This window comes from Triticum urartu, chromosome 2A (genome assembly GCF_056163025.1).
Source record: "Triticum urartu cultivar PI428250 chromosome 2A, HENAU_Tu73, whole genome shotgun sequence".
NCBI lineage: Eukaryota > Viridiplantae > Streptophyta > Magnoliopsida > Poales > Poaceae > Triticum > Triticum urartu.
In genome coordinates, this window is record NC_141874.1 from 744,605,240 (window position 1) to 744,677,328 (window position 72,089).

The 72,089-nt window shown below is 46.9% G+C and overlaps 1 protein-coding gene and 1 pseudogene across 1 annotated transcript; one reads left to right on the forward strand and one right to left on the reverse strand.

Annotated features, from left to right (window-relative positions):
* Nucleotides 1-23,435: 23,435 nt before the first annotated feature.
* LOC147987583 (uncharacterized) lies at nucleotides 23,436-25,075 on the reverse strand (annotated as a pseudogene).
* Nucleotides 25,076-25,935: 860 nt separating this feature from the next.
* On the forward strand, nucleotides 25,936-40,541 carry LOC125534484 (uncharacterized). Its single transcript, XM_048697695.2, has 4 exons — nucleotides 25,936-26,192; nucleotides 28,686-28,745; nucleotides 38,011-40,106; nucleotides 40,199-40,541. The coding sequence occupies exons 2-4, from the start codon at nucleotides 28,694-28,696 to the stop codon at nucleotides 40,259-40,261; spliced, it is 2,211 nt and encodes a 736-aa protein (XP_048553652.2). The 5' UTR covers nucleotides 25,936-26,192; nucleotides 28,686-28,693; the 3' UTR covers nucleotides 40,262-40,541.
* The last annotated feature ends 31,548 nt before the right edge of the window (nucleotides 40,542-72,089 follow it).

Sequence of the window (72,089 nt, forward strand, 5' to 3'; positions counted from 1 at the left end):
ATGAGCAAGCAAGTTGGATGCACACCCACTAGTTTTCTTTTGTTGAGCATTCTTAGCTCTAGTGCATCCGTTGCATGGCAATCCCTACTCCTTGCATTAACATCAATTTATGGGCATCTCCATAGCTCATTGATTAGCCTCATTGATGTGAGACTTTCTCCTTTTTTGTCTTCTCCACACAATCCCCATCATCATATTCTATACCACCCATAGTGCTATGTCCATGGCTCGCGCTCATGTATTGCGTGAAGGTTGAAAAAGTTTGAGATTATTTGAGTATGAAACAATTGCTTGGCTCGTCATCGGGGGTATAGAAGTTGGGAACATCTTTGTGTTATGAAAATGAAGCATAGCCTAACTATATGATTTTGTAGGGATGAACTTCCTTTGGCCATGTTATTTTGAGATGACATAATTGTTTGATTAGTATGCTTGAAGTATTATCATTTTTTATGTCAATATGAACTTTTGTCTTGAACCTTTCGGATCTGAATATTCATACCATGATTAAGAAGATTTACATTGAAATTATGCCAAAGTATCACTCTGCATCAAAAATTCTCTTTTTATCATTTACCTACTCGAGGACGAGCAGGAATTAAGCTTGGGGATGCTTGATACGTCTCCAACGTATCTATAATTTTTGATTGCTCCATGCTACTTTATCTACTATTTTAGGTAATATTGGGCTTTATTATCCACTTTTATATTACTTTTGGGACTAACCTATTAACCGAAGGCCCAGCCCAGATTTGCTGTTTTATGCCTATTTCAGTGTTTCAAGGAAAAGGAATATCAGACGGAGTCAAAACGGAACGAAATCAACTGGAGAAGTTATTTTTGGAAGGAAACCCACCTGATGGACTTGGACCCCACGTCAGAAGATATGGGAGGTGCTCACGAGGGTGGGGGGCGCGCCCTCCCCCCCTGGGCATGCCCCCTGCCTCGTGGGGCCCCCGTAGCTCCACCGACGTTCTCCCTCCACCCATATATACCTACGTACCCTAAAACTTCCAGAACAGAAGATATATCGGGAGTTCCGCCGCCGCAAGCCTCTAGAACCACCAAAAACCAATCGGGACCCCTTTCCGGTACCCTGCCGGAGGGGGTATCCATCGCTGGTGGCCATCTTCATCATCCCGGCGCTCTCCATGACGAGGAGGGAGTAGTTTTCCCTCGGGGCTGAGGGTATGTACTAGTAGCTATGTGTTTGATCTCTCTCTCTCTCGTGTTCTCTCTCGTGTTCCTCTATGGCACGATCTTGATGTATCCCGAGCTTTGCTATTGTAGTTGGATCTTATGTTTCTTCTCCCCCTCTACTCTCTTGTGATGAATTGAGTTTCCCCTTTGAAGTTATCTCATCGGATTGAGTCTTTTATGAACACTTGATGTATGTCTTTCCGTGCTTATCTGTGGTGACAATGGGATATCACGTGCCACTTGATGTATGTTTTGGTGACCAACTTGCGGGTTCCGCCCATGAACCTATGCATAGGGGTTGGCACACGTTCTTGATTCTCCGGTAGAAACTTTGGGGCACTATTTGAAGTACTTTTATGTTGGTTGGATAAATCTGAGATTGTGTGATGCATATCGTATAATCATGCCCACGGATACTTGAGGTGACAATGGAGTATCTAGGTGACATTAGGGTTTTGGTTGATTTGTATCTTAAGGTGTTATTCTAGTAAAAACTCCAGGGTTGTTTGTGACACTTATAGGAATAGCCCAACGGATTGATTTGAAAGAATAACTTTGAGGTGGTTTCGTACCCTACCATAATCTCTACGTTTGTTCTCCGCTATTAGTGGCTTCGGAGTGACTCCTAGTTGCATGTTGAGGGCTCGTTATATGATCTATCTATGTTATTATTGTTGAGAGAACTTGCACTAGTGAAAGTATGAACCATAGGCCTTGTTTCCTATCATTGCAATACCGTTTACGCTCACTTTTACCACTTGCTACCTTGCTGTTTTTATATTTTCAGTTTACAAAAACCTATATCTACTATCTATTTTGCACTTGTATCACCATCTCTTCGCCGAACTAGTGCACCTATACAATTTACCATTGTATTGGGTGTGTTGGGGACACAAGAGACTCTTTGTTATTTGGTTGCAGGGTTGCTTGAGAGAGACCATCTTTATCCTACGCCTCCTACGGATTGATAAACCTTAGGTCATCCACTTGAGGGAAATTTGCTACTGTCCTACAAACCTGTGCACTCGCAGGCCCAACAACGTCTACAAGAAGAAGGTTGCGTAGTAGACATCACAGTGCCACAAATAAGTTGCACTATCATTATCAACTCTGCATCTTTTGGCTTCAACATTATGAATATGTGTGTCACTACTATCGAGATTTAATAAGAATAGACCACTCTTCAACGGTGCATGACCATAAAAGATATTACTCATATAAATAGAACAACCATTATTCTCTGATTTAAATGAATAACCATCTCGCATCAAACAAGATCCAGATATAATGTTCATGCTCAACGCTGGCACCAAATAACAATTATTTAGGTGTAATACTAATCCCGAAGGTAGATGTAGAGGTAGCATGCCGACCGCGATCACATCGACTTTGGAACCATTTCCCACGCGCATCGTCACCTCGTCCTTAGCCAATCTTCGCTTAATCCGTAGTCCCTGTTTCGTTGCAAATAATAGCAACAGAACCAGTATCAAATACCCAGGTGCTACTGCGAGCATTAGTAAGGTACACATCAATAACATGTATATCACATATACCTTTGTTCACCTTGCCATCCTTCTTATCCGCCGAATACTTGGGGCAGTTCCGCTTCCAGTGACTAGTCTGCTTGTAGTAGAAGCACTCAGTTTCAGGCTTAGGTCCAGATTTGGGTTTATTCTCCTGAGCAGCAACTTGCTTGCTGTTCTTCTTGAAGTTCCCCTTCTTCTTCCCTTTGCCCTTTTTCTTGAAACTAGTGGTCTTGTTGACCATCAACACTTGATGCTCCTTCTTGATTTCTACCTCTGTAGCTTTCAGCATTGCGAAGAGCTCGGGAATTGTCTTATCCATCCCTTGCATATTATAGTTCATCACGAAGCTCTTGTAGCTAGGTGGAAGTGATTGGAGAATTCTGTCAATGACGCAATCATCTGGAAGATTAACTCCCAATTGAATCAAGTGATTATTATACCCAGACATTTTGAGTATATGCTCACTGACAGAACTGTTCTCCTCCATCTTGCAGCTATAGAACTTATTGGAGACTTCATATCTCTCAATCCGGGCATTTTCTTGAAATATTAACTTCAACTCTTGGAACATCTTATATGCCCCATGACGTTCAAAACGTCGTTGAAGACCCGATTCTAAGCCGTAAAGCATGGCACATTGAACTATCGAGTAGTCATCAGCTTTGCTCTGCCAGACGTTCTTAACATCGTTAGTTGCAACAGCAGCAGGCCTGGCACCCAGGGTGCTTCCAGGATGTAACTCTTCTGTGCAGCAATGAGGATAATCCTCAAGTTATGGACCCAGTCCGTGTAATTGCTACCATCATCTTTCAACTTTGCTTTCTCAAGGAACGCATTAAAATTCAACGGAACAACAGCACGGGCCATCTATCTACAATCAAACATAAACAAGCAAGATACTATCAGGTACTAAGTTCATGATAAATTTAAGTTCAATTAATCATATTACTAAAGAACTCCCACTTAGATAGACATCCCTCTAATCCTCTAAGTGATCACGTGATCCAAATTAACTAAACCATGTCCGATCATCACGTGAGATGGAGTAGTTTCATTGGTGAACATCACTATGTTGATCATATCTACTATATGATTCACGCTCGACCTTTCGGTCTCCGTGTTCCGAGGCCATATCTGTTATATGCTAGGCTCGTCAAGTTAAACCTGAGTATTCTGCGTGTGCAACTGTTTTGCACCCGTTGTATTTGAACGTAGAGCCTATCACACCCGATCATCACGTGGTGTCTCAGCACGAAGAACTTTCGCAACGGTGCATACTCAGGGAGAACACTTGTACTATGATAGTTTAGTGAGGGATCATCTTATAATGCTATCGTCAATCAAAGCAAGATAAGATGCATAAAAGATAAACATCACATGCAACCAATATAAGTGATATGATATGGCCATCATCATCTTGTGCTTGTGATCTCCATCTTCGAAGCACCGTCATGATCACCATCGTCACCGGCGCGACACCTTGATCTCCATCGTAGCATCGTTGTCGTCTCTCCAATCTTATGCTTCTACGACTATCGCTACCGCTTAGTGATAAAGTAAAGCATTACAGGGCGATTGCATTGCATACAATAAAGCGACAACCATATGGCTCCAGCCAGTTGCCGATAACTCGGTTACAAAACTTGATCATCTCATAAAATAAAATTTAGCATCACGTCTTGACCATATCACATCACAACATGCCCTGCAAAAACAAGTTAGACGTTCTCTACTTTGTTTGTTGCAAGTTTTACGTGGCTGCTACGGGCTTAAGCAAGAACCAATCTTACCTACGCATCAAAAACCACAACGATAGTTTGTCAAGTTGGTGCTGTTTTAACCTTCGCAAGGACCGGGCGTAGCCACACTCCGTTCAACTAAAGTTAGAGAAACTGACACCCGCCAGCCACCTGTGTGCAAAGCACGTCGGTAGAACCAGTCTCGCGTAAGCATACGCGTAATGTCGGTCCGGGCCGCTTCATCCAACAATACCGCCGAACCAAAGTATGACATGCTGGTAAGCAGTATGACTTATATCGCCCACAACTCACTTGTGTTCTACTCGTGCAAATAACATCAACACATAAAACCTAGGCTCGGATGCCACTGTTGGGGAACGTAGTAATTTCAAAAAAAATCCTACGCACACGCAAGATCATGGTGATGCATAGCAACGAGAGGGGAGAGTGTTGTCTACGTACCCTCGTAGACCGACAGCGGAAGCGTTATGACAACGCGGTTGATGTAGTCGTACGTCTTCACGGCCTGACCGATCAAGCATCGAAACTACGTCACCTCCGAGTTCTAGCACACGTTCAGCTCGATGACGATCCCCGGACTCCGATCCAGCAAAGTGTCGGGGAAGAGTTCTGTCAGCACGACAGCGTGGTGACGATCTTGATGTTCTACCGTCGCAGAGCTTCGCCTAAGCATCGCTACAATATTATCGAGGATTATGGTGGAGGGGGGCACCGCACACGGCTAAGAGAACGATCACGAAGATCAACTTGTGTGTCTAGAGGTGCCCCCTGCCCCCGTATATAAAGGAGCAAGGGGAAGGGGCGGCCGGCCAGGAGGAGGCGCGCCAGGGAGGAGTCCTACTCCTACCGGGAGTAGGACTCCCTCCTTTTCCTTGTCCAACTAGGAGAGGGGGAAGGAAGGGAGAGAGGAGAGGAAGGAAGGGGGGGGGGCGCCGCCCCCCCTCCTTGTCCAATTCGGACTAGAGGGGGAGGGGGCGTGCGGCCTGCCCTGGCCGCCCCTCCTCTTCTCCACTTTGGGCCCATGAGGCCCATTAACCCCCGGGGGGTTCCGGTAACCCCCCGGTACTCCGGGTTTTATCCGAAACTTCTCTGAAACACTTCCGGTGTCCGAATATAGCCGTCCAATATATCAATCTTTATGTCTCGACCATTTCAAGACTCCTCGTCATGTCCGTGATCACATCCGAGACTCCAAACAATCTTCGGTACATCAAAATATATAAACTCATAATGAAACTGTCATCGTAACTTTAAGCGTGCGGACCCTACGGGTTCGAGAACAATGTAGACATGACCGAGACACGTCTCCAGTCAATAACCAATAGCGGAACCTGGATGCTCATATTGGCTCCTACATATTCTATGAAGATCTTTATCGGTCAGACCGCATAACAACATACGTTGTTCCCTTTGTCATCGGTATGTTACTTGCCCGAGATTCGATCGTCGGTATCTCAATACCTAGTTAAATCTCGTTACCGGCAAGTCTCTTTACTCATTTCGTAATACATCATCTCGCAACTAACTCATTAGTTGCAATTCTTGCAAGGCTTATGTGATGTGCATTACCGAGAGGGCCCAGAGATACCTCTCCGACAATCGGAGTGACAAATCCTAATCTCGAAATACGCCAACCCAACATGTACCTTTGGAGACACCTGTAGAGCTCCTTTATAATCACCCAGTTACGTTGTGACGTTTGGTAGCACACAAAGTGTTCCTCCGGCAAACGGGAGTTGCATAATCTCATAGTCATAGGAACATGTATAAGTCATGAAGAAAGCAATAGCAACATACTAAACGATCGGGTGCTAAGCTAATGGAATGGGTCATGTCAATCACATCATTCTCCTAATGATGTGATCTCGTTAATCAAATGAAAACACATGTCTATGGTTAGGAAACATAACCATCTTCGATTAACGAGCTAGTCAAGTAGAGGCATACTAGGGACGTTTAGTTTGTCTATGTATTCACACAAGTATTATGTTTCCGGTTAATACAATTCTAGCATGAATAATAAACATTTATCATGATATAAGGAAATAAAATAATAACTTTATTATTGCCTCTAGGGCATATTTTCTTCAGTTAAGTTATGCCCATCATGACAGTGCAGCGCGCTCGGCTGTGGCTCGAATCCGTCGAAGATCAAGTCTCCGCGGATGTCGGCCATGTAATTCAAACTTCCAAATCTGACCTGACGGCCAGGGGCGTAGCTTTCAATCTGCTCCAGATGGCCAAGCGAATTAGCCCGAAGTGCAAAGCCGCCGAATACGAAGATCTGTCCGGGGAGAAAAGTCTCACCCTGGACCGCATTGTTGTTGATGATTGGAGGAGCCATCGGGCCTAAAGATGATGACACAGAGGAACTCTCAATGAAAGCACCAATGTCGGTGTCAAAACCGGTGGATCTCGGGTAGGGGGTCCCAAACTGTGCGTCTAGGCGGATGGTAACAGGAGACAAGGGACACAACGTTTTTACCCAGGTTCGAGCCCTCTCGATGGAAGTAAAACCCTACTCCTGCTTGATTAATATTGATGATATGGGTAGTAGAAGAGTAGATCTACCACGAGATCAGAGAGGCTAAACCCTAGAAGCTAGCCTATGGTATGATTGTTGTTGTCCTATGGACTAAACCCTCCGGTTTATATAGACACCGGAGAGGGCTAGGGTTACACAGAGTCGGTTACAATAGAAGGAGATCTACATATCTGTATTGCCAAGCTTGCCTTCCACGCCAAGGAAAGTCCCATCCGAACACGGGACGAAGTCTTCAATCTTGTATCTTCATAGTCCAAGAGTCCGGGCAAAGGTTATAGTCCGGCTATCCGGACACCCCCTAATCTAGGACTCCCTCATCGGGCGATTTACGGGGTCTGCTAGAGTTTCTCTAAGTGGGGTGGATATGGGACCGAACCCTAGTCATTGTCCACACTCTTAACCGCTCCACTTCCTCGTCCACGCTGCTCGTCTCCTCTCCTCCTAGCATCACTCTGGGCAACTCCGGCAATGGATGACAATGAGTTCGATCTGGTCGACTAGGAGGCGCTAGGAATCCATCTCCACCCGGAGGGTGAGAAGCCTACCCACCGTCGGCCGCGAATGGACAGGGGTCGGATCTCAAACTCTGTAGCCTCCCCGATGGCCCAAAGAGGCAGCTGCATTTCAGTGCCCGCCTACCATGGCCCGGGCCTTCGTCAGTCAGGCGGCGCCTGACACCTCTAGCCCCTGCTCCTCAGAGGAGGCGCCGCGTGCTCGTGCTGGCACTGTCGAGCCCATCTACGACTACCCCAATTGGAGGCATTGGCCGCTCTCCGCGGAAGGCAGAGAGCGGATCAAGTTGACTCCGGCCAACCCGGCTGCGGGTCATGCAGATCCACAGTTGAGCTGCTTCCGACTATCAAGTCATGCTCTATGACATCATCTGTCGCTCTTTCCCCTCGGTGGAGACGGACGCCCGGCGCTGCCGCAGCAGCAAAAATGCGACGGCACTCCAGATCGGCATCGAGGGATCGGAGCGCTGCCAAGGAGAGGATGGACACCCCAACGAAAGTTGCCCGCCTTGCGAAGGAGCAGGTCCACGCCACATGGCGAGTTGGAAACTATCTACCTTGATTGATTGATTACCGGTGTTACAGATTACAGCATATATACAAAGAGAGACTACCCAATGATACGTCTCCAACGTATCTATAATTTTTGATTGCTCCATGCTATATTATCTACTGTTTTTGACAATATTGGGCTTTATTATCCACTTTTATATTATTTTTGGGACTAACCTATTAACCGGAGGCCCAGCCAGAATTGCTCTTTTTTGCCTATTTCAGAGTTTTGAAGAAATGGAATATCAAACAGAGTACAAACAGAATGAAAACTTCGGGAACGTGATTTTCTCACCGAATATGATCTAGGAGACTTGGACCCTATGTCAAGAAAGAAAGGAGGAGGGCACGAGGTAGGGGGGTGCGCCCACCCCCCCAGGGCGCACACTCGACCCTCGTGGGCCCCCTGTTGCTCCACCGACGTACTCCTTCCTCCTATATATACCTACATACCCCCATATGATCAGATACGGAGCCAAAAACCTAATTCCATGGCCGCAACCTTCTGTACCCACGAGATCCCATCTTGGGGCTTGTTCCGGAGCTCCGCCGGAGGGGGCATCCATCACGGAGGGCTTGTACATCATCACCATAGCCTCTTCGATGAAGTGTGAGTAGTTTACCTCAGACCTTCGGGTCCATAGTTAGTAGCTAGATGGCTTCTTCTCTCTTTTTGGATCTCAATACAATGTTCTCCCCCTCTCTCGTGGAGATCTATTCGATGTAATCTTCTTTTTGCGGTGTGTTTGTTGAGACCAATGAATTGTGGGTTTATGATCATGATTATCTATGAACAATATTTGAATCTTCTCTGAATTCTTTTATGTATGATTGGTTATATTTGCAAGTCTCTTCGAATTATCAGTTTGGTTTGGCCTACTAGATTGGTTTTTCTTGCAATGGGAGAAGTGCTTAGCTTTGGGTTCAATCTTGCGGTGTCCTTTCTTGGGGAACGTAGCAGACTTTTAAAATTTTCTATGCATCACCAAGATCAATCTATGGAGTCATCTAGCAACGAGGGAGAGAGGAGTGCATCTACATACCCTTGTAGATCGCGCGCGGAAGCGTTCAAGAGAACGGGGTTGATGGAGTCGTACTCGACGTGATCCAAATCACTGATGACCTAGCGCCGAACGGAAGACACCTCCGCGTTCAACACACGTACGGTTGGGAAGATGTCTCCTCCAACTTGATCCAGCAAGGGGGAAGGAGAGGTTGATGGAGATCCAGCAGCACGACGGCGTGGTGGTGGAAACTACGGCGATCTCGGCAGGGCTTCGCCAAGCACAGGGAGATGGACGAGTGTCACGGGAGGGAGAGGGAGAGGCCAGGGGCTAGGGTGCGGCTGCCCTCCCTCCCCCCACTATTTATAGGAACCCTAGGGGGGCGCCGGCCCTAGGAGATGCCATCTCCAAGGGGGCGGCGGCCAAGGGGTGGCTTGCCCCCCAAGGCAAGTGGGGCGCCCCCACCCCTAGGGTTTCCAACCCTAGGCACAGGGGGGGCCATGGGGGGCGCACCAGCCCACTAGGGGCTGGTTCCCCTCCCACTTCAGCCCATGGGGCCCTCCGGGATAGGTGGCCCCACCCGGTGGACCCCCAGGATCCTTCCGGTGGTCCCGGTACAATACCGGTTACCCCGAAACTTTCCCGATGGCCGAAACTTGACTTCATATATATAAATCTTCACCTCTGGACCATTCCGGAACTCCTCGTGACGTCCGGGATCTCATCCGGGACTCCGAACAACTTTAGGGTTACCGTATACTAATATCTCAACAACCCTAGCATCACCGAACCTTAAGTGTGTAGACCCTACGGGTTCGGGAATCACGCAGACATGACCGAGACGATTCTCTGGTCAATAACCAACAGCGGGATCTGGATACCCATGTTGGCTCCCACATGCTCCTCGATGATCTCATCGGATGAACCACGATGTCGAGGATTCAATCAATCCGTATACAATTCCCTTTGTCAATCGGTACGTTACTTGCCCGAGACTCGATCGTCGGTATCCCAATACCTCGTTCAATCTCGTTACCGGCAAGTCACTTTACTCGTACCGTAATGCATGATCCTTTGATCAACCACTTGGTCACATTGAGCTCATTATGATGATACATTACCGAGTGGGCCCAGAGATACCTCTCCGTCATACGGAGTGACAAATCCCAGTCTCGATTCGTGCCAACCCAACAGACACTTTCGGAGATACCTGTAGTGTACCTTTATAGTCACCCAGTTACGTTGTGACGTTTGGCACACCCAAGGCACTCCTACAGTATCCGGGAGTTGCACAATCTCATGGTCTAAGGAAATGATACTTGACATTCGGAAAAGCTACAGCAAACGAACTACACGATCTTTGAGCTATGCTTAGGATTGGGTCTTGTCCATCACATCATTCTCCTAATGATGTGATCCCGTTATCAATGACATCCAATGTCCATAGTCAGGAAACCATGACTATCTTTTGATCAACGAGCTAGTCAACTAGAGGCTCACTAGGGACGTGTTGTGGTCTATGTATTCACACATGTATTACGATTTCCGGATAACACAATTATAGCATGAACAATAGACAATTATCATGAACAAAGAAATATAATAATAACCATTTTATTATTGCCTCTAGGGCATATTTCCAACAGTCTCCTACTTGCACTAGAGTCAATAGTCTAGTTACATTGTGATGAATCGAACACCCATGCAGTTCTGGTGTTGATCATGTTTTGCTCTAGGGAGAGGTTTAGTCAACGGATCTGCCACATTCAGGTCCGTATGTACTTTACAAATCTCTATGTCTCCATTTTGAACACTTTCACGAATGGAGTTGAAGCGACGCTTGATATGCCTGGTCTTCCTGTGAAACCTGGGCTCCTTGGCAAGGGAAATAGCTACAGTGTTGTCACAGAAGAGAGTCATCAGGCCCGACGCATTGGGTATGACTCCTAGGTCGGTAATGAACTCCTTCACCCAGATTGCCTCTTGTGCTGCCACCGAGGCTGCCATGTACTCCGCTTCACATACAGATCCCGCCACAACGCTTTGCTTGCAACTGCACCAGCTTACTGCCCCACCATTCAAAATATACACGTATCCGGTTTGTGACTTAGAGTCATCCAGATCTGTGTCGAAGCTAGCATCGACGTAACCATTTACGACGAGCTCTTCGTCACCTCCATAAACGAGAAACATACCCTTAGTCCTTTTCAGGTACTTCAGGATATTCTTGACCGCTGTCCAGTGTTCCATGCCGGGATTACTTTGGTACCTTCCTACCGAACTTACGGCAAGGTTTACATCAGGTCAGGTACACAACATAGCATACATGATAGACCCTATGGCCGAGGCATAGGGGACAACACTCATCTTTTCTCTATCTTCTGCCGTGGTCGGGCATTGAGTCATGCTCAATCTCGTACCTTGCAATACAGGCAAGAACCCCTTCTTTGACTGATCCATTTTGAACTTCTTTAATATCTTGTCAAGGTACGTACTGTGTGAAAGACCAATGAGGCATCTCGATCTATCTCTATAGATCTTGATGCCTAATATAGTAGCTTCTCCAAGGTCCTTCATTGAAAAACACTTGTTCAAGTAGGCCTTTATGCTTTCCAATAATTCTATATCATTTCCCATCAATAGTATGTCATCCACATACAATATGAGAAATGCTACAGAGCTCCCACTCACTTTCTTGTAAATGCAGGCTTCTCCATAAGTCTGCGTAAACCCAAACACTTTGATCATCTCATCAAAACGAATCTTCCAACTCCGAGATGCTTGCACCAGCCCATAAATCGAGCGTTGGAGCTTGCACACCTTGTCAGCATTCTTAGGATCGACAAAACCTTCCGGCTGCATCATATACAATTCTTCCTTAAGGAAACCATTAAGGAATGTTGTTTTGGCGTCCATTTGCCATATCTCATAATCATAGAATGCGGCAATTGCTAACATGATTCGGACGGACTTCAGCTTCGCTACGGGTGAGAAAGTCTCATCGTAGTCAACCCCTTGAACTTGTCGATAACCCTTAGCGACAAGCCGAGCTTTATAGATGGTTACGTTACCATCCGCGTATGTCTTCTTCTTAAAGATCTATTTATTTTCTATGGCTCGCCGATCAACGGGCAAGTCAGTCAAAGTCCATACTTCGTTTTCATACAAGGATCCTATCTCAGATTTCATGGCTTCCAGCCATTTGTCAGAATCCGGGCCTGCCATCGCTTCTTCATAGTTCGAAGGTTCACCGTTGTCTAACAACATGATTTCCAAGACAGGGTTGTCGTACCACTCTGGTGCGGAACGTGTCCTCGTGGACCTACGAAGTTCAGTAGCAACTTGATCTGAAGTTTCATGATCATGATCATCAACTTCCTCTCTAGTCGGTGCAGGCACCTCAGGAACATTTTCTTGAGCTGCGTCGCTTACCGGTTCAAGAGGTAATACTTCATCAAGTTCTACTTTCCTCCCACTTATTTCTTTCGAGAGAAACTCTTTCTCTAGAAAGGACCCATTCTTGGCAACAAAGATCTTACCTTCGGATCTGAGGTAGAAGGTATACCCAATAGTTTCTTTAGGGTATCCTATGAAGACGCATTTTTCCGATTTGGGTTCGAGCTTTTCAGGTTGAAGTTTCTTGACATAAGCATCGCATCCCCAAACTTTTAGAAACGATAGCTTAGGTTTCTTCCCAAACCATAATTCATACGGTGTCATCTCAAAGGATTTCGACGGAGCCCTATTTAAAGTGAATGCGGCAGTCTCTAAAGCATAGCCCCAAAATGACAGCGGTAAATCGGTAAGAGACATCATAGATCGCACCATATCCAATAGAGTGCGATTACGACGTTCGGACACACCATTACGCTGAGGTGTTCCAGGCGGCGTGAGTTGTGAAACTATTCCACATTTCCTTAAGTGTGTGCCAAATTCGTGACTCAAGTATTCTCCCCACGATCTGATCGCAAGAACTTGATTTTCTTGTCACGTTGATTCTCAACCTCACTCTGAAATTCCTTGAACTTTTCAAAGGTCTCAGACTTGTGTTTCATTAAGTAGACATACCCATACCTACTCAAGTCATCAGTGAGGGTGAGAACATAACGATAGCCACCGCGAGCCTCAACACTCATTGGACCGCACACATCAGTATGTATAATTTCCAATAAGTTGGTTGCTCGCTCCATCGTTCCTGAGAACGAAGTCTTGGTCATTTTACCCATGAGGCATGGTTCGCACGTGTCAAATGATTCATAATCAAGAGACTCCAAAAGTCCATCTGCATGGAGCTTCTTCATGCGTTTGACACCTATGTGACCAAGGCGGCAGTGCCACAAGTATGTGGGAATATCATTATCAACCTTACATCTTTTGGTATTCACACTATGAATATGTGTAACATTACGCTCGAGATTCATTAAGAATAAACCATTCACCAACGGAGCATGACCATAAAACATATCTCTCATATAAATAGAACAACCATTATTCTCGGATTTAAATGAGTAGCCATCTCGAATTAAACGAGATCTTGATACAATGTTCATGCTCAAAGCTGGCACTAAATAACAATTATTGAGGTTTAAAACTAATCCCGTAGGTAAATGTAGAGGTAGCGTGCCGACGACGATCACATCGACCTTGGAACCATTCCCGACGCGCATCGTCACCTCGTCCTTCGCTAGTCTCCGCTTATTCCGCAGCTCCTGCTTTGAGTTACAAATGTGAGAAACCACACCAGTATCAAATACCCAGGAGCTACTACGAGTACTGTTAAGGTACACATCAATTACATGTATATCACATATACCTTTAGTGTTGCCGGTCTTCTTGTCCGCTAAGTATTTGGGGCAGTTCCGCTTCCAGTGACCACTTCCCTTGCAATAAAAACACTCAGTCTCAGGCTTGGGTCCATTCTTTGGCTTCTTCCCGACAGCTTGCTTACCGGGCGTGGCAACTCCCTTGCCGTCCTTCTTGAAGTTCTTCTTACCCTTTCCTTTCTTGAACTTAGTGGTTTTATTCACCATCAACACTTGATGTTCCTTTTTGATTTCCACCTCTGCTGATTTCAGCATTGAATATACCTCAGGAATGGTCTTTTCCATCCCATGCATATTGAAGTTCATCACAAAGCTCTTGTAGCTCGGTGGAAGCGACTGAAGGATTCTGTCAATGACCGCGTCATCCGGGAGATTAACTCCCAGCTGAGTCAAGCGGTTAGGCAACCCAGACATTTTGAGTATGTGCTCACTGATAGAACTATTTTCCTCCATCTTACAGCTGAAGAACTTGTCGGAGACTTCATATCTCTCGACCCGGGCATGAGCTTGGAAAACCATTTTCAGCTCTTCGAACATCTCATATGCTCTGTGTCTCTCAAAACGCTTTTGGAGCCCCGGTTCTAAGCTGTAAAGCATGCCGCACTGAACGAGGGAGTAATCATCAGCACGTGACTGCCAAGCGTTCATAACATGTTGGTTCTCTGGGATAGGTGCGTCACCTAGCGGTGCTTCTAGGACATAATCTTTCTTGGCAGCTATGAGGATGATCCTCAGGTTCCGGACCCAGTCCGTATAGTTGCTGCCATCATCTTTCAGCTTGGTTTTCTCTAGGAACGCGTTGAAGTTGAGGACAACGTGGGCCATTTGATCTACAAGACATATTGTAAAGATTTTAGACTAAGTTCATGATAATTAAGTTCATCTAATCAAATTACTCAATGAACTCCCACTCAGATAGACACCCCTCTAGTTATCTAAGTGAAACATGATCCGAGTTAACTAGGCCGTGTCTGATCATCACGTGAGACGGACTAGCCAACATCGGTGAACATCTTCATGTTGATTGTATCTTCTATACGACTCATGCTCGACCTTTCGGTCTTCCGTGTTCTGAGGCCATGTCTGTACATGCTACGCTCGTCAAGTCAACCTAAGTGTATTGCGTGTGTAAATCTGGCTTACACCCGTTGTATTCGAACGTTAGAATCTATCACACCCGATCATCACGTGGTGCTTCGAAACAACGATCCTTCGCAATGGTGCACAGTTAGGGGGAACACTTTCTTGAAATTATTACGAGGGATCATCTTATTTAAGCTACCGTCGTTCTAAGCAAATAAGATGTAAAACATGATAAACATCACATGCAATCAAATAGTGACATGATATGGCCAATATCATTTGCTCCTTTTGATCTCCATCTTCGGGGCTCCATGATCATCGTTGTCACCGGCATGACACCATGATCTCCATCATCGTGTCTTCTTGAAGTTGTCTCGTCATCTATTACTTCTACTACTATGGCTAACGCTTTAGCAATAAAGTAAAGTAATTACATGACGTTTATGTTGACACGCAGGTCATAAATAAATAAAGACAACTCCTATGGCTCCTGCCGGTTGTCATACACATCGACATGCAAGTCGTGATTCCTATTACAAGAACATGATCAATCTCATACATCACATATATCATTCATCACATCCTTTTGGCCATATCACATCACAGGGCACATGCTGCAAAAACAAGTTAGACATCCTCTAATTGTTGTTGCAAGTTTTTATGTGGCTGCTATAGGTTTCTAGCAAGAACGTTTCTTACCTATGCCAAAACCACAACGTGATATGCCAATTTCTATTTACTCTTCATAAGGACCCTTTTCATCGAATCCGATCCGACTAAAGTGGGAGAGACAGACACCCGCCAGCCACCTTATGCAACTAGTGCATGTTAATCGGTGGAACCAGTCTCACGTAAGCGTACGTGTAAGGTCGGCCCGGGCCGCTTCATCCCACGATGCCGCCGAATCAAGATAAGACTAGTAACGGCAAGAAAATTGACAATATCCACGCCCACAATTGCTTTGTGTTCTACTCGTGCATAGAAACTACGCATATACCTAGCTCATGATGCCACTGTTGGGGAACGTAGCAGAATTTTAAAATTTTCTATGCATCACCAAGATCAATCTATGGAGTCATCTAGCAACGAGGGAGAGAGGAGTGCATCTACATACCCTTGTAGATTGCGCGCGGAAGCGTTCAAGAGAACGGGGTTGATGGAGTCGTACTCGACGTGATCCAAATCACCGATGACCTAGCGCCGAACGGACGGCACCTCCGCGTTCAACACATGTCCGGTTGGGAAGACGTCTCCTCCAACTTGATCCAGCAAGGGGAAAGGAGAGGTTGATGGAGATCCAGCAGCACGACGGCGTGGTGGTGGAAACTACGGCGATCTCGGCAGGGCTTCGCCAAGCACAGGGAGATGGAGGAGTGTCACGGGAGGGAGAGGGAGAGGCCAGGGGCTAGGGTGCGGCTGCCCTCCCTCCCCCCACTATTTATAGGACCCCTAGGAGGGGGCGCCGGCCCTAGGAGATGCCATCTCCAAGGGGGAGGGGGCGGCGGCCAAGGGGTGGCTTGCCCCCCAAGGCAAGTGGGGCGCCCCCACCCCTAGGGTTTCCAACCCTAGGCGCAGGGGGAGGCCCATGGGGGGGCGCACCAGCCCACTAGGGGCTGGTTCCCCTCCCACTTCAGCCCATGGGGCCCTCCGGGATAGGTGGCCCCACCCGGTGGACCCCCGGGAGCCTTCCGGTGGTCCCGGTACAATACCGATTACCCCCGAAACTTTCCCGATGGCCGAAACTTGACTTCCTATATATAAATCTTCACCTCCGGACCATTCCGGAACTCCTCGTGACGTCCGGGATCTCATCCGGGACTCCGAACAACTTTAGGGTTACCGTATACTAATATCTCAACAACCCTAGCGTCACCGAACCTTAAGTGTGTAGACCCTACGGGTTCGGGAGACACGCAGACATGACCGAGACGATTCTCCGGTCAATAACCAACAGCGGGATCTGGATACCCATGTTGGTCCCACATGCTGAAGGAAATATGCCCTAGAGGCAATAATAAAGTTATTATTTATTTCCTTATATCATGATAAAAGTTTATTATTCATGCTAGAATTGTATTAACCGGAAACATAATACATGTGTGAATACATAGACAAACAGAGTGTCACTAGTATGCCTCTACTAGACTAGCTTGTTAATCAAAGATGGTTATGTTTCCTAACCATGGACAAAGAGTTGTCATTTGATTAACAGGATCACATCATTAGTTGAATGATCTGATTGACATGACCCATTCCATTAGCTTAGCACCCGATCGTTTAGTATGTTGCTATTGCTTTCTTCATGACTTATACATGTTCCTATGACTATGAGATTATGCAACTCCCGTTTGCCAGAGGAACACTTTGTGTGCTACCAAACGTCACAATGTAACTGGGTGATTATAAAGGAGCTCTACAGGTGTCTCCAAAGGTACATGTTGGGTTGGCGTATTTCGAGATTAGGATTTGTCACTCCGATTGTCGGAGAGGTATCTCTGGGCCCTCTCGGTAACGCACATCACTTAAGCCTTGCAAGCATTGCAACTAATGAGTTAGTTGCGGGATGATGTATTACAGAATGAGTAAAGAGACTTGCCGGTAACGAGATTGAACTAGGTATGGGATACCGACGATCGAATCTCGGGCAAGTAACATACCGATGACAAAGGGAACAACGTATGTTGTTATGCGGTCTGACCGATAAAAGATCTTCGTAGAATATGTAGGAGCCAATATGAGCATCCAGGTTCCGCTATTGGTTATTGACCGGAGACGTGTCTCGGTCATGTCTACATTGTTCTTGAACCCGTAGGGTCCGCACGCTTAAGGTTACGATGACAGTTATATTATAAGTTTATGCATTTTGATGTATCGAAGGTTGTTCGGAGTCCCGGATGTGATCACGGACATGACGAGGAGTCTCGAAATGGTAGAGACATAAAGATTGATATATTGGAAGCCTATGTTTGGATATCGGAAGTGTTCCGGGTGAAATCGGGATTTTACCGGAGTACCGGGAGGTTACCGGAACCCCCCGGGAGCTATATGGGCCTAAGTGGGCCTTAGTGGAAAAGAGAAGGGGCAGCCCAAGATGGGCCGCGCACCCCTCCCCTCCGTTGGTCCGAATAGGACAAGGAGAGGGGGCCGGCCCCCCTCTCTCTTTTCCCCCCTCCGCGAATCCTATTCCAACTAGGATTGGGGGGGGGGATCCTACTCCCAGAGGGAGTAGGACTCCTCCTGGCGCGCCTCTCCTAGGCCGGCCGCACCCCCCCTTGAGCCTTTATATACGGAGGTAGGGGCACCCCAGAGAAACACAAGTTGATCCACGTGATCATATTCTTAGCCGTGTGCGGTGCCCCCTTCCACCATAGTCCTCGATAATATTGTACCGGTGCTTAGGCGAAGCTCTGCTGCAGTAGTACATCAAGATCGTCACCACGCCGTCGTGCTGACGGAACTCTTCCCCGACACTTTGTTGGATCGGAGTCCGGGGATCGTCATCGAGCTGAACGTGTGCTAGAACTCGGAGGTGCCGTAGTTTCGGTGCTTGATCAGTTGGGCCGTGGAGACGTACGACTACATCAACCAAACGCTTCCGTTGTCGATCTACAAAGGTACGTAGATCACACTCTCCCCCTCTCGTTGCTATGCATCACTATGATCTTGCGTGAGCGTAGGAATTTTTTTGAAATTACTACGAAACCCATCACATGCTCCTCGATGATCTCATCGGATGAACCACGATGTCGAGGATTCAATCAATCCGTATACAATTCCCTTTGTCAATCGGTACGTTACTTGCCCGAGACTCGATCGTCGGTATCCCAATACCTCGTTCAATCTCGTTACCGGCAAGTCACTTTACTCGTACCATAATGCATGATCCCGTGATCAACCACTTGGTCACATTGAGCTCATTATGATGATGCATTACCGAGTGGGCCCAGAGATACCTCTCCGTCGTACGGAGTGACAAATCCCAGTCTCGATTCGTGCCAACCCAACAAACACTTTCGGAGATACCTGTAGTGTACCTTTATAGTCACCCAGTTACGTTGTGACGTTTGGCACACCCAAGGCATTCCTACGGTATCCGGGAGTGGCACAATCTCATTGTCTAAGGAAATGATACTTGACATTCGGAAAAGCTACATCAAACGAACTACACGATCTTTGAGCTATGCTTAGGATTGGGTCTTGTCCATCACATCATTCTCCTAATGATGTGATCCCGTTATCAATGACATCCAATGTCCATAGTCAGGAAACCATGACTATCTTTTGATCAACGAGCTAGTCAACTAGAGTCTCACTAGGGACGTGTTGTGGTCTATGTATTCACACATGTATTACGATTTTCGGATAACACAATTATAGCATGAACAATAGACAATTATCATGAACAAAGAAATATAATAATAACCATTTTATTATTGCCTCTATGGCATATTTCCAACATCCTTTCCCAGTGATAGTAGGGGCAGCAAGGCACGTATTGTATTGTTTCCATCGAGGATAACAAGATGGGTTTTTTATCATATTGCATGAATTTATCCCTCTACATCATGTCATCTTGCTTAAGGCGTTACTCTGTTTTCTTGAACTTAATACTCTAGATGCATGTTGTATAGCAGTCGATGAGTGGAGTAATAGTAGTAGATACAGGCAGGAGTCGGTCTACTTGTCTCGGACGTGATGCCTATATACATGATCATACCTAGATATTCTCATAACTATGCTCAATTCTGTCAATTGGTCAACAGTAATTCGTTCACCCACCGTAAAATACTTATGCTCTTGAGAGAAGCCACTAGTGAAATCTATGGCCCCCGGGTCTATCTTCATCATATCAATCTTACAACACTTAGTTATTTCCTTTGCTTTTTACTTTGCTTTTATTTTACTTTGCATCTTTATCACAACAATACCAAAAATGTTATCTATCATATCTATCAGATCTCACTCTCGTAAGTGACCGTGAAGGGATTGACAACCACTTATCGTGTTGGTTGCGAGGAGTTATTTGCTTTGTGCAGCTACGAGGGACTCGCGCGTAGCCTCCTACTGGATTGATACCTTATTTCTCAAAAGCTGAGGGAAATACTTACGCTACTTTGCTGCATCATCCTTTCCTCTTCAAGAAAATCCAACGCAGTGCTCAAGAGGTAGCAAGAAGAATTTCTGGCGCCGTTGCCGGGGAGGCTTACGCAAGGTCAAGTCAAGATTTGATTTCCCGTCAACGAGCCATTTCTGGCGCCGTTGCCAGGGAGTCTACGCAAAAGTCAACATACCAAGTTCCCATCACAATCCCTTATCTCCCGCATTACATTATTTGCCATTTGCCTCTCGTTTTCCTCTCCCCCACTTCACGCTTGCCGTTTTATTCGCCTTATTCTTTTCGCCCCTTTCGCTTTCTTGTCGTCATGGCTAGTCTTATATCTTCTCCATTGTCTCCCGAGAATGAAGTTCTAAATTTTAAGCAAAGGGAGGGAGAAGATCTAAAAGATGCTTGGTATAGAATTTGCAATGCTCAAAATAGATCTACCAGGAAGCAATCTACTTCAGTTCTTCTCCGCAATTTTTATGTAGGTGCTAATCCTTGGTATAGATATATCCTTGATACCATTACGGGAGGGAATTTCTTGGGTAGCCACACTTTTGACTCTTATAATGCTATGATAGATTTATTTGGCTCACCACCTCTTTTGGTTAATGGGACTATGTTAACTTTGGAGCATGTAATGCAAAGACTTGAAATTATTGAAAGTAAAGTTTCTACCGTTGAGTTAATTGAAAATCTAGATAAAAAGATCCACAATCAAATTACCCAATATGGATCTAAGGTAGGAGTAACTTTGAAAAATATTAAGGAGAAGGAACCCATAGTTAATGAGAGAATAAATCAAGATTCCACTAGAATCGATAAACTTGAGGGTATCATTAAGAACTTGGGAACCGCTTTTTCTTTCGTAAAGAATACTCCAAGTCCTCCTACTAAAATTACCAAGCTTATGTATGTTCCTAAAAATAAGGGTGAATCCTCTAGTAAGGAAACTACGGATCTTAAATCTATAAGTATTCATCCCAATCTTTTTGCTATCATTAAGGAACAATTTGCTACGAATGAATTTTTAGATTTTGTGCCTAAAAGTTTGATAATTACTAAAAAAAAATTCTAAGGAAGATAGATGTCTCATTGAAGAATTGCCTACCAAAGATGGCAATACCTAGATCTATCCTTGCTTTTATGCCTAGCTAGGGGTGTTAAACGATAGCGCTTGTTGGGAGGCAACCCAATTTTATTTTTAGTTTTTTGCTTTTTCTTCTGTTTAGGAATAAATCTTTGATCTAGCCTCTGGTTAGATGTGTTTTTAAGTTTTAATTAGTGTTTGTGCCAAGTTAAACCTATAGGATCTTCTTGGATGATAGTTATTTGATCTTGCTGTAATTTCCAGAAACTTTCTGTTCACGAAAAAAATTGTTAAAAATCACCAGAACGTGATAAAATAGTGATTCCAATTTCTTCTGATAAATAAACAAATTTTCTAGGTCGTCCTATTTTGGTAGATGTTTTGGAGTTCCATAAGTTTGCGTTAGTTACAGATTACTACAGACTGTTCTGTTTTTGACAGATTCTGTTTTTCGTGTGTTGTTTGCTTATTTTGATGAATCTATGGCTAGTAAAATAGTTTATAAACCATAGAGAAGTTGGAATACAGTAGGTTTAACACCAATATAAATAAATAATGAGTTCATTACAGTACCTTGAAGTGGTCTTTTGTTTTCTTTCGCTAACGGAGCTCACGAGATTTTTGTTGAGTTTTGTGTTGTGAAGTTTTCAAGTTTTGGGTGAAATCATTTGATGGATTATGGAACAAGGAGTGGCAAGAGCCTAAGCTTGGGGATGCCCATGGCACCCCCAAGATAATCTTAGGACACCAAAAAGTCAAATCTTGGGGATGCCCCGGAAGGCATCCCCTCTTACGTCTACTTCCATCGATAACTTTACTTGGAGCTATATTTTTATTCACCACATGATATGTGTTTTGCTTGGAGCGTCTTGTATGATTTGAGTCTTTATTTGTTAGTTTGACACAATCATCCTTGCTGTACACACCTTTTGAGAGAGCCATACATGATTTGGAATTTGTTAGAATACTCTTTGTGCTTCACTTATATCTTTTTGAGCTATATAGTTTTGCTCTAGTGCTTCACTTATATCTTTTAGAGCATGGTGGTGGATTTGTTTTGTAGAAACTATTGATCTCTCATACTTCACTTAGATTATTTTGAGAGTCTTAAATAGCATGGTAATTTGCTTAAAAGTCTAATATGCTTGGTATTCAAGATTTGTAAAACTTTCTTTTGAGTGCGTTGAATACTAAGAAAACTTTGATGCTTGATAATTGTTTTGAGATATGCAGATGGTGATATTAGAGTCATGCTAGTTGAGTAGTTGTGAATTTGAGAAATACTTGTGTTAAAGTTTGTGATTCCCGTAGCATGCACGTATGGTGAACCGTTACGTGATGAAGTCGGAGCATGATGCGAGCTTGTGGGTGGAGGTGGCATAGGAGTTAGGAAAACATAGACACCCAAAAACGCAAAGATGATCATAGGTTGGATGGGTGCCATGCAACAGAAAATAGGGAGTGTGGGATGCAATGGCACGAGAGGGACGCCGGTTAAGTAAGTATGTGGCCGTGTGCAAAGCTTCGACCCAAAAGGGAGGAGTGAGATTGGCTTGCATGAGGAGGGTGCGAACGATGTCGTTGGTGGTGCGAATGAGACGCTCGGCCTTACCGTTTTGGGGAGAGGTGTGAGGGCAGGAGAAGCGGTAGGTGATGCCGTTGGAGGAAAAGAACGATCGTAGGGATGCGTTGATGAATTCGCCGCCGTTGTCACATTGCATGCTTTTGATGATCACATGGAATTACGTGTAGACGAATGTGAATAAACGTTGGATAACGGTGGACGTGTCGGATTTGTGATGCAAGGGAAAAGTCCATGAGTTACGTGTAGACGAATGTGAATAAACGTTGGATAACGGTGGACGTGTCGGATTTGTGATGCAAGGGAAAAGTCCATGAGTAATGTCTGTAATCATCTAGCACAACGAGATAGTATTGAAAACCCGAAAAGCTTACAACCGGCGAGGTCCATAAATCACAATGGATTAAATCAAAAGGAGGAAAAGTTCTACTGGTAGATGAAGGAAAGGGGAGGCGGGGTTGCTGTCCTAATTGACAAGCACTACAAGGAGTGTGTGGCTCTTTATTACATTCAATAAGAAAATTATGGGTGATGGCAGAGAAGCTTTGAGCGCCGGGATGCCCAAGTCGACGGTGCCACACGTCCGCGGAAGCAGCAAGAAAGGTTGTCGCCCGCGCCAGAGTGTTGCCAAGGAAGGGGTAGAGATCACCGGTGCTAGCGGAGATCATGAGAACCTTCCGGGTGCATAGGTCCTTCACAAGAAAACCACAAGGAAAAAATTTAACAGAGCAAGAGTTGTCAGTAGTGAACTTGCGAACGGAGATAAGGCTAGTAACAACAGTGGGGGAGACAAGAATATCGGTGAGACAAAAATCGTGAGGGGGGAGAGTGGTGAAACCGGTGGCCGTGACGGGAAGATGTTGCCCATTGCCGAGAAGAATAGAAGAAGGTACATGCTTTAAAGAAGAACGAGACGTGGTCAAGGTACCTTGGTTGCCGGTGACGTGCGAGGAGGCACCACTGTCCATATACCACTCGGGGGTAGGATTGGCGGGGAAGCCGGAGTTGCTGTAGGCGGCGTTCAACATGGCGAGGTGCTCCCACGAGGGTTGCTGGGGTGGGTAGTGCGGCGGTGGAGGCGTCGGCTGGTACATGGTGTAGGCATGAGCATGAGCGCCCAGACGGGGCCCAAGGACGCCGGCGACATTGGGAGGGACCCAACCAGAGCGCGGCGGTGGGAGGGCCATGCCATACGGGGCGAAATACCCGGTGAACGGCGAGAACATGGGCGCCGGTTGGCCGCGCCCAGAGGAGTCACCGCGCCCACGGCCGCGACCACGTCCGCGTCCGCGACCACGGTCACCGCGACCGCGATCAGAGGACGGCTGCTGGGGAGGAGGGGCCTGGGCGCGGGCGGAGGGCAGCCTTTCGAAGGAGGAGCTGCCCGGGCCGCGATCAGCAGAGCCACGTGGGACGGTGCCAGATCTGCTGGTGGAGCCGCGGTCTCCGCCGGAAAGAGCGAAGGCGGAGGCGCTCTCTTCGGCGGCGCGTTGCGCCTGGGACTCCTCAGCCAGGACCACCCGTGAGAGGACGGTGTCGAACGGGAGGCCCTGGTGGTCACCAAGGACAACTCAGATGGTGTCAAGCCGCTTGTCGAGGCCGTGGAGAAACTGGGTGGTGAGGTCGATTTCCGTGACGGCGTGGTTGATGTCCGCGAGGCCGTCGGTGAGGAGCTTCATGCGGCGCGCATACTTGGCCACGGGGAGGTCACCCTGCTTGAGATTACGATACTGCCGGTTGAGGATCATGAACCGGGCAGCTCGATTGGCGAGAAAGAAATCGCGGATCTTCTTCCAGAGGGCGTAGGTGGTGGTGGCGCCGACGACGTGGTCGACCATGGGATCCGCAAGAGTAGCGTAGATCCAAAGGGCGACATGGGCATCAAGCTCGTGGTAGGAGGCATTGGCATTGGGAGGGAGCGGGTGCTCGATGAGGAAGAGAATGCCATAGCGAACCAGGACCATGAGGAAGAAGGACTTCCATTTGTGATAGTTGTGGTCCGCGGGATTGAGGAGGAACTTGATGTGGTTGGTTATGTGGTCTTGGAAGATGGGGTGGCGGGGAGCAGGGGGTGGCGGCGCCGGTGGAGCCGAGGTGAAGATGGGGGCGAATTGTGATGCAGAGGAGCCGGTGGTGCCGTGGAAGAGGGAGGGGCTGGTGCCGAAGACGAAGGGCGGCGAGGTCGCCATGGAGGAAGCCGAGGCGCTGGGGGCGGCAGGCGCCGTGGAGGAGAGAGAGGGCGGCGAGGTGCCGGAGGTGAGGACGGCGGAGGAGGGGGAGTCGTCCGCGGCCATAGACCTGGATATCTGATACCAAGTTGGAAACTATCTTCCTTGATTGATTGATTGATTACCGGTGTTACAAATTACAACATATATACAAAGAGAGACTGCCCAACGTTCCTACAATGGTGGCACGCAGGCCAGACGTGGCTAGACTCAGTCTTACATTAGTTAGAGAGTACATGCGGAAATACATATGCTAGTCCACTCCACTCCTCGTCCGACAGCGGGACAACCATAGACGACGCCAAAGACTACAAACGCCACTCCATAGACCCCAAGGGAAAGCGACCGGCGAGGAAGTAGTGAAGTCCGGCGCGCCCTCCTCTACATTTTATTCTATCGTAGGATGAGCTTTTGTGAATATGTTATGCTATGTCCGGTTAAACTTGCCATGTCCAATCGTTTGTGAACCTCATATGCTATGTCCGGTGGTAAATTCAACTTTATATGTCCAATCTATGATCTATTTCAAATTATCTACGTGCTTTTGATCACGTTGCATGGGGTTGCATTGCATGATTTTGGGTGTTTAGATATGAGGGGAACGGCTGTAGATGTGGCCAAATGGGGGGTGACCAGGCGCTATCCGTGGACCCGTCCGTGGATATATGTGAGATCAAAGTTAAGACATTCTGGTTGTAGATATATCACGATACTGATGCGCAAATGCTAGGAGCCTAGGAATATCTGTCGAGGTCGGCCTCCACAAAACAACAACGACGTGCAGATGATGCTGGCAGAAAGTTGGCGTTCTCTCGTGATGCTGGCAGATGACCCTGGGCCCTCGCACATCGCGGAAAAAGGGGACCCATATTATAAGATGGAACCCACCGATAAAAGGCAGGAGAGCAAGCACTCTACTCGTCTTGGATTCAGTCCCCTACCAAATACCCAAACCAAGTTCCTCCAGTCCAGAGTCACCACCTTCTTAAATAACAGAAACCTAGAAACATTCAGAAGATGTCGACCTCCAAGCAAGATCAAGACGGAGAGAGAGGAGAGAAGCCATGAGGTATTAGGCGAACTGACCAAGGTCCAAGGGAGTGAAGCTAACAAGAGGAGCCCCTGCAAGCTGCAAATGACCACCATCGAGTAAATCTGCAGCAGCCAGCTCCTGGCCAGCAAGGTGAATCCACACTTCCATCTCTCTCAACCACAGGAAACGCACATGTATATTTTTATGCCATTTCTTAGCACTATTATCAACTGTAACTAAGAACGAATCAGTTGACCAATAGGAGCAGTGGCAAGAACAGTCAACATGAAAGATGGCAGTAGATAACACTGTTGGGTAATGGAAATATAATAGGGAAAGCACATGAGTTCGCACCAACCTGCAGTGGATACCGGAGCAGCGAACGGCCGTGTACTCTAGTTCCTATGCGCGATCCAGCAGCGTAGCTGCGACCACGGCCGGCTCAAAGAAGGAGGCGAAGGAGAGCTAGCAGACCAGCAATCCAAAAGTAAGAGCCCAAAATCAGAGCATTAGGGCTTTAATCGACGGAGAAATTAGGGGAATAGCATGCATCAAGCTCGAGCCTTGCTCGGCAGACGGCACTAGCTCTACTTTGGGAGGGCGGCCTGAACAGAGGGGGTTGAGGAAGAAACGAAGACTGTCGATGCGTGTGTTCTCTGTTCTAATAGAACAGCACGTGATAGCTAGCTCGGTTCAGGTAAGTAGATAAAAGACTCGTCCATATAACCCCCGGGGTTAAGTCCAAAACCAATTACTTAACCCCTAACCTTCACAATACCATTTAAACGCCCCCTAAACCTGATTAGGGCATGTACAACGATGTACGATCAGCTGTCTAGAATGGGTTATAGCTAGGATTTTAGATGACGTGGAGGAGAGAGAAAGAGCTCGTCGGTAGAGTTAACAACGATCTGTAGTGCTTGAAAATTGCTCACTACGGACGGCGGCGGCCTTTCTAACAATAATGTTAAACATACAAAGAATTATACGCAATTACACGTTGACTAAGATTTTTTTTCATCTACTAACCAATCATAAACTTGTCCCCCCCTGATTTTCAGAGGGGTGGGCCGCTTTCCCACCTATTGACCAATCAAATTAACCCTTTTTGTAAAAACTTATAACTCGTTTGTACGTGTAGCATTACTCGCCTTTCTAGTGTTGTATGTCTGCAAAAACGGCAACTGTCCCTTTTGTAGACAGTAATAGCGGTGGGGTCGGCCGGAGATGGATGAGATGCTTTGTAGACTAATTAACATATTTTCCTAATTTTAGGGTGTTACATATATTAAGAAAGGACGGTCTATTATATGAGGTGTTTTTCCCAATGTCTACTGGTGATGTAGAGGATTGCTACAGACAACACGCGTCTCAACTAATGTACATACCCTTAGACTAGTCACATTGAAAGTAATTTCAGCAGCAACATCGAGTCCAATTCAGCAAATTTGCTTGTGTGGCAATGAATTAATGAGTTTCAGTAACTTAGCTAGTTACTGTAACATCACATGTCCCAATGCAATATGAATCTATAACCTAATAAATGAACATACATGACACCACACTTATGTTAGTACCCATTATGAAAATAGTAACATGGTATAGGGATATGTGTATGTTACCAGTATATGTTACTCTTCATTGTGGCTAGTATTAGAGTGGAGGCTGTTTGCCTGCGTGGCATGGGAGGCTGCTAGGTTGGCTAGGTTGATGGCGCGAAAGGAACTGGCGCTGTAACTTTCTCTAGCTGTTGATTTCGTCTGGCGCCGGAGGGGACCTCCTCGCCTGTTCCCCATCCTGGCCGCTTCCTCCTGATACAGCACGTGCCCCGTCCACTGCATCCACCTCCACTCCTCGGGGCTCTACCAGATTTATTCGAACCATCTCATGGAGACCAAGGACAATGAGGTTGTCACCAGCATCGAAGAGGAGATGGGGTTGAAGGCAGCAATAGACACTGCCACACCGTTGAGGCCACTACCATCTGGCTGAAGAGCAGCGGATGCTCAAGGCGGTTGCCGGTGCTTGCGTCGTCGCGGTCGAGCGGGGGAGGATGCTGAAGGCAGTAATGAACGCTTCCGTCGTCCAGGCCGTTGCTTGGATGTTGTTCCCGTCGTTATGGATATATCTTTGGATTCCTCCAATAACGGTCACGAGCCATGTTATGCCATTCAATTAATTACATCATATTTAAATTATAATCTTAGTTTATCTCGCATTTGGACCATATCTATATTTAGTTAGATGTTGTATCATTGCAAGCATTTGAACCTTGTCTATGCTATGTTTATATTTGAATTTCAGTCTGGCAGTTTAGAAATGATGCATTTTAAATGTTGTTAAATTGTATGATGTCAAAACATAGTCAGTGTGAAATTGGAGATGAAACGTAGTCCATATATCCATACGAGAAACAGGGGAGGAAAATTGTAAAGGGTGCAGTTTCTAGAGAATCTGAAAAACGGCAGGGCTCCTAAAAGTTTAAAATTGTTTTAATGGGCCCTTTAAAACTGTATTTAGTAGAGTTGCTCTTTGTGCTCTCCTTTCCTTAATTTCAGTCCAATAGTGCTTATTCTGTAACTTCATTGATGGATATATCCATGTCAGTTGAGATGTTCTGTTCTACTCTTTTTGCTATTGTAGCCGCTCAAATGAGGAGGTTCGGTCCTGTTGAGAACGTGCTCCGTGCTACTATAAATCTCGGTATGATCAAAGTCTTGTTCAACCGTGATGCTTCTCTATATTTTGGTTTCCATTGTCAAGCATTTTCTTTCGTGCTTCTGAAAATGTGGCTACACACCAGCCTCTTTTATCAATTGATGCTCGCAACCTACACTCTCAAGTCAAATGTATGGTGATAAAAGCCAGGACGGGCAAAAATTGTTCATCGTGTATTTAAAAGATCAACTATTGAAAATGGTCATCGTGTTTTGAAAAAAGTTCGTCGCTCATTCAAAACTATTGTTCATCCTTCTTTAAAAAGTTCATCATTTTTCAGAGAAGGTTCATCTTTCATTTAAAACTGTTCAGTGAGTATTTCAAAAAATGTTCAGCGAAAAATTCAAAAATGTTCATTGTGTGTTTAAAAAATGTTCTTCATGTATTTAAAAAATATATTAATTGTGTATCATGGAATTTCCTTCTCCTCTTAGTTTTCCTTTTTTAAATTTTCTTTCATTTTTTTTCTTTTTCACATTGTGTTTAAAAATGTTTGCAGTGTCTAAAATTGTTGGCCACATATTTCACGTATTCTGAAAATGGACATCCTGTTTTATTAAAATTCAGTGTATTTAGAAAATGTTTAACATACATAAGAAATGTACATTGTGTTTTTAGAAAATGCTCGGTAAATATGCGGTTGCGCACGACCAATGTACATGCAGTTGCGTGCGGTCTGCAGGCGTGCGAGTGCAGTTGGGCCCGACCGACGGGCATGTAACTATAATTGTGTGCTATCGGTGTGCATGCAACTGTAGTTGCGCATCCGGACGTGCAACTCAGGTTGCCGTGACCGGCTGACATGCAAATGTATTGACATGGGAAAAGACAAAACTAAAAGCTGCAAAACATATAAAAACATAAAATCAATCAAACAGATACAAAATAAGCAAATAAAAACTAAAAGGACACGAGATGAGCATGGATCTCCATGTAAGGTCTGGTTGCTTCATCGACTGAGATTTAACTAGTCAAGTTTGATTGAAATTTAGCAAAAAAGGCATTGACTGAAATTAACCAAGTCTAAGTCAGTTGAGATTTAGCAAAACTGATAATTAGAATGTCCCTCGTTGCTTCATCTATTCAAACACAGAACACCCGGTTACTTATTTCTTGGCGTTTAGGCTAGCCCATGTGCCACCATGTCCTCCTCTGTGTTTGCTGGTAGCAGTTGTCACTTGTTATACACACAGCATGAGCTGGCCCTGCTGACTGGCCCCCGACCCTCGGTCCAACATAGTCGAGACCACATATCCACACAACATGATCCGAGTTAACAATCAAACAGTTGCATATTTTTGTGATAAAAGAGTAGTGATGTGAGCTCGAGTAACATATATGTACGGTACATAATTTAATCTCAATTACTTAAAAGAACTAAGATTTACTCGTCCATGTCATCTAGATTCTATACAAAGAGTTGCATTGAATGTAAGAACGTGTGAAAGCAATGAGGTTGATTATAGAACTTCCATTTTTTATAGAATCTGACTCTACATCTAGCAGTATCTACAGTTAGTAAACTTCGGCTGCGTGTGCTATTCATCTGGTAAAAAATATTAGAGGTCTCTTGAGAATGCATGTGAGATTAATATTTCGTTGTCACACTGACTATTATATTCGGCACTTCCGCTTCCGTACAACCCCGTAAACACATCAACGAAGGAGATCTGTTGACACCCCTTTAATAAAGGGCTATAAAATTAAAGACAGCCCCGAAAAACTGCGCCATGGGCCGGCCCATTAGTGAGTGTATCCTGTAGCTGGGTATCGAAAATCAAAAAACAACGCAGGCTACTAGAGTAACATATATGTACGGTACATAATTTAATCTCGATTACTTAAAAGAACTAAGATTTACTCGTCCATGTCATCTAGATTCTATACAAAGAGTTGCATTGAATGTAAGATCGTGTGAAAGCAATGAGGTTGATTATAGAACTTCCATTTTTTATAGAATCTGACTCTACATCTAGCAGTATCTACAGTTAGTAAACTTCGGCTGCGTGTGCTATTCATCTGGTAAAAAATATTAGAGGTCTCTTGAGAATGCATGTGAGATTAATATTTCGTTGTCACACTGACTATTATATTCGGCACTTCCGCTTCCGTACAACCCCGTAAACACATCAACGAAGGAGATCTGTTGACACCCCTTTAATAAAGGGCTATAAAATTAAAGACAGCCCCGAAAAACTGCGCCATGGGCCGGCCCATTAGTGAGTGTATCCTGTAGCTGGGTATCGAAAATCAAAAAACAACGCAGGCTACTAGAGTAACATATATGTACGGTACATAATTTAATCTCGATTACTTAAAAGAACTAAGATTTACTCGTCCATGTCATCTAGATTCTATACAAAGAGTTGCATTGAATGTAAGAACGTGTGAAAGCAATGAGGTTGATTATAGAACTTCCATTTTTTATAGAATCTGACTCTACATCTAGCAGTATCTACAGTTAGTAAACTTCGGCTGCGTGTGCTATTCATCTGCTAAAAAATATTAGAGGTCTCTTGAGAATGCATGTGAGATTAATATTTCATTGTCACACTGACTATTATATTCGGCACTTCCGCTTCCGTACAACCCCGTAAACACATCAACGAAGGAGATCTGTTGACACCCCTTTAATAAAGGGCTATAAAATTAAAGACAGCCCCGAAAAACTGCGCCATGGGCCGGCCCATTAGTGAGTGTATCCTGTAGCGAGGTATCGAAAATCAAAAAACAACGCAGGCTACTAGAGATCGAACCCATAAACTTGACCGCTGGTGAACACGACGCTAGCCACTGGGACAAACTAAACTTGGTGGCACGCATGCGGCGCCATATAACATCAAATAGAATTGATGTACTGTAAATTGGTTGTTTTTTCTCGGAGGAATTTTTCGGAAACCGGTCAAAACGGATTTTCCGTTACCCCCGAGAAAATACGCTACCGGAAAATTTTGTTTATAAAATATTTGAATTTGATCTGTCCAAATGATCATATAATATACCTATGCAAACTATTACTGTTCAGATGATTTGGTGTATTTGCTGTTTGTGCCAGTAAAGGCCACCAGGGTAAGGATCTAGCTCCTACTATTGCACATTAATTTTTAGTAGATTTTTTCCATCCGGTGGGCTATTCGCGTTTAAATAAAAGCAAACGGAAATGGGCGACCGCAAGGACTCGATCCCAGCAAGTCCATGGAAGATGTGTCGCGTACTGACAAACACAAACATTTTTTTTCAAATTTTCGAGCATTGAAACTACAAACCTTTTTTCAAATTACAAACATTTTCTGAATACATGTTTTTATTTTGTAGGGCATAAGCTATTTTTTGTTCTCTATTATTTGGTTCTTCTTCTCTTTTTCGTTAATTCATTTTTCTTCTTCTTGAACTTTATTCTTCTTTTTGGAACCTGTTCAAACATTTGAAATTTTGTTTAGAATACCAGATCCTTTTTTCAAAATATAGTTTACAATTATAAAATATGCTATGGAATTTCACAACATGTCCAGTTTTGAATTTTTAGTTCACAAATTTTGGAAATGCTTGCATTTAATTTAAAAAATGATGAATTTAAGTGAAATTACATGGTTTACAATTTTCATCAATTGTTGGGACTTTTTTACAATTTTGGAAAAAGTGTTCAAGTTTGTAATTTTTTCATATACAATTTGAAATTTCAAAATTTTCAACAAATTTCAATAAATGGTTGCGACATAAGAAAATCTTCATATTGATTGATAATGACAAAACTGTAACAGAAGCAATCAATTAGGAAAAACAACATGCTTAGGGAGGCCTTGTGTGGCACACTCTTTTCAAATGGTGTTTTTGGGGATTATGGATAAATGCGCCCAACTTCTTGAAGCGGACTACCAAAGACATATGAGTCATTCATGTCAGGTATTAATAAGTTCCAACACGTTTACATGCATGTTGCGACACTTATGGCCATTTATCAGCCCTTATCACCAAGAAAACTCCCGAAAATGCAAAACTTGTCAAAAATCCAAACAACTTGGCATGATGCATTGTTGGTCATAGAAGCTGGTGGAAAGCATTTGGACCATTTGACGGTCGTCGAAAAAACATGCTTTCAAATGAACCCGAAAACCCTTCATTTAATATCGTCTGTTTTTGGACATCTTAAAATGACCCAACTTTTTGCAAGAAGGTGGGATGCCCACGGTAGGCAAGCATGCAAGGTTGAACGACTTTCATCACTGCATGCAAGTTGCGACACATCCGGTCATTTATCGGTCTTTTCTAACTGAGAAAACTTCGAAAAATGCAAAAAATGTCGAAAACCAAATCAACTTGACATGATGCCTTGAATTGGTCATACAAGGACATGAAACAATTGGGTTCATTTCAAGGATGTCGAGAAACAAGCATGCTCTCACAAAGAATCTTCTAGGCCTACTCAACCACCCTCCGTTGAACATGGTCTTGTTTTGGACATTCTTCAAATGTTCCTAAATTTTGCCAGCAGGTGTTTACACCCGTGGTAGGCACCTATGCCATGTTTGAACGAATTCTGACACCGTTTGTAAGTTGTGTCACGTTCGGCCATTTATCCGTGAATTTTCATCAAGAAAACTCTATAAAATGCAAGAACTATAGAAAACTCAAACAACTTGCCATGGTGAGTTGAATTGGTCATATAATCTCGTGGAGAATATGTTTTTTTAATCATTTAATAAATATTTGAAGGAAAAAGAAATTTAAAATCAATTTAAAATAGTTAATTAAAGGTGCTATTTTGGTATTCCAAACAATATTGTTTTTTAAGATTCCAAAAATAATAATGAAGTTCCAAAAAAGTTTAACGAAGAAAAGAGAAGGAAAACAAAAAAAGTAGAAAATCAGAGAATAAGAGAATAAGAGAAGAAAAAAGAAAAAATTGTAGAAAGGCAGCAAAAAAATTCAGATTGCCGCTGTTTCGTATAAGGCGAGCAGCCGAGAGACGTGTTTGGGCTGGCCATTTCTGCAGATAGCGTCACACTATGAAAACTGTTTGGGCCGGCCATTTCTTCAGATTGTTTCTGAAAACTGTTCACACTATGAAAAAATGTCCTGTTTTCATACTTTCTCAAAACTAGTTCTTTTTGGGAATTTCAAAAACTGATCGCTCTTTTGAAAAAAAATCGAAATTTCGGAAATGTTCCTTTTAACAGGCTTTGTTCTCTAAATTCCAATTTTTTTGAATTTTTCAGAAAATGTTCAGGGTCTAAAAAATATGTCAAAAAAGGCACTTTTATTAAAAATAATGAGTTTTGAAAGTTTTTAGAGTGGTTCAAACAACTGTCGGATTTTCAGACATTACTTGCGTTGTTAAGATTTTTCACAATTTCCAAGAAAAGAGAAAGAGATCCAAAAACTGCCCAGATTCTGTATAGTAGGAGTAGTTTTTAACGGGCGCGCTCAGTTTTTGTCATCAAAGTTTCTCACGTGTACTGGTTCGCCACCATCCTTTCTGGGCTAGAGGTGCAGAGTTCGAATCATTGTGTGGTCGCTTTTTATTCCTCTACACACATTAGATGGAATTTCCTATTGGCCACTCATTGCGGCAAAATGCCACCGCTTCGCACAGGGAACGACGGAGCGACGCTGCTTGGGCAGGCCCACTTACGTAGATACGTTAGGAACTGCCCAATCCGGTTTTGTGAACCTTCTAGAAGGTTCCCTGAACCGGGTTTTCGTTTCTTTTATCAGTTTTCCGGTTTTTCACTTTTCTGTTTCTTTTTTTTCTGTTTCTTTTCCTTTTCCTTTCTTTTTCTTTTTTCTTTTTTTGTTTCTTTTTCAACACAAGTTCGCACTTCTACAAAATGTTTAGGATTTTCTGAAAAAGCAAAGAAATGTTCCTATTTTTTCAAAAAATGTTCTTATTTTCTAAAATTTGTTTCATAATTTCTAGAAATACATGAAAGTTTCAAAAAATGTTCGTGTTCTGCAAATTGTTTTCAAATTTTCAAAAATTATGATGTTTTCTGTTTTTTTCATAAATTCAATAAATGTTCGGAAATTTAAAAAATGTTCGTGTTTTTTAAACGGTTCAGAATATTAAAATATGTTCCTGTTTTCAAATGATGTTTGGCAATATCAAAAATTGTTCATGCTTCTGAAAAACTGTTCAACAATTCAAGAAATGTTACCAATACAGAAAACTATTCAGAATATTAAAAATTGTCTCACAAATCCAAATATTGTTCGTGTTTTCGAATAATGCTCTGAAATTTCAAAAAAAGATCATGCTTTAAAAAAATTATTTAACAATTCAAAACATGGACACATTTTCAAATTTTGTTCTCAAAATTCGATAATTGTTCGAGCTTTTAAAAAAATGTTCGGGAATTTCAAAATATCTTTGCGCTTTACAAACATTGTTCCCATTATTCAATTTTTTGTTCTCAAAAGTCAATAAATGTTTGCTATTTCAGTAAATGTTCAAGAATTCCAAAAATTGTTTTGTCGAAATATGTTCACGCTTTTATTTTATTTTTTGGAATTTGTCCGAGTTTTTCAAAATTTGGTCTTCTTTATTAAAGCTTTGTGCGTTGCTACAAAAAATAACAATTTCCGAGGAAAGTTCGAACAATATCATAAAAGCTGTCCGGGTTCTGCCTTGGTGTTAGTTTTTATACCGCCACGCTCCCATTTTTTCGCAAGCACTTGTTAGGTCAACTGGTTAGTCGCTCTGCGACCGTAGGAGGAGGTGCTGAGTTCGAATCCTAGTGACAAGACTCTGCGCGCATGTATCCTTTTTTTTTAAAAACATCAGTGCGCTCACTACAGCGCCCTCTATTTGGGCCGGCCAGTCGGGGGGGTCCGTGCGTGCGTCGCTTCGCTGTTTGACGCAAAATGCGTCGAGTAGGAGCTCCCACATTAGATCGCTGACGCGTACTCTTGTCATGCGGTCTCTACTACGGAAACCTTCATGGGCCGGCCCAGTCCTAGTGACAGAGAAGACTCTGCGCGCATGTGTCCTTTTTTTAAAATGTCATGCGGTCTCTACTACGGAAACCTTCATGGGCCGGCCCAGTCCTAGTGACAGAGAAGACTCTGCGCGCATGTGTCCTTTTTTTAAAATGTCATGCGGTCTCTACTACGGAAACCTTCATGGGCCGGCCCAGTCCTAGTGACAGAGAAGACTCTGCGCGCATGTGTCCTTTTTTTTAAAAACATCAGTGCGCTCACTACAGCGCCCTCTATTTGGGCCGGCCAGTCGGGGGGGTCCGTGCGTGCGTCGCTTCGCTGTTTGACGCAAAATGCGTCGAGTAGGAGCTCCCACATTAGATCGCTGACGCGTACTCTTGTCATGCGGTCTCTACTACGGAAACCTTCATGGGCCGGCCCAGTCCTAGTGACAGAGAAGACTCTGCGCGCATGTGTCCTTTTTTTAAAATGTCATGCGGTCTCTACTACGGAAACCTTCATGGGCCGGCCCAGTCCTAGTGACAGAGAAGACTCTGCGCGCATGTGTCCTTTTTTTTAAAAACATCAGTGCGCTCACTACAGCGCCCTCTATTTGGGCCGGCCAGTCGGGGGGGTCCGTGCGTGCGTCGCTTCGCTGTTTGACGCAAAATGCGTCGAGTAGGAGCTCCCACATTAGATCGCTGACGCGTACTCTTGTCATGCGGTCTCTACTACGGAAACCTTCATGGGCCGGCCCAGTCCTAGTGACAGAGAAGACTCTGCGCGCATGTGTCCTTTTTTTAAAATGTCATGCGGTCTCTACTACGGAAACCTTCATGGGCCGGCCCAGTCCTAGTGACAGAGAAGACTCTGCGCGCATGTGTCCTTTTTTTTAAAAACATCAGTGCGCTCACTACAGCGCCCTCTATTTGGGCCGGCCAGTCGGGGGGGTCCGTGCGTGCGTCGCTTCGCTGTTTGACGCAAAATGCGTCGAGTAGGAGCTCCCACATTAGATCGCTGACGCGTACTCTTGTCATGCGGTCTCTACTACGGAAACCTTCATGGGCCGGCCCAGTCCTAGTGACAGAGAAGACTCTGCGCGCATGTGTCCTTTTTTTAAAATGTCATGCGGTCTCTACTACGGAAACCTTCATGGGCCGGCCCAGTCCTAGTGACAGAGAAGACTCTGCGCGCATGTGTCCTTTTTTTTAAAAACATCAGTGCGCTCACTACAGCGCCCTCTATTTGGGCCGGCCAGTCGGGGGGGTCCGTGCGTGCGTCGCTTCGCTGTTTGACGCAAAATGCGTCGAGTAGGAGCTCCCACATTAGATCGCTGACGCGTACTCTTGTCATGCGGTCTCTACTACGGAAACCTTCATGGGCCGGCCCAGTCCTAGTGACAGAGAAGACTCTGCGCGCATGTGTCCTTTTTTTAAAATGTCATGCGGTCTCTACTACGGAAACCTTCATGGGCCGGCCCAGTCCTAGTGACAGAGAAGACTCTGCGCGCATGTGTCCTTTTTTTTAAAAACATCAGTGCGCTCACTACAGCGCCCTCTATTTGGGCCGGCCAGTCGGGGGGGTCCGTGCGTGCGTCGCTTCGCTGTTTGACGCAAAATGCGTCGAGTAGGAGCTCCCACATTAGATCGCTGACGCGTACTCTTGTCATGCGGTCTCTACTACGGAAACCTTCATGGGCCGGCCCAGTCCGGGGGTACGTAGAGCATCATACATACAAGGTAGGAATACCATGTGAAAAGTCTATACTGCCCTTTTATATGTTTTATTGGGACTTTAAATTCATGCAGGTGCCCAAGTCAAGACAGGAAACAGTACTATGGAACCAACGAAAACGCCAAGCTTGTGGACAAAATTTAGGAAATGTTTGAAGTGCTTGCAAAATTTCATCACAGAATCACATTCGTAGAAGTCCTGGCAAAATCAAATAAAATCAGAGCTCAAAAATGTTCGAACGTACCATTTTCAGAGCATTGTCTTTTTTTTGCGACGAATTCCAAAAATGTGATTTCATGATGAAACTTTGCAGACACACTAGAAATTCCTTAGTGTTTGCGATAAAATATTTCATAATGTTTTGAACTTTTCTACCATTTTTTGAACTTACAGTTCATCAAGGAGCATATGAGTATGCGAGCAGATACTTCGCGTGATCTGTAACTTATATTTAATGGAATTTTCTAGTAGGGACTCGCCTACTGTTCAGCTGTCAAAAAAAGAATGCATGCTATACGGACGTCTCTATTTTTTCTGTCACAGTGAATTTTCCTATTATATAGGCATGATATTGTGTTATAATTGGAGCATAATTGCACAGGAGCCAATACTACGGAATCAACGAAAGGACCAAGTTATTGGACAAGAATATGGAATGAACAGGACGTTCAGATAATGGTACTCATCAGCCTTGTACTGCAACTCTTCATGCTATTCGCCGGTAACACCCGGCGGTGGTTCAGAACCGGTTGGCTGAGGTTCTTGGTGTGGTTGGCTTATTTGGCGGCATTCCCTGTTGCCGCCTCTGCCATTGGCCTCTTCTCCCAGTACGAGGACAAGTACAAACTAAGAAGCCTCGAGTCATTTGAGCATCTTCAAACCCTGACGTTGCCCTTCCTCTGGCCACCTTTTCTCCTTCTTCACCTCGGAGGCCCGGACGGTATCACCGCATTCTCCATTGAGGACAACAATTTATGGACGAGGCAATTGATAAACCTCATGTTCCAACTTGGTCTAGCCCTGTATGTATTTTGGAAGTCGTTCGACTTACTTGACTCTCAGTTGATAATAGTAGCGGTGCCCCTATTTGTTGCTGGGATAATCAAGTACTGGGAGAGGATATGGGCGCTCAAGAAAGGAAGCCGAGACAGCCTTGATTGCCGCATGAAGAATGAAGATCCAAGTCCCCCAGCTCAAGCTCAATCTGGTGATGTCGTGGCATCTTGTGCTCTTAACTCGGCGCTTAGCGGCAGAGGACTGCTTGTTGGACGGACACTGTTACAGCTGGGAAGTAGGGCTGAGATTGAGGTGCTGAGTATTTTTCCAGCCACCGAGTCAACAAAAAGGAAGCTCAAGATCATACTGACGGAGCTCGGTATGATATACGATATGCTATACACCAAAACCATGGTACTGCATAGCCGCACCGGCATCATGCTCCGGTGCATCGCCCTGGTAGCCATGACGGTCGCACATGTGCTCTTTTTGACAAATCAACATATGAATGTCGAAAAAGGAAGAAACCTTGTCATCACCTATGACTTGTTCTTAATGTCCTACTGTATGGAAGCTCTTTCTATCTTGGTGGCGATAGACTCACCCTGGACAAGGGCACGCTTCAACCTGGGAACATTTTGTCTTACTCAACTCATATTATGTTGTTTTACTCAAGTCTTGTCAATGTCAAATACGTACATGGGTCAATTCAACCTTGCAGACTATTCCATGTCCAAGAAATCCACGTCAAAGTTCATCTCCGAGGTCTACGAAGCATTGGGTTTGGAGAAGCACTGGAGAAACTTTTGGCATATCAAGCACGTGGAGGACAAGGTGATTGTCCTCTATATCGTGGGATTGTTCGGCACTGAGCCAAATCATTCTGAGGGGAGATCCCGGCAGTTAAATCTTGGCCAGGAGCTGAAAGATTTGCTAAATCTACCCTTTGAGCATACTATTTTCCGTCTACATATATGGACTGAGTTGCATTTAAGCACATACTCATTGGGAGGGGGTGGCGTTGTTGGCGAGATGTCATTACTTGTGGCAGAATGCTGGAAGCTATCAAATTACCTCATGTACCTTATGTCAGTTTGCCCTTCAATGTTGCCGGTAAGCAGTGTTGCTCGAGATTTTGAGCCCCTCTTCTCGGAATGGGTCAGAGACAATCATAACAACTTGACAAAGGCAGAAGTGTTAGAGAAATATGCAAATACTGTACTGGTAGGCAGCTCTCCCTTCAGAGACACACCTGCTTCCGTGGAAACCCTCAAGGATTTGAAGGAGGTGTGGGCGAGGCTGCTCATCTATGCAGCCGGTAAGTGCCCCTTTGAGGAGCATGCGCGGCAACTCGGCAACGGAGGAGTGGAGCTTCTCACCGTGATTGGGTACCTCATGATGCATCAGCAGCTTGGCGATGTGGGAGAGAAGGTCGAGCTCTCACCGTCCGGTTTTCTTCCTGTACCACCACAACCAGCGTCCTTAACAGGTCATATGAGAGTCAGGCCAAGCGTCCACTTGCCAGTGCCAGCATCACTCCAGCTCCAGCCGCTCTACGCCTTTGAATTCGTCTACGATGATCACCGGTTGCCGACGTCCGTCAAGCCCCTCTCGTTGTCATTACTTGGGCCGGGGGAGCCCGACAACCCCGAGCCAAGTGCGGCAACCCAAGTTACCCCGGACCAGAGTACATCGCAACCGGTAACTATTTTACCATATACTGTACCACTTGTATAATGCTCATATATAAATTTCCTTGTGCATAATGCTGATACCCTGTCCCTGTGGTGCAGAGTACCTCTGGTGGAACAAATGTGGCACTGGAGATAGAGGAATTAGCTGGTGGGCACCAATAGACAGATGCCCAGTCGTGGATCTCTCTCTGCCTGGGGTCCAAGTCCAGCCATCATAGGAGGGACAAATCCCAATGGCTTCATCTTCATCCATATCTGAACCAGCTGTCTCTTCATCCTCTCCGGCAGTTTATTCCAACGGCGTGTATGCAACAAACGTTTCTGCTCGATTACTTTAATTGTTATATTTGCCTGTAATGCGCTGTTCGATGAACTTTGTGTTGTGTAAGCTGCGGCTGTGTCAGGCAGCTCAGCTAGCGTGGTTTGTATCTTCTTTTCTAAAACGAAGCGTGGTTGTATTTTATTGAGTCACATGACTATATATGCATTCGCTTGTTTGGACTCAAAAATATACGTACCTGGATAGTGCTTGCTTTCCTGATTCATACTGCCGTCGTGAACACGTAGCTTCGGAATTCGTTTACTGGAGAGATCACTGACACGACACCAAGACAGAGAACAAGAGAGAACAGATTGCTGATGTGTATGGTTTTTTTTTCTCTGTAAAAGATCCAACGGCAACGAAAAGAGCATCTAAATAATAGTGGAGCTGAACTTTGAAAAGCAATCCTTCCTTCAGCAACAAAGTAAAACAACGAAATGGGGAATTTCTTTCTGCCTACGTCCAGTCCGAGCTAGCTACCACGCTGACACTGGATGCCCGAACTAACGTGAAGCTGGCCCTGGGGGAGTGCAGGGACCTGACCAAGAACTATTGTGTCATGGACCCGGCTGTACCTGGCACTACCGTGACGAAGAAAACCTCAAGGCAGACTAAACTGAAGAAGTTTCAGAACAAGCGCAGACGAGATCAAAAAGGGAAAGGCGCGGAGCAACACGCTACACTGGCAACGATTGGGTCAAGAGTGCTGCATTGCTATATGTATGTCACCCTGGGTTTATTTACTGGGAAGTTACCTTTTGGTCACGGACGGTACGAACTGGACTGAATCTCCTTTACCCTGTTCTTCAGTCTGTTGTTCCTCTGTAGTTCATCCCTTGTTTCCCTCTTGTTCCTTTCTTGTCCTCAAGCCTGTAACTGAACACCATCAAACTCTAGTGCTTAAGTGAATTACTTGTGTGATATATGATCGTGGTTCAGACAAAAAATGTCACGGTTGTTTCTCAACACGCAAATTCGAGTCGCAGTGTCCTAGAGCCAGCTAGTAGATCGACAGGACCAGTCGCGACGGTTAGCTACCTGGTAATCTATTTGGTGACGAGGATATCTCTGAGGTGAATTCATCACTATGGACTAGTACGATGCTGAAGCTGTCGGGGCTGCAGCGAGGGTCTCGAGCTATATGGACGGGCACGAACGAGCGGGTGAATCATGCTTCTATGGCGGTACCTCCTTCGGCCTTTCGGAGTTTTGTGTCATTTTCTGGTTAGCATCACACTCCGTTGATCTGTTCACAGGATCGTCTGAAAAATAGAAGGCCATGTAAGTTCCCTCCCTGCTTCTTCCTGCCACCACGACCAACCACGTTTTAAACTGCACCTTAGACTGATTCCTCTATTTACAAATATGGAAGTTTAAAAAAAAGTTTGCCGTTTTACTAACCGTCCGGCAAACTTTTACTACCTTGCAAAAATAGAGTGACTGATGCAGTTTCAACTCCAACACGTGTAAGGCTGAATTTGTAGAACTATGTGCTGCTGAGTTTGGGAGTTGTACATAGCGTGCTGTAGTGTGATTCCACATATGCAGAGGGTTTCCTGACAAAAACTCAGCACCAAATCATTGGTGCAAGTTCGAATTGTTTTTCGGCGCGGGTTGCCCAAGCTGATCAACACGGGAGCGGCCGTGGCCAACTACCTGACAAAACTAAGATTATTATCATCGACCCAGCGCCAAGAGCAACTGCACCCAGTCAAAAACTAATGCTAGCTTCTTGTCATCTGACTCATACATCTAGATCGGAGTATAACTTTTGCGAGCTCGCGGTTCCCCATGTTAATGATACCCTTTTCCAGTTCATGGTTTTACCATGATCGCCAGACGAGCCAAACAATATCTAAGGTGATCCCATAGATTGTTGACTTGCAAACCGAAGAGAAACCAGGGATCATCAGCCTCTCCACCCACCATTAGCATAGCACGATGGAAGTGCTTTTCCGAATAGGGCGGAGCGGCCCTGGAGCACCTAGGAACCGGAAAGAGAAGCGGCAGCTCCAGGGCTTGAGAGATGAGCTTGACGCTTCCTTGGAGGAGGAGCTTCAACGGCGGCCAGAAGTAAGGATCATCAACAAGTATGCAGTCGTCATGGCGTACATCCGAATGGGCATGAAAGGCGTGGGTGCGATGGCTCTCTTGTGGGCCACCGTGGTCCTTCTTGGCGGCTTCGTCTCCGATCTGAGGAAGATAGATTTCTGGTATCTGACCATGATTGCATTCGTGCAGGCTGCCGGGTTAGTAATTATATTCAGCTCTCTCTTGTATGCAAAATTCCTGAGAAAGGTATAGGTAGTGTTAGTGTTATCAACGCATGCAATTTCCAAATGTGTTTACTACGATTTCTGAAACCAAACGTGACTAAGACTTTAACTAAGAACATCCCATCTGAAGACGCTCCTGTCATCATTAGGATTGACCAAAGCTAGCTTCTCAAGCATGAAATTCCAAGCAATTAACTTTTGCCGTTAGGCCGCTTTTCAAAAAGAGATGTAACCTTCATAGCTCTGCCCAAAATTGGATAATTTGTTCTTTTTGTTTGATGACATTCTAATTTTCCTGTTGACCTCGTGTCCTGCTCTACTTGGAACAAACTCAGGCTATCTGACACGATGGGAGAAGCTCGCTTGGAATTCTTTCTCTTATATCTAACATTACATCTTGGGGAGAAAAGAATCATGATCAACGTACCAAGTTGACTACGGTACAATGCCTGAAGAGAGAAATACATATAATCCGATCGAGAATAATAGATCTCACTTTGGTCGTGATGTTTGGACCTGTGGTGTACTTTGCGCAGCCTGGGCCAATTCTGTGTTGCTTGCTAGCGGGTTTTCGTGTACAAAAGCAAGACTATGGCATCACCGACGGAGATGCAAGTAAAGCAAATCTGAAGCCCGCGCTGACCTTATTCTATTGTGTATCTCTTGCTCAAAGCGCAATATGCTTATTGTGTACGATAGTTGAAGGGATTGCTGACAGAAGCTTCGTGGATATTCTTTGCCAACAACATGGTTTCAGCTCCGAAGTACTTGGTGCATACTTGCAGAAAACCAAGCAAATGTGCATAAACAACCCCGCATCCACAACGAGCTGGAATTTGATCACATATGGTGCTGACATGCTGGATTCCCAATTAGCGGAGGACTGTGCTGCTGGAGGAAGGGTACTAACCATGTTGATAGATCTTGATACACCGGTACAAATAGCATGGCTGCTAAATAGGTCACCAAGACAAAGAATTCAGAAGCTGATCAGAACCCTTGCTTGGAGAAGCCCGGCTGAGAAAAAGATGAGATGGCTTGCAGCGAGGATTGTGGAGCATCTCGCTAGTGATCTCAACCTTGCTCACTTTCCAGGAGCACTGGAATGCATATCCTCCCTCTTGGACACCTCCTGTCATAACAATGTTGATCAAGAAGCTCTCCATTGGACATCTGAAGTTGACCGCAGCAAGTAGAGGAAATGGACAGAACTCCAAAACAGAAAAATAGCTGGTAACCAGCAGAAAGATAAAGATGGTAACCAGCAGAAAGATAAAGATGGCATCAGTAGCCATACAGTAATAGCCATCTTTCTAGAACAACTTCACATTCCCGGTCGTTTGATCACGGATAATGCTACAATTGCCTTCGAGTGTTTCTACAAAATTCAACATAGCAGACAACCAGCAAACACACACTGTGCTTTCAAGCTGGACTTGGCAAAAGCATACGACAGGGTCGATTGGGTTTTCTTGGAGGAAGCCCTTTTGAAACTCGGTTTTGACCGTATATGGGTAGGTTGGGTGATGTGCTGTGTGAAGTCTGTGAGATACTCCGTCAAGTACAATGGAGAACTATTGGATCCATTCACCCCATCGAGAGGGCTCCGCCAGGGGGACCCTTTGAGCCCCTACCTTTTCCTCTTTGTAGCCGAAGGACTGTCATGTTTGCCGGACAAAGCAATTCGCGAGGGAAGGATCACTCCACTTAAAATAGCCAGAGGAAGCCCCGGTATCTCGAATTTGCTGTTTGCCGATGATAGTCTGCTCTTCTTCAAGGCTTGCAGTGAGGAGGCGGAGTGCATTCTGCAGATTCTGAGCACCTTCCAGAAGGGTTCGGGCCAACTGTTGAGTAACAATAAATGTTCAATTCTATTTAGTAATGTATGTCCGGAGGCAACCCAACATGTTGTTAAAAAGGCCCTTCAAATTTCTACTGCCACCTTCGAGAGTAAATACCTGGGTCTTCCGGACGTATGAAGAATTCTTCATTCCAACCGATCATGGAGAGATTCGTCAAGAGATGCTCGGATTGGTCTGAAAGGTTTATGTCCTTTGCTGCGAAAGAAGCTTTAGTAAAATCAGTTTTGCAAGCTCTCCCCACCTTTTGCATGGGCGTGTTTAAGATGTCACAGGGATTCTGCGACACATATGAGAAACTGATTCGGGAATTTTGGTGGGGAGAGGAAAACGGACACCGGAAAGTGCACTGGATGTCGTGGGATCGAATGGTCCAGCCGAAGAGAGGAGGCGGCATAGGCTTCAAAGATATGAATCATTTCAACCAGGGCTTGCTCGCCAAACAGGCTTGGAGATTGCTGCAAAGGCCGGGGAGCCTGCGTGCACGAGTCCTAAAGTCTAAGTACTACCCGCATGGTGAGTTGATTGACACTGTATTTGCCTCAGAAGCATCCCCGGTTTGGCGTGGGATCGAACATGGGCTGGAACTCTTAAAAGCGGGGCTTGTCTGGAGAATTGGAAACGGAGAGAAGGTTCAGATTCAAAGAGACAATTGGATTCCAAGGAAGGAGGGGCTTAAGCCTGCAAAATTCATCCGGCGTTATAGGCTGAGATGGGTTGACCAACTAATGTTGGCTGATGGCAGGGGATGGAACACAGACCTGATACATCAACTGTTTCAACGTTTTGATGCTGAGGCCATCTGTAACATCAAGCTTCCCAGGACGGATGCCCAAGATACTCTAGCTTGGCACTTTGAAAAATCAGGCTCCTTCACTGTCAGGAGTGCGTATAGATTGGCGGCCTCACTCCAAAACCAAGCGAGGTGCCCATCCTCAAGCTCCACAAATGATGCAGACGACCGCAGTATCTGGGATTCGATATGGAAGGCAAAAGTACCAGAGAAGGTCAAGTTTTTCAGTTGGAGAGTCGCCACTAACACTTTAGCTACAAAGAAGAACAAATGGAGACTCTCTCTGGAGGTGGATAGCACGTGCACCATTTGCGGCAATGGAGAGGAAGATGAATACCATGCAGTTGTGTCCTGCACAAAAAGTAGGGCACTAAGAGAAAAACTGAGAGACGACTGGGCCCTGCCAAGTGAGGTGCAGTTCAGGTACACCAGGTCAGATTGGCTTCAGAACCTTCTCAGTCTTTGTTGCATGGAGACAAGAGCAAAAATACTCCTCCTACTTTGGCGGTGCTGGTTCCTCCGGGATGACTGTGTGCATAATATAGGGAAGGAGCTCATTACCCGATCGGCGATCTTCCTGAAACATTACGAGGAGGAAATCAGGGGCGTCGGTACTATGGAAAAGGAAGGACCAAATCTCAAACAGAAACAGGTGTATGCAGGGAACGCTTTGGCCGGTCGGATTCCTCTGCACCAACAGACTGACGGCTTCTTTGTCGAGGGGATCGACAAAACCACTGCAAATCAGTGGTGTCCTCCAGAGGTGGGCACTATCAGACTGAATTCAGACGCAGCTTTCCGGGCAGACAGCGGAATTTCCCACGCAGGTGTGATCGCACGAGACCACAGAGGGGTCGTCCTTTTCTCACTGTCCAAACAGATCGGCTGCTGTGGAGCAGTAGAGGAAGCCGAGGCTCTAGCTCTCCTTGCTGGACTACAGACCCTGTCCGACCTACATAAGGGACCAATCGTAGCTGACACGGACTGCATGTTTCTGTCAAATGAGCTGCGACCAGGGGCTAGCAACTTATCTGCCTGGTACCCCGTGATCGCTGACATAAAGAAGGAACTGGTGAAGTTCAGTAATGCCCAGGTCAACTATACGAGCAGGAAACAAAACAAGATGGCTCACCTTCTAGCTGCTCGGGCTAGAAGTGAGGAGGACATGTATATGTTGGCGGGCGTCCCAGAAGACCTGGCTGCAGCTTTAGCTGCCGACCCTGTGTTGGCTCAGGAGTAGTTTGTACTCCTTGTTTCTTCCTCAAAAAAAAAGAATAACTTCACATGATCTATGATGCTATGAAGAATGGAGGTACCCTAGGGCAAGACAGCAAGTAGAGGGAGTGAGGGAGTCCTGGATTAGGGGGTGTCCGGATGGCCGGACTATACCTTCAGCCGGACTCCTGGACTATGAAGATACAAGATTGAAGACTTCGTCCCGTGTCCGAAAGGGACTTTCCTTGGCGTGGAAGGCAAGCTTGGCGATACGGATATGTGGATCTCCTACCTTTGTAACCGACTTTGTGTAACCCTAACCCTCTCCGGTGTCTATATAAACCGGAGGGTTTTAGTCCGTAGGACAACATACAGAACAACAATCATACCATAGGCTAGCTTCTAGGGTTTAGCCTCTCCGATATCGTGGTAGATCTACTCTTGTACTATCCATATCATCAATATTAATCAAGCAGGACGTAGGGTTTTACCTCCATCAAGAGGGCCCGAACCTGGGTAAAACTTCGTGTCCCTTGCCTCCTGTTACCATCCGGCCTAGACGCACAGTTCGGGACCCCCTACCTGAGATCCGCCGGTTTTGACACCGACATTGGTGCTTTCATTGAGAGTTCCTCTGTGTCGTCGCCGTTAGGCTTGATGGCTCCTATGATCATCAATAGCGATGCAGTCCAGGGTGAGACCTTCCTTCCCGGACAGATCACTGCGGGCCAATTCACTTGGTCATCTGGAGCAGATCGAAAGCTATGCCCCTGGCCGTCAGGTCAGATTTGGAAGTTTAAACTACACGGCTGACATCCGCGGGGACTTGATCTTCGACGGATTCGAGCCACTGCCAAGCGCGCCGCACTGTCACGACGAGCATGATCTAGCTCTGCTGCCGAACAGTGCCCTGGAGGCCGCACCCGCATCGGCTTCGACCCTTAATTCGGAGCCAACTGCGCCGATCGAGGATGGGTGGTTCGACGCCGCCTCGGGGGCTGCGATCCCAACGGCGATCGAGCCGAACACCAGCCCCGCACTTCGCGAGACTCGTGACTCCAAGGAGCCGGACTCCTCTCCGGACTCCGAACCCTCCGCGCCCCTGCCGATCGAATCCGATTGGGCGCCGATCATGGAGTTTACTGCCGCGGACATCTTTCAGCACTCGCCTTTCAGCGATATTCTGAAGACACTAAAGTCTCTCTCTTTATCAGGAGAGCCCTGGCCGGACTACGGTCAGCAAGGTTGGGATACGACGATGAAGAAATTCAAATCCCACCCACCACCCACTTTGTAGCCACTGTCGATGATTTAACCGACATGCTCGACTTCGACTCCGAAGACATCGACGGTATGGACGCCGATGCAGGAGACGATGAAGAACCAGCGCCTATTGGGCCCTGGAAAGCCACCTCGTCATATGACATATACATGGTGGACACCCCAAAAGAAGGAGATGGCAATGGAACAGCGGAAGATGACCCCTCCAAGAAACAGCCTAAGCGCTGGCATCAGCGGCGCCGCTCAAAATCCCACCAAAGCAAATACGGTGATTCTAGCACAGGAGATAATAATACTCCGGAGAGTGCCAAAGAAAACCCCCTCCAGCAAGATTCAGCACAGGAGGATGGAGAAGCCAGCCCTCATTAGAGAGCGGCAGACAGAGAGGTCGAGGACGATATGCCTCCCTCCGAAGACGAGGCAAGCCTCGACGACGATGAATTCGTCGTGCCAGAGGATCCCGTCGAGCAAGAGCGTTTTCAACGCAGGCTTATGGCCACGGCAAGAAGCCTCAAGAAAAAACAGCAACAGCTTAGAGCTGATCAAGATTTGCTAGTCGACAGATGGACTGAAGTCCTTGCGGCCGAAGAGCATAAACTCGAACGCCCCTCCAAGAGCTACCCAAAGCGCAGGTTGCTACCCCGATTAGAGGAGGAAGCACTTAAACCTACATCACCAGCACTTGATACGGCCGACCGGCCACCTCGTGGCCGCGACAGAGAGGCCTCTCGGCCCTCCACTCAAGCCGCACCCCGTACCAAGGCACGGGAAAATGCGCCAGACCTGCGAGATATGTTGGAGGACAAGGCAAGGCAAACAAGATCGATCTACGGATCGCGTGGGCGCCCCACGACTCGAGACGATAACCGTCACGCCGGACACAAATCCGGTAGGGCCGAACACAGTAGACAAAGCTCATTGGAGCTACGTCGTGATATAGCCCAGTATAGAGGCGCCGCACACCCACTATGCTTCACAGACGAAGTAATGGATCATCAAATCCCCGAGGGTTTCAAACCCGTAAACATCGAATCATATGATGGCACAACAGATCCTGTGGTATGGATCGAGGATTATCTCCTTCATATTCACATGGCCCGCGGCGATGACCTCCACGCCATCAAATACCTCCCACTCAAGCTTAAAGGACCAGCTCGACATTGGCTTAACAGCTTGCCAGCTGGATCAATCAGTTGTTGGGAGGACCTGGAAGCCGCATTCCTCGACAATTTCCAGGGCACTTATGTGCGACCACCAGACGCCGATGACCTAAGCCACGTAATTCAGCAGCTAGAGGAATCGGCCAGGCAATTTTGGACACGGTTCCTAACAAAGAAAAATCAAATAGTCGACTGTCCGGACGCAGAGGCCCTAGCAGCCTTCAAGCACAATATCCGTGACGAGTGGCTTGCCCGGCACCTTGGACAGGAAAAGTCGAAATCTATGGCAGCACTCACGACACTCATGACCCGCTTTTGCACGGGAGAAGACAGCTGGCTTGCTCGTAGCAACAATATGACCAAGAACCCTGGTAATTCGAATACCAGGGACAGTAGTGGCAGGTCGCGTCGCAACAAGCAGAAGCGCCGCATTAACGGCGACAATGCTGAGGATACGACAGTTAATGCCGGATTCAGAGGCTATAAATCCGGTCAGCGGAAACAGCCATTCAAAAGAAATCCTAGGGGCCCGTCCAGTTTGGACCGAATACTCGACCGCTTGTGCCAGATACATGGCACCCCCAAAAAGCCGGCCAATCACACCAACAGGGATTGTTGGGTGTTCAAGCAGGCAGGCAAGTTAACTGCCGAAAATAAAGACAAGGGACTGCATAGTGATGACGACGAAGAGCCCCGGCCGCCGGACAACAGTGGGCAGAAGGGTTTTCCCCCACAAGTGCGGACAGTGAACATGATATACGCAACCCACATCCCCAAGAGGGAGCGGAAGCGCGCATTAAGGGACGTATACGCGGTAGAGCCAGTCGCCCCAAAGTTCAACCCATGGTCCTCCTACCCGATCACCTTTGATCGAAGGGACCATCCCACTAGCACCCGTCATGGCGGATTCGCCGCATTGGTTCTAGACCTAATTATTGACGGATTTCGTCTCACTAGAGTCCTTATGGACGGCGGCAGCAGCCTGAACCTGCTTTACCAGGATACAGTGTGGAAAATGGGCATAGATCCCTCGAGGATTAAGCCCACCAAAATGACCTTTAAAGGCGTAATACCAGGTGTAGAGGCCAACTGTACAGGCACAGTCACACTTGAAGTGGTCTTCGGATCTCCGGATAATTTCTGAAGCGAGGAGTTAATCTTCGACATAGTCCCATTCCGCAGTGACTATCACGCACTGCTCGGGCGAACCGCATTCGCCAAGTTCAATGCGGTACCACACTACGCATACCTTAAGCTCAAGATGCCAGGCCCTCGAGGAGTAATTATGGTCAATGGAAACACCGAACGCTCCCTCCGAACGGAGGAGCACACGGCGGCCCTTGCAGCGGAAGTACAAAGCAGCCTCTCCAGGCAGTTCTCCAGTCCGGCCATTAAACGTCCGGACACCGTCAAGCGCGCCCGGAGTAACCTACAACAAGACCGCCTGGCACGTTCCGAGCAGGCGTTGCAATGCGGCCCCAACCCCAGCCCTCGCAAAAATGCGACACCAGTGCTTCGCATACATAACTACGCTCTAGAAATACCATGGGTACAGGGGGAGGGGCACCATCACGGCACGCCCGAAACACGGCTTCAACCACACCAGGGGCTGCCGATTTTTTAATTTTCTCTTACTTTCAGGACTCCATTCTACGGAAGGCCTGTTCGGCAGTTTAATTGCCGCACAAACGACGCAAGAACCAGGGAAGCAGACAAGCCATGCCACATTACGGAACTCCCAGGTGGTCTCTATCACGAGCAGTATACATGTTTCGCATACCATTCCGCAGCCTGCCCCTGGAACGGACATGTTAAATAGTCCAACCTTTTGCTTATCGCATTATTTGTATCATTCTGCTTTGATCGCAGCCCTTTTTAATAAACAATGCATAGCTTTTGTCTATTTTTGCGTTACTCTTTTTTTACAAATATATGTTCCTTAACGACATGTTGCACCCGTATACTTTGGTACGGCCAAAATACGCCAGGGGCTTTAGTACCCCTCAATATGGTGTGAGAAGTCCGAACACTTTAACAAGTGCGGCACCCCGAACTTATAGCATTATATGCATCGGCTCCGAATCATGTCTTGGGTCAGTTGTTGGGTTTGCCCGGCTCCTATGTTTTGGTGCCTTACGTTCCGCTATGTCGACTAAGGTAGCACTAGGAGAACTACTGCGATTGTGCCCCAGTTGAGCTGGGTCGAGCACCTCAGTAGAGAAAGCTAAAACTGACTGTCATGATGAAGCGAGAGCTGGTCGCTGTTCGAGAGGTTTTTCGAGTCCCTAAAGACTTATGCCGCTTAGAGCGAGGAGTCGGCTTTGTCCGGCCAAGGCGTGGATAGCGCCCCGAACTCGGTCTTCCGAATACCAGGGGCTTCGCCGAAATTTAAAATTATAGAATTCTATGGCTAAGTGAGAGTGTTCACGCATTATAGTCCGATTGCCTTGTTCGTTGTGCTGAGCGCCTCCCTCAAAGGACCCAAACATGGGAAAAAGAGCGCTCAGGTTTATCTCCCAACACCCCAGCACTAGCGGCACGGGGGCAGAAGCCGACGACTCGCCATCTCTTAGAATTGATAAACAGCCGCACAGAAGGTAATATTTTAAATTCCAACAGCATTGCTTAGCGCATATGAACAAGTTTTCAGCGCACAGGACAAAACGAGTGAGTTTTACTCAAAAATTACATCCCTGGAATATTCATCCGCCATAAGGCGGGCACCCTTCAGAACATCCTTATAATAATTCTCGGGCTTGCGATGCTCTTTCCCCGGCGGTGGCCCGTCCTTCACAAGCTTCTCAGCATCCAGCTTGCCCCAGTGCACCTTAGCACGGGCAAGGGCCCTACGGGCACCTTCAATGCAGACGGAGCGCTTGATGACTTCGAGCCTTGGACAGGCCCCCACCAGCCGCCGCACCAGCCCGAAATAGCTCCCAGGCAGAGCCTCTCCAGGCCACAGCCGAACTATGAGGCCCTTCATGGCCTGTTCGGCCGCCTTGTGGAGCTCGACCAGTTGCTTCAGCTGTTCGCTCAGGGGCACGGGGTGTCCGGCCTCAGCATACTGAGACCAGAACACCTTCTCTATCGAGCTACCCTCCTCGGCTCGATAGAATGCGGCGGCATCGGACACACTATGGGGAAGATCTGTGAATGCTCCTGGAGAGCTCCGGATTCGGGTAAGTAACAAGTAACTCAAGTTTATGTGTTTGCTTTGCATAAAGAATGCCTTACCCGCTGCTATCTTTTTCACCGCATCCAACTCCTGGAGGGTCTTCTGGGATTCGGCCTTGGCAGACTTGGCATTTTCAATAGCCACCGCGAGCTCGGACGCTCGCGTCTTTGAGTCAAGCTCCAAACTCTCATGTTTTTTCATGAGAGCCTGGAGCTCTTGCCGCACCTTGCCAACCTGGGCCTCATACTTCTCCCGCTCGGTGCGCTCCGTGGCCGCCCTCTTCTCGGCCTCGAGCAGCGCTTGCTTAAGGGTCGCCACCTCAGACATGGCCCCTACAATAGCCACGATAATCCTGTCATTTTTGCAATTGCACTTTTTTTATATATTTAAACAAGGTATTTCTTACCTTCCTTGTCCTCGAGCTGCTTCTTGGCACGCCCGAGCTCTTGCTCGGACTAATCGAGGTTCTGCTTTAGCGTGTCCACTTACGCAGTCAGTACGGCGGACGCCAGCAGAGAAGCCTGCATACGCATATTGACTCTTTTTTGTTAGACTCCTGCGAATTTAATTTGATCCTCTATTCGGCTTTTCTTCCCGAACGCGAAACAGAGCATCAGGGCTACTGTCTATGCGGTAATATTATTTACACATTCTTTACTTACCTCAAAGCCTGTTAAAACGCTAGCACAAGCTTCAGTTAGTCCGCTCTTGGCGGACCGAACCTTCTGGACCACCACACTCATAATGGTGCGGTGCTCCTCGTCGATGGAGGCGCCTTTGAGCACCTCCAACAGATTGTCCGGCGCCTCCGGTTGGATGGGGGTCACCGGCACGGTGGGCTTGCTCCTCTTGGAAGGAGGTCGCCCGCCGGACTCTGGAACCTTTGAAGGTTCCGGAGCAGTGTCCGGCCTAGAGCCGGACTTGGAGCCCTGGGGGGATTTATCCCCTTTACTCCTGGAGTGCGGGAGGTCGCCTTGCGGCGCCTCCAGGACCACCTCCTCCTGGCTTGGAACCTGTTGGGACAGCACTTCGGCGTCGTCCGTAGGGCGGGGGGAGGTAGCCGTCGGAAGCGAATTCACATCCGACGAGTCCAATGAACCGCTCGACGACGCGTCGAGCCGGTCTTTGGGTGGGTTGCATAAACATATTCGACATAAGGGAAAGTTGTGCAATAAAGGAATACTATGAATTACTCTGGTATCCGGATACTTACGATTTCGCCAGGGGCTTGGCCCTGAGCGGCCACTCCTCTCCTCCATCGTCGGCGTTGGTGGAGTAGTCCGGAGGAAGGGTTTTCCCCTTCTTGGACCCTTCGGCCTCCCCAGTGAGGGCGGCCTTCCTTTTCTTCTCTCCCCGCGCTGGAGGGGGAGAGGTCTCTTCTTCCTCCTCCTCCTCTTCACGGGAGGAATGCGCCTTGGAGCCGTCGGATGATGAACCCGACACCCCCTGGCGTCGGGCACTTTTTCGAGTCCCCGTGGCCTTCTTCATGGCCTTCTTCTCCGGCACCACATAGGGTGCCGGAACCAGCAGCTTCGCCAAGCGGGCATCGGCTGGGTCTTCGGGCAAAGGAGCCGGACAGTCGATCTGTCCGGACTTCGCCTGCCAATCCTGTCAAAGGTAAGGGAGCTTAGGTCCCGCATAGAGTTAAACTATGGAAAACCAATACCCTGTAAAAGGTACAAACAACTTACCGCACTAGCATGACGCTGCACGCTGAATCTGCGATCCTCAGTAGCGGATGCGGGAGCCTCGGCGCCCTTGAAAAGCACCTTCCAGGCATCTTCGTACGTCGTGTCGAAGAGCCTGCTCAGAGTTCGGTGTTGCGCTGGGTTGAACTCCCACAGATTGAAGGCCCGTTGTTGACACGGGAGGATCCGGCGGATGAGCATAACCTGGACTACGTTGACAAGCTTGAGCTGCTTGTTCACCAGGGTTTGGATGCATGTTTGCAGTCCAGTCACCTCTTCTTTGCTGCCCCATGACAGGCCCGTCTCTTTCCAGGATGTGAGCCATGTTGGGGGTCCGGACCGGAACTCGGGGGCTGCGACCCAGTCAGGGTCGCGCGGCTCGGTGATGTAAAACCACCCCGATTGCCACCCCTTCAGGGTCTCCACAAAGGAGCCCTCGAGCCATAAGACGTTGGGCATCTTGCCCACCATGGCGCCTCCGCACTCCGCCTGGTTGCCGCGCACCACCTTCGGCTTGACATTGAAAGTCTTGAGCCATAGGCCGAAATGGGGGCGGATGTGGAGGAAAGCCTCGCACACGACGATAAATGCCGAGATGTTGGGGATGAAATTCGGGGCCAGATCATGAAAATCCAGGCCGTAGTAGAACATGAGTCCCCGGACGAATGGGTGGATAGGAAAGCCCAGTCCGCGGAGGAAGTGGGGAAGGAACACTACCCTCTCATGGGGCCTTGGGGTGGGGAGGAGCTGCCCCTCTTCGGGAAGCCGGTACGCGATGTCATTAGACAAGTATCCGGCCTTCCTCGGTTTTTTGATGTGTCCCTCCGTGACGGAGGAGACCATCCACTTGCCTCCCGCTCTGGACATGGCTGGAGAAGGTTGAGGTGGGGGGTGCGGACTTGGGCGCTGGAGCTCGAGTGCGCGAAAATGGATAGGCAAAGGAGGAAGAAGGCGTAGGTGAAAAGGTGGATCCTTATCCCCTTATATGGGTGGACGCAACTACGTGTCCCCACCAGCCTGGTAAAACGCGCTTATCTCCAAGCGCCGTAATCAATGGCGCAGTTGGGTTACCCATGCCCGTATTGATGAGAATCCCGGAATAAGGGGGCACGATCTCTGCTTCGACGAGACGTGCCAAGGAAACCTCCTCGCATGACACGCTGAGGTGGGACAATAAAACGATTCGAATAAAGGCTTGGCCGTGGTGCGATGTCACATTACGGAATACGTCAGCAGATTAGATTTGTGTAAATATTATTCTCTCTATGGCAATATGCGGAAACTTATTTTGCATAGCCGAACACTATCTTTGTGTTCAAAATCTTCTATGAAGTACTTGGAGGAGGAACCCGCCTTGCAATGCCGAAGACAATCTGCGCGCCGGACTCGTCGTCATTGAAGCCTGGTTCAGGGGCTACTGAGGGAGTCCTGGATTAGGGGGTGTCCGGATGGCCGGACTATACCTTCACCCGGACTCCTGGACTATGAAGATACAAGATTGAAGACTTCGTCCCGTGTCCGGAAGGGACTTTCCTTGGCGTGGAAGGCAAGCTTGGCGATACGGATATGTGGATCTCCTACCTTTGTAACCGACTTTGTGTAACCGTAACCCTCTCCGGTGTCTATATGAACCGGAGGGTTTTAGTCTGTAGGACAACATACAGAACAACAATCATACCATAGGCTAGCTTCTAGGGTTTAGCCTCTCGGATCTCGTGGTAGATCTACTCTTGTACTACCCATATCATCAATATTAATCAAGCAGGACGTAGGGTTTTACCTCCATCAAGAGGGCCCGAACCTGGGTAAAACTTCGTGTCCCTTGCCTCCTATTACCATCCGGCCTAGACGCACAGTTCGGGACCCCCTACCCGAGATCCGCCGGTTTTGACACCGACAGGGAGAATGATAGAGGAACCGATGAGGATCTGGTTTTGCCAGGCTTGAGAATTCTATAGAATTTGTCTCACGATAGACATAACTGCACACTGATATACAACACCAAGGATCTTATTTCAAAAATAATTGCGCCTGTCAACTCCAATAAAGTAGTAGAAGATATCAAGAGCAACGATGTATGGACAAAGGTAGTTGACGTATCACTGGCAGTGGTGGGCCGGCTCATGTGTTCTTCAGGAAGCACCGGTGAAGCGATGCGCAGCCTAATTGCAGATGATACTGATGCAATAAAAAACCTGGAGGCCGTTTTGGAGATGGATACAGGTAGAAACAACAGTGTGATAGAGCTACAGGTGAGAGTTATAGAGGTTCTAACACAGTTAGCCTTGCACCATCCAGCAAGTACTTTTTCTACAAAGAGAAGAGAAAAACTTATTAAGAGGGTGCTACACATCTTCATTACTACAAATTGGATGGAACATTATTTGAAAGATGAGAGAAGGAAGATCGACAAACCAACTACAAGCCAACAAAAGACACTACCAAGAACCCCAACAGGAACATGCATAAACGATCTTGTTAGAACATTGAGCGGAGCACAAACAAAAGGGGAGATGTACAGGCAGGCTGCAGAAGCAAGAGAAAAGAGGATGAAAGAAGCAAAGGAAACTGCAAGCCGGCTTAAAGCAAAGGCTGGTGAAGCATTGGCCATGCTGTCCGGTGATCCAGAGGCTATCAAGAATTTCACAGGATGCAACGATGTTGTTGTTCATCATCTTACTCAATTGCTTGACTCCAAAAATAAGACCATCAGCTGTGAAATAAGTGCAACAGATAACCTGTGCAAATTGAGATAAACATTGGTTGTCATATTAGCACAGCAATAATCTTGAAGCATTTAAGAGACTACAACAAGGAACCAACCTTACGGCAGGTATGCCTCAATGCATATATGATAATAATGTTGTCCATTGTCTCTAATTAATTAAAGTAACCAAATTACTTGTAGTACCCACTGCGTGCCATAGGTTTTTGGCAATCAACTTTTTTTAGCTAAACTAATATGTGTGTATATCATTTCAGGTACTTGCGGAATTGCTTCCCATACAAGCAGAAGCAAATAATACAACGACACCCAGGTGTTGGGAGCGTGCCTTCTCTTGAATTAAAGCAACCGAAAATGACATAGAAAACCCAGGTGACAGTGGGCAAGATGAGCCTTCTGCTTTACAGAGCAACCTCATCCAGCAATGTGGAGAGAGGAGGCTGAGAGCAGAGCTGTTATCACTTGTCGTAGCAATTCGTGCAAGCAGCAACCTTAATTTAGCAAATGTGTTGTTGCCGGCGTAGATGGTTGCCCAATTCGACGATTTTGTGGTGAGATTCAAGAAGATGGTAGAGGGCAACATGTATGCCATCCCTGCATGCTTGGCGATACATAAGCTTAGCTGCGAGATGGTTATAGAATTCATCCGGGATGATCGGAATGTCGAAGTGATCGACAGGCACAATATCGTAGGCACATTATTGGAGGCTTCAGAGATGATGACTGGGCTTGAGAGCAGCATGCTTTTCGCTGGCGTCGACCGTGACTGCCACGGGGTTCCTCTGAAACCTCTCTCCTCTGTTCTGGCTAAGAAAGAGAAGATCTTTTGATACAGAGAAAAGGGGAACTGGACATTGATGCAGCGCCTGCCTGTGCGCCATGATTGCTGCGGTGGAGAGAATCTTTAGTATGGTAAGAATATTGTGCTTGCTGCTTTTTCTTTTGTTTGATTTTCGAATTTGTGAGACTTTGTAGTAATAGGCTGCGTGCATCTACAGGCGCAGAGGTGGGGAGTATACTTCTTCCATTATCTCCAAAAAAAATCTGAAATTGTTTGTGGATTAAAAATTCAGGTACATATTCTGCATCATGGCAAGATGTAAGGGTTTTGTATGATGTATATGTGCATTGCAGTGTGTACAAGTAACATATGGTTTTCCCTATCCCTTGGGAAATGAGGATTTGCTATTCATTCATGATATAATTGCATCCCACCTTTTAGTTCCTGAGTTCTACTGAATTGAGATACTGAGAGCCACCTAGATTGTTTCTACATCTAATTGTCTTAATTTTGCTGTGTGGGCTAGCTATGACAAACCAAATCGACATAACAACCGGGGCTATCCACCGCACGCGGCTACTCCGCCGCTCGAATCAAGGTAGCCGCAGCCACGCCTGCCCAGCCTCCGATCAGAAACGAGCACCGTCGCAAACTAGCCTGCGCCACCAGTCCTCCCCGTTGCCCATCTGCTCGAATTGAGCAGCCGCATATAGCCCGTGCCTCAAAATGAACACAGACCTGATATATCAACGGTTTCAACGTTTTGATGCTGAGGCCATCTGTAACATCAAGCTTCCCAGGATGGATGCCCAAGATACTCTAGCTTGGCACTTTGAAAAATCAGGCTCCTTCACTGTCAGGAGAGCGTATAGATTGGCGGCCTCACTCCAAAACCAAGCGAGGTACCCATCCTCAAGCTCCACAAATGATGGAGACGACCGCAGTATCTGGGATTCGATATGGAAGGCAAAAGTACCAGAGAAGGTCAAGATTTTCAGTTGGAGAGTCGCCACTAACATTTTAGCTACAAAGAAGAACAAATGGAGATGCTCTCTGGAGGTGGACAGCACGTGCACCATTTGCGGCAATGGAGAGGAAGATGAATACCATGTAGTTGTGTCCTGCACAAAAAGCAGGGCACTGAGAGAAAAACCGAGAGACGACTGGGCCCTGCCAAGTGAGGTGCAGTTCAGGTACACCGGGTCAGATTGGCTTCAGAACCTTCTCAGTCCTTGTTGCATGGAGACAAGAGCAAAAATACTCCTCCTACTTTGGCGGTGCTGGTTCCTCCGGGATGACTGTGTGCATAATACAGAGAAGGAGCTCATTACCCGATCGGCGATCTTCCTAAAACATTACGAGGAGGATATCAGGGGCGCCGGTACTATGGAAAAGGAAGGACCAAATCTCAAACAGAAATAGGTGTATGCAGGGAACGCTTTAGCCGGTTGGATTCCCCTGCGCCAACAGATTGACGGCTTCTTTGTCGAGGGGATCGACAAAACCACTGCAAATCAGTGGTGTCCTCCAGAGGTGGGCACTATCAGACTGAATTCAGACGCAGCTTTCCGGGCAGACAGCGGAATTTCCCACGCAGGTGTGATCGCACGAGACCACAGAGGGGTCGTCCTTTTCTCACTGTCCAAACAGATCGGCTGCTGTGGAGCAGTAGAGGAAGCCGAGGCTCTAGCTCTCCTTGCTGGACTACAGACCCTGTCCGACCTACATAAGGGACCAATCGTAGCTGACACAGACTGCATGTTTCTGAAGGAAATATGCCCTAGAGGCAATAATAAAGTTATTATTTATTTCCTTATATATCATGATAAAATTTTATTATTAATGCTAGAATTGTATTAACCGGAAACATAATACATGTGTGAATACATAGACAAACAGAGTGTCACTAGTATGCCTCTACTAGACTAGCTTGTTAATCAAAGATGGTTATGTTTCCTAACCATGGATAAAGAGTTGTCATTTGATTAACAGGATCACATCATTAGATGAATGATCTGATTGACATGACCCATTCCATTAGCTTAGCACCCGATCGTTTAGTATGTTTCTATTGCTTTCTTCATAACTTATACATGTTCCTATGACTATGAGATTATGCAACTCCCGTTTGCCGGAGGAACACTTTGTGTGCTACCAAACGTCACAACGTAACTGGGTGATTATAAAGGAGCTCTACAGGTGTCTCCAAAGGTACATGTTGGGTTGGCGCATTTCGAGATTAGGATTTGTCACTCCGATTGTCAGAGAGGTATCTCTGGGCCCTCTCGGTAATGCACATCACTTAAGCCTTGCAAGCATTGCAACTAATGAGTTAGTTGCGGGATGATGTATTAAAGAACGAGTAAAGAGACTTGCCAGTAACAATATTGAACTAGGTATGGGATACCGACGATCGAATCTCGGGCAAGTAACATACCGATGACAAAAGGAACAACGTATGTTGTTATGCGGTCTGACCGATAAAAGATCTTCGTAGAATATGTAGGAGCCAATATGAGCATCCAGGTTCCGCTATTGGTTATTGACCAGAGACGTGTCTCGGTCATGTCCACATTGTTCTTGAACCCGTAGGGTCCGCACGCTTAAGGTTACGATGACAGTTATATTGTGAGTTTATGCATTTTGATGTACCGAAGGTTCTTCAGAGTCCCGGATGTGATCACGGACATGACGAGGAGTCTCGAAATGGTCGAGACATAAAGATTGATATATTGGAAGCCTATGTTTGGATATCGGAAGTGTTCCGGGTGAAATCGGGATTTTACCGGAGTACCGGGAGGTTACCGGAACCCCCCGCGAGGTATATGGGCCTTAGTGGGCCTTAGTGGAAGAGAGGAGAGGTGGCCAGAGATGGGCCGCGCGCCCCTCCCCACCCCCTTGGTCCGAATTGGACAAGGAGAGGGGGCCGGCCCCCCTTTCTCCTCTCTCTCCTCTTTCCCCCCCTCCACGAATCCTATTCCAACTAGGAAAGGGGGGGAGTCCTACTCCCAGAGGGAGTAGGACTCCTCCTGGCGCGCCTCTCCTGGCCGGCCGGCCCCCCTCCCTTGAACCTTTATATACGGAGGCAGGGGCACCCCCTAGAGACACAAGTTGATCCACGTGATCATATTCTTAGCCGTGTGCGGTGCCCCCTTCCACCATAGTCCTCGATAATATTGTAGCGGTGCTTAGGCGAAGCCCTGCGACGGTAGTACATCAAGATCGTCACCACCCCGTCGTGCTGACGGAACTCTTCCCCGACACTTTGCTGGATCGGAGTCTGGGGATCGTCATCGAGCTGAAGGTGTGCTAGAACTCGGAGGTGTCGTAGTTTCGGTGCTTGATCGGTCGGGCCGTGGAGACGTACGACTACATCAACCAAACGCTTCCATTGTCGATCTACAAGGGTACGTAGATCACACTCTCCCCTCTCGTTGCTATGCATCACCATGATCTTGCGTGTGCGTAGGAATTTTTTTGAAATTACTGCGTTCCCCAACACTAACGTCAGACGTTTTCGGTCTCCGGAAATAGTCGCCGGGCCTCTCTCTTATCTCTTCTCTTTTCTCAGCCTGAGGCCTTCCGCACAGTCCACTACCTACCGCCAGGCCCAACCTAACCCCTCTCGTCAGCCCGCGGCCCTCCTCGCGCGCGCGTCCGAAAAGTTGTCCCGGACCCGACCCGAGCAGTCGTCACCGTTTTGTCCGGATCATCCCCAAACATCTACAAAACGTCTCCGTTTTGTTAATTGGACTTCCTAACATATTTATTCGCGACCGTCCGATTATGATCGAAGGGATCGGATATCCCCTAATTTAACCCACCTGCTATTTATAGACAGATGAAACCCTAGCTGTCCCATCCATCCATCTAATCATCCGCCACCGCCGCCACTGTCATTCTCCCACCTCGGGATCCCCTTCGCACCAACCAGCCACCTCCAAAACTTCCTAATCCATCGATCCACAAACTAGAGCCCACACCCAGGGTCCAAATCCTCCCCGACCAGCCTCCTCATTTCTTGGGATCGAGCCCGAGCCAACGAGCGCTACTCCTGATTTTCCTTGAGCCGCCTCCTCTGCCTCGTTCCCGAAGCCGTTGGCGCCGAGCTCCCCCTTGCGCCGCCGTGCATCCCGCGCCCCCGAGCACCTCGTTGCTGCTGCCCAAACAACCGTCGGCGACCAGCAGGTCACCAGCGCCATGCCCCTGCCTTCCCTTTCTTCTCCTTCTTCCTCCTGCAGTTCTTCCTCCCCGTCTCTCTCTCTCTGAACCCTCTCTCGTTTATTCAGCAGGAGCTCCTGTCGCGGCTGCGGTTCGCTCGATCCCCTGCCTCGAGCGTGTTGACCGCGCCCCTCCTCGTCGCCATGGATCCACGCCAAGCTCCGCCGCCTCCCCTCGCTCTAGCTTCGCCGCTGCCTACGTCCTTGACAAGTCCTGTGCCGTCTCTGGCCCCTTTCTGTTCCTCGCGTCGCGCCGCTGCTGTCTTCTCCGCCTCACTGTCGTTTTTCTGCAGGAGCTGAGGCTCGCCTCCTCAATTCGTCGCGCCGCCTCCAGTCCCGTCGGATCCGCGCCCGCGCCCTGTTCCTGGTCGCCTCCACCTGGATCAGCCCCATCCTCGTCGCCGGGAGACGCCAACGCCAGGTCCTCCGCCGCCTGCGTCCTCTGCCCAGGACGAGAGCAGCGCACCTTGTCCCGCCCGTGTTGACCGCGCCTCCAGACTGGCATGCATGCCTCCTCCACTGAACTGGGCCGTTGGCCATGTGAGCACCCACCCCAAACCCTCTGTGCTCTGTTGGGCCAACAGAGACGGCCCGTTTCATGTTTTTTCCATATAACGTTTTTTCCTATTTTCCAGAGACAGCAGTTTTTACAGAAAAACCCTCCTGTTTCATGCATATAATAACTCAACAACCGTGCATCGTATGTTAACATTATATATGAAACATGCTTAGAATTTTTTCTAGTTTCATAATTTGTCACTTTCATCTATGTTTAAAATGTTGTTTGGTAAAATTTGCCCATATGTCATGTTAAAATGATTTAATTCATAACTATTTAACCGTAACTCAGTTTGTAACAAACTTTATATGTGAATGGGGTGGGAAAATGCCTAGTTTAACATGGTGCACTCATCTTGCATGTTTAACAACTCTAAAATATGGTTTAGGGCAGAACAGTACCAAACCTTAGAAATGCACATGAGGATTTTCCGGAATTGTTGTTTGTTGTTTCCAGCCTCATTTAAACTTGACTAGATAGGTAGTTTTCTTTGCTTCACCTTCTTGCCATGTTTAATAACATTTAATATTGTTGGGTACATAAACGAGAGAGAACTAAATAAGTCATGTGGTGTTTTCTTCAATATGCAACTCCATTGCATAATGAGCTCCACTTAATTTGTAGGATTGTTTGTGCACTTTGCCATGCCATGCTTCATTAAACCGGACATGCATCATACTTGGTTGTGCATCATGCCATGCTTATGTGATGAGTGTTTACTATGTTGTTTGCTTTATTTCCGGTGTACTTCTTCTCGGTAATCCGGTAACGTTGCGTTTGTGAGGATCCGTTGGCTACGTCCGCTTGTCTTCTTCATGGACTCGTTCTTCTTCCTTGCGGGATCTCAGGCAAGATGACCATACCCTCGAAATCACTTCTATCTTTGCTTGCTAGTTGCTCGCTCTTTTGCTATGCCTATGCTGCGATACCTACCACATGTTTTATCATGTCTCCCATATTGCCATGTCAAGCCTCTAACCCACCTTGTCCTAGCAAACCATTGTTTGGCTATGTTACCGCTTTGCTCAGCCCCTCTTATAGCGTTGCTAGTTGCAGGTGAAGATTGGAGTTTGTTCCATGTTGGAACATGGATACTTGTTGGGATATCACAATATATCTTATTTACTTAATGCATCTATATACTGGGTAAAGGGTGGAAGGCTCGGTCTTATGCCTGGTGTTTTGTTCCACTCTTGCCGCCCTAGTTTCCGTCATACCGGTGTTATGTTCCTTGATTTTGTGTTCCTTACGCGACCGGGTTATAATAGGAACCCCTTGACAGTTCGCTTTGAATAAAACTCCTCCAGCAAGGCCCAACCTTGGTTTTACCATTTGCACTAACAACCTACCACCTTCCCTTGGGTTAAGCAGACTCAAGGGTCATCTTTATTTAACCCTCCCCCCCACGGGGGCCAGTGCTTCTCTAAGTGTTGGTCCGAACTGAGTAGACTGCGGGGCCACCTCGGGGAAACTTGAGGGTTGGTTTTACTCATAGGATGTCTCATCCGGTGTTGCCCTGAGAACGAGATATGTGCAGCTCCTATTAGGATTGTCGGCACATCGGGTGGCTTTGCTGGTCTTGTTTTACCATTGTCGAAATGTCTTGTAACCGGGATTCCGAGCCTGATCGGGTCTTCCTGGGAGAAGGAATATCCTTCGTTGACCGTGAGAGCTTGTGATGGGCTAAGTTGGGACACCCCTGCAGGGTTTTGAACTTTCGAAAGCCGTGCCCGCGGTTATGGGCAGATGGGAATTTGTTAATGTCCGGTTGTAGAAAACCTGAAACTTATCTTAATTAAAATGCAGCAATCACGTGTGTAACCGTGATGGTCTCTTCTCGGCGGGGTCCGGGAAGTGAACACGGTGTTGGAGTTATGCTTGAACGTTAGTAGTTCAGGATCACTTCTTGATCACTTCTAGTTCACGATTGTGCTTTGCCTTCTCTTCCCGCTCTCATTTGCGTAAGTTAGCCACCATATATGCTAGTGCTTGCTGCAGCTCAACCTCATACCTTTTACCTACCCATAAGCTTAAATAGTCTTGATCGCGAGGGTGTGAGATTGCTGAGTCCCCGTGACTCACAGATACTTCCAAAACCAGTTTGCAGGTGTCGTTGATATCGTGCAGGTGACGCAACCAAGCTCAAGGGGGAGCTCGATGGAGTTCGTGTTCGTTTTGTTGTTCCGCTTTCAGTTGATCAGTAGTGGAGCCCAGTTGGGACGATCGGGGATCTGTGTAGCATTTGGGGTAGTCTTCTTTTATTTTGGTTCCGTAGTCGGACCTTGATTGTATATGATTGATGTAATGCTTTATTCCTGTATTGTGTGAAGTGGCGATTATAAGCCAACTATGTACCTCTTTCCTTATTCAGTACATGGGATGTGTAAAGATTACCCGTCTTGCGACATTGCTTACAATGCGGTTATGCCTCTAAGTCGTGCTTCGACACATGGGAGATATAGCCGCATCGTGGGCATTACAAGTTAGTAATCAGAGCCTTCCCCGACCTTAGGAGCCCCCTGCTTGATCGAATCGTTGGCGTTGTTGAGTCTAGAAAAATGTTTTGAGTCATTTAGGATTATATATATCGGAGAGTAGGACTTCTTTTTACTCCTCAGTCCCTTCGTCGCTCTGGAGAGGCATCCTGACGTAGAGTTTTGACTCTTCTCTTCTCAAATTTCACTAAAAAAATTTAGGATCACGTGGGTATCTTGGAATCGTTCCGATGGTTTTGTGACGAGAACATTGTTCTTGGTGCCTCCTGACATTTAGGGGTTGTGGCAGTGTCCCGGGGAGTTAAGCTCCGAGGTGTTGTCATCACAATTTTATCGTTGTAGTTCTGGAATACCTGAGTTTCGCCGACATCGAAAATCTCTTTTATGCAGTTGTTGGTGAGATAACCTCGACGCCACCCAGTACTGGGGCAGGAGTTCGGGAGTATTGCCATAACTCGTATAACGGATGCTTTTCAAAGGTTGAGGTAAATGATTTCCGAAGGTTTCTTGGTTATGTGTTGAAGGAAGGATACAGCTGGATGTAGGATTGCTAGTTTTGGGTGAGATATTATGCTTCCCCTGTATCCCCAACACCTGATTGCATAACTAGAAAGTTTCGGGAGTTTATAAGTGGGAATTCAAGTAGCTCCTAGGATATCTTTTCGACAGATGTATGATATGAAATTGGGGTTCGACGTCTAGTGGTCCGCCTATCCACGGTTGGTTTTACAGTGGTCTTGTTGTGTCTTAAAGAGTCCTTGGCTATGCTGACTCGGGGACGCTTCATATGTCATGTGCACTGCCTTGTACATGATGGTGTTGTACGATCGAGTCCGTGTGGGCCCCACCACGAAAACTTCGGACGAAATCTCTATCATATGTTTGTTCCGGTTTATTCTGCAAGCCAATCCTTTCTTTTGTTTTTGAGTTGTGGTATTCGAGTTGCTTCAATGTCAAGTGTTGATTCCATACCTTTCCTAAGCGGTGTTCTCATATTTCTATGTGAATACAAATCCTTCATGATAATCAAGATTGTCATGTCAATCCTTTTCAACCGGTGTGCTTCTCTTCTAGTGGATCCAATCTTTTTCAACATCCGCAAGATCAATTCAAGTCTTCTCAACGGTGTTGTTTAATCCGTCCCTAATTGCCTTTGTTTTTCCCGCCCTCCCACCCTTGTTTCTTCAAGGGCTCAGATTTCTTAATCAAGTATCCATCTTATTGATGCGAAGTCTCTCCATTCTTTTCCGTCAATGTTCTTACCCGGTGGTTCTCGTGAAGATGTTCTACAAGTTCACATTCTTCATTATTTTTCTTCTCCGGTGGTTTCAATCCAAGCTTTGTCGATCATATCTTTCCTTCGTTTCAAATGTTTTCTCGTGCCGGTGCACCCCTTAATCATCCACTTCTCGCTATTCAATAGTTCCAGAGTGCTCAAGATATCTCGTAGATTCGTGTTTCCACTCTGCTTTCGTTCCAGCTTTTGCGAGGATGTTACCTCATTCAAGCCATTTATTTCAACCGGTGCAATCTCTCTGTTCAAGAAATCATTCAACGGTGTTTTTCTTTTGAGTGGGCCCTAACCCACAGGTCTTTTCCCAGGATCGTATCTGACTCCACTAATTCTTTTCAGAGTTATTTTCAAATTCATTCAAAGTTTGACGTAAGTATGAATTATCGTCAATCATATGTCTTTCTCCAAGATCGATCAAATTCTTTTCATCGCTGGTTCAACCTTTCTATTCGTCATCCCGGAGTATCTCAACAATTCTTGGTGGTGCTTCTCATTGTCACTCTCTACATTTGAAGACCGAAGAAGATTTTTCTCTCGATCTTGCTCCATTCTCTTCAAGATTCATGGCTCTAGCTTCGTGCCATCCTCTCATAATTGTTTTCGATTGTGAGAATTCTTTTCACTCATCCAGAGCATTTCAGGAGTCTTTTCAGTTTGATTATTCGGAGGCCATCATTTCGGGATTATTCATTCCAGCTTTCAGCTATCATTCTCTAAATCATATCGGTGCATCATTCAAGTTTTCTCTAATCAGCTCGTGATCTTTTCGTTCACTTGTTTCAAAATCCCCTCAAGCATCTTCGTTCATGTGCTAACTCTTCTCGGTGTTTCTCTATCTTTTCATTGATCGATTTCAATTCTTACGGTGGTTCGTTCAAGATTTCTCTTACCTTGTTATCTTATCAATGTATTCATCGTTTCAATTCTACCGGTGGTTCGTTGAAGACCTTCCCAATTTTGCGCCATATCCATCTTAATCCTGTCTACGAGAATAAGTAGTATGCCAAATCCATTGCTTGTCATCAATTTAATTGGTGAAGGATGAGCGTAATGTAATTCTTATTCTTGTTTCATCCAATTGATCAATTCCTTATTCCGAAGGTTCATCAAAAATTCTTGATCTCAATTATTCATCTTTCTTTTCCCGGAGTTCCAAGCTCTCTCAACTGTATCGTCACGGAGATCCATCTAAACCATTACAAGGTTTCACCTTGTGTTCAACTTCACTTTCCTTTCATTTGATCATTCGTTGTTACCGGAGTTCTTCATGGAGGCACTACACGATGGTTTATCAAGGATTTATTTCCTTCTCAAAGTGTTCATTGAGATTCTTTTTAGAGGAGCTCAAGCATTCTTCATCTTGCAATCCGGAGTGCAATTGTTTCTCCTTTATCTTTTGAGGTGGTGTTATGTCATTCTAGATAATTTCCCTTCGTGTTTCATGATTCACAAGTTATCAAGAATGAGATATTTTAAATCCATCAATCTCTTCATTTGAGTTATCTTGGTTTAGTGTTCACTTAAAGCCTTCCATTGGGAATGTAGCTCTTTGTGGTGATAATCTATGTTCCAAGTTCTTCATCTATCCTCCCGGCGAGATAAGCTTCTAATCTCCTTGTTCATATCAGTCCAATCTATTGTTTTTTTTCGTTAGTGGCAGAATTTCACCTCATAGTTGTGAGATGTTCTCCATAAGCCCACAACAAGCATAATATTTTCGTTGTTGGTTTTTCCACAACTCCATTTTAACCTTCTTGGAAGGGTGCTTTCCAAGCTCATTTGTGGCAGAAGTCAGCATTTTTCAACTCCATTCTTTTATTACAATGATCTAACTTCTATTCTTTTCTTCCGGAGGCATTGTGATGTTGCTCTCTTCGACCCACCATCTCGTTTTGTCAAGATCATGTTTAATTCCTTCCATTTACAGTCGGAGTGTTGTCCAAATTATATCATTCTTTTCCTTTCTCTATCTTGTTTTAACCGGAGTGTTATGTCTATCATTCCTCTTCTAACCGGAGCCTCATCCAAGTGGTTTCATTTTGCCTAGCTCATAATCTTTGCCTTCCATTTCTTACCAGAGTGTTGTCGTAATTGATCTTTATCGTTCTTTGTACATCTCGTTTCAACCAGAGTGCTTGCATGTACTTCTTATCCATTGCACCCTTTTCTTATGTTTTTCAACCTACAAGGTTCTAGTAATGTTCCTTGTTTCTCTTTTCTAACGGAGTGTTTTCAACTTTGTTCATCTCCATTGTATCCTTTCTTTCAATTTGTTCAACCTCGCAAGGTTCTTTGGTTTCACTCGTTTGTCAAGAAGCAACTTAGTTTTACCTCTTCTCTTTCTCTTCTGTTTTCTCTCCGGTGCCATTCTAGATCTCGGGACGAGATCCTCTCGTAGTGGTGGAGTGTTGTGACGCCCCGAGACCATTGCGCCAGGTGTCTTCCAGCTATTCGTTGTCGTTGCCATGTCATTTTCTTGCGTGTTGCATCTTATCATGTCATCATGTGCACTGCATCATCATGTTTTCAAAACTTGCATCTGTCCCATTCTCCTCGTTCTTTCCGTTGTCCGTTCTGAGCCCGACCACACTCGCACGCGCCCACGGCACCTCCGAAATATTATTTTATAAGTGGCCGAAAAATGTTCTTGAAATGGGATGAAAGTTGGCATGCGGTGTTGTTATGTTGTCAGTAGAACGCCTGCCAAGTTTCATCGCATTCGGAGTTCGTTTGACGCCCCAACGGATAACTATAGCGGCAGTATAGCTGGTCTAACGTCGGATGTTTTCGGTCTCCGGAAACAGTCGTCGTGCCTCTCTCTTCTCTATTCTCTTTTCTCAGCCTGAGGCCTTCCGCACAGTCCACTACCTACCGCCAGGCCCAACCTAACCTCTCTCGTCAGCCCGCAGCCCTCCTCGCGCGCGCGTCCGAAAAGTTGTCCCAGAGCCGACCCGAGCAGTCGTCACCGTTTTGTCCAGATCATCCCCAAACATCTACAAAACGTCTCCGTTTTGTTAATTGGACTTCCTAACATATTTATTCGTGACCGTCCGATTATGATCGAAGGGATCGGATAGCCTCTAATTTAACCCACCTACTATTTATAGACAGATGAAACCCTAGCTGTCCCATCCATCCATCTAATCCTCCGCCACCGCCGCCACTGTCATTCTCCCACCTCGGGATCCCCTTCGCACTAACCAGCCACCTCCAAAACTTCCTAATCCATCGATCCACACAAACTAGAGCCCGCACCCATGGTTCAAATCCTCCCCGACCAGCCTCCTCATTCCTTGGGATCAAGCCCGAGCCAACAAGCGCTGCTCCTGATTTTCCTCGAGCCGCCTCCTCTGCCTCGTTCCCGAAGCCGTTGGCGCCGAGCTCCCCCTTGCGCCGCCGTGCATCCCGCGCCCCCGAGCACCTCGTCGCTGCTGCCCAAACAACCGTCGGCGACCAGCAGGTCACCAGCGCCACGCCCCTGCCTTCCCTTTCTTCTCCTTCTTCCTCCTGCAGTTCTTCCTCCCCGTCTCTCTCTCTGAACCCTCTCTCGTTTATTCAGCAGGAGCACCTGTCGCAGCTGCGGTTCGCTCGATCCCCTGCCTCGAGTGTGTTGACCGCGCCCCTCCTCGTCGCCATGGATCCGTGCCAAGCTCTGCCGCCTCCCCTCACTCCAGCTCCACCGCTGCCTACGTCCTTAACAAGTCCTGTGCCGTCTCTGGCCCCTTTCTGTTCTTCGCGTCGCGCCACTGCTGTCTTCTCCGCCTCACTGTCGTTTTTCTGCGAGAGCTGAGGCTCACCTCCTCAGTTCGTCGCGCCGCCTCCAGTCCCGTAGGATCCGCGCCCGCGCCCTGTTCCTGGTCGCCTCCACCTCGATCCGCCCCATCCTCGTCGCCGGGAGACGCCAGCGCCAGGTCTTCCGCTGCCTGCGTCCTCTGCCCAGGACGAGAGCAGCGCGCCTCGTCCCGCCTGTGTTGACCACGCCTCCAGGCCGGCATGCCCTTCGCGGCCTGCCTCCTCCACTGAACTGGGCCATGGCCCATGTGAGCAGCCACCCCAAACCCCCTGTGCACTGTTGGGCCAACAGAGACGGCCCGTTTCATGTTTTTTCCATATAACATTTTTTCCTATTTTCCAGAGACAGCAGTTTTTACAGAAAAACCCTCCTGTTTCATGCATATAATAACTCAACAATTGTGCATCATATGTTAAAACATTATATATGAAACATGCTTAGAATTTTGTCTAGTTTCATAATTTGTCACTTTCATCTATGTTTAAATTTTTTAAAATGTTGCTGTACCTAGCTGTCCCATCCATCCATCTAATCCTCCGCCACCGCTGCCACTGTCATTCTCCCACCTCGGGATCCCCTTCGCACCAACCAGCCACCTCCAAAACTTCCTAATCCATCGATCCACACAAACTAGAGCCCACACCCATGGTCCAAATCCTCCCCGACCAGCCTCCTCATTCCTTGGGATCAAGCCCGAGCCAACGAGCGCTGCTCCTGATTTTCCTCAAGCCGCCTCCTCTGCCTCGTTCCCGAAGTCGTTGGCGCCGAGCTCCCCCTTGCGCCGCCGTGCATCCCGCGCCCCCGAGCACCTCGTCGCTGCTGCCCAAACAACCGTCGGCGACCAGCAGGTCACCAGCGCCATGCCCCTGCCTTCCCTTTCTTCTCCTTCTTCCTCCTGCACTTCTTCCTCCCCGTCTCTCTATCTGAACCCTCTCTCGTTTATTCAGCAGGAGCTCCTGTCGCAGCTGCGGTTCGCTCGATCCCCTGCCTCGAGCGTGTTGACCGCGCCCCTCCTCGTCGCCATGGATCCGTGCCAAGCTCTGCCGCCTCCCCTCACTCCAGCTCCACCGCTGCCTACGTCCTTAACAAGTCATGTGCCGTCTCTGGCCCCTTTCTGTTCTTCGCGTCGCGCCGCTGCTGTCTTCTCCGCCTCACTGTCGTTTTTGTGCGGGAGCTGAGGCTCACCTCCTCAGTTCGTCGCGCCGCCTCCAGTCCCGTCGGATCCGCGCCCTGTTCCTGGTCGCCTCCACCTCGATCCGCCCCATCCTCGTCGCTGGGAGACGCCAGCGCCAGGTCCTCCGCTGCCTACGTCCTCTGCCCAGGACGAGAGCAGCGCGCCTCGTCCCGCCTGTGTTGACCGCGCCTCCAGGCCGGCATGCCCTTCGCGGCCTGCCTCCTCCACTGAACTGGGCCGTGACCCATGTGAGCAGCCACCCCAAACCCTCTATGCACTGTTGGGCCAACAGAGACGGCCCGTTTCATGTTTTTTCCATATAACATTTTTTCCTATTTTGCAGAGACAGCAGTTTTTACAGAAAAACCCTCCTATTTCATGCATATAATAACTCAACAATCGTGCATCATATGTTGAAACATTATATATGAAACATGCTTAGAATTTTGTCTAGTTTCATAATTTGTCACTTTCATCTATGTTTAAATTTTTTTTAAATGTTGCTGTCCCTAGCTGTCCCATCCATCCATCTAATCCTCCGCCACCGCCGCCACTGTCATTCTCCCACCTCGGGATCCCCTTCGCACCAACCAGCCACCTCCAAAACTTCCTAATCCATCGATCCACACAAACTAGAGCCCGCACCCATGGTCCAAATCCTCCCCGACCAGCCTCCTCATTCCTTGGGATCAAGCCCGAGCCAACGAGCGCTGCTCCTGATTTTCCTCGAGCCGCCTCCTCTGCCTCGTTTCCGAAGCCGTTGGCGCCGAGCTCCCCCTTGCGCCGCCGTGCATCCCGCGCCCCCGAGCACCTCGTCGCTGCTACCGAAACAACCGTCGGTGACCAGCAGGTCACCAGCGCCACGCCCCTGCCTTCCCTTTCTTCTCCTTCTTCCTCCTGCAGTTCTTCCTCCCCGTCTCTCTCTCTGAACCCTCTCTCGTTTATTCAGCAGGAGCTCCTGTCACAGCTGCGGTTCGCTCGATCCCCTGCCTCGAGCGTGTTGACCGCGCCCCTCCTCGTCGCCATGGATCCGTGCCAAGCTCTGCTGCCTCCCCTCACTCCAGCTCCGCCGCTGCCTACGTCCTTTACAAGTCATGTGCCGTCTCTGGCCCCTTTCTGTTCCTCGCGTCGCGCCGCTGCTGTCTTCTCCGCCTCACTGTCGTTTTTCTGCAGGAGCTGA

Excerpts from the sequence above, each read along its gene's own strand:
- LOC125534484 (XM_048697695.2), top strand. The coding sequence starts at position 28,694 with ATGAGGAGGTTCGGTCCTGTTGAGAACGTGCTCCGTGCTACTATAAAT. Across the intron at positions 28,746-38,010 it reads CCGTGCTACTATAAATCTCG|GAGCCAATACTACGGAATCA; the intron begins GTATGATCAAAG and ends ATAATTGCACAG. Across the intron at positions 40,107-40,198 it reads ACCAGAGTACATCGCAACCG|AGTACCTCTGGTGGAACAAA; the intron begins GTAACTATTTTA and ends CCTGTGGTGCAG.